At 46.5% G+C, this 70,864-nt stretch overlaps 1 protein-coding gene across 2 annotated transcripts; it reads left to right on the forward strand.

Annotated features, from left to right (window-relative positions):
• The first annotated feature begins 16,999 nt into the window (after nt 1-16,999).
• MRAS (muscle RAS oncogene homolog) lies at nt 17,000-58,515 on the forward strand. 2 transcript variants are annotated; one of them, XM_052792443.1, is made up of 7 exons: nt 17,000-17,116; nt 17,381-17,555; nt 39,808-40,021; nt 49,435-49,588; nt 52,905-53,004; nt 54,337-54,416; nt 57,566-58,515. In XM_052792443.1, exons 3-7 carry the CDS (start codon nt 39,829-39,831, stop codon nt 57,663-57,665), a joined length of 627 nt encoding a protein of 208 aa, XP_052648403.1. In that variant the 5' UTR covers nt 17,000-17,116; nt 17,381-17,555; nt 39,808-39,828; the 3' UTR covers nt 57,666-58,515. The 2 variants fall into 2 exon arrangements, with proteins under 2 accessions (XP_052648403.1, XP_052648402.1); XM_052792442.1 differs by having other exon boundaries at nt 17,001-17,116; nt 39,811-40,021.
• The last annotated feature ends 12,349 nt before the right edge of the window (nt 58,516-70,864 follow it).

Genomic DNA, 70,864 nt, shown 5'->3' on the forward strand with positions numbered 1-70,864 from the left:
TTACCGTGAGGAATTAATCTGCAAAATCAAGCCCTCTCTAGGCTCTGACCGAGCACCTTGGGGTTGGCAGCATCTCTCCTGATGCCTGTTGGGTTTGAACGGCTTCAGGATGGGACCCATGCTTTGTAGAAATTGTAATCCACATTTGGGGCCTTGGCTTAACTCCTCTGAAGCCTGTGGAGCACAGCAAACTCTTAACGTGTAGGCCTGATACAGAGCTGAAAATCCCTGGGAATCCCTCCTGATCCAAAGAGCATGGCTGTCCCATTGTGGATAAGCAAGTGCAAATGCTTTCACACTCTATGTGCTAATGAGTTACTGGACAGACTGTATTAGCATCATTTTGGGTCCCGATTCTGTAACACATCAATGTGTGCTTCAAGCTGAAGGCAATTTCTCCCTCGCATGTTTACTGAAAACCAAATGGTCGATTGGGAAGCCTCAGGTAGCTCTCTGTGCTTATTTCAGGCTAAAGGAGAGCTACCTGTCTGGTTTTTTTCAACTGTCCCTGTTAAGCTAGTAATAGTGTATCTACCTTTAAACTTCACCTAGCTCATTAATAAAATCTTACTCCCTAGATGTCTCAAGCTGGAAAGAATAAGGTCTGTGCCCACTAGCTCATGTATTATGATCACCTGCACATCATAAGCCATTTAATACCATGTGGAATTGCAGACAAATCTCTTCATACTTCCCCTTTGCCCAGTTCCTCAAATCTGAAAATGGGTCTCTTTGTAATGGAAATTATTTTAATAAATGTATTGAATTAATTTATTACTAATTTGATAACTTCAGTATAATAACTATTGCTCACCTTAAATGCTGTAAAGACATATCTTTATGTTATACAAACAAGGAGTGCACAGGGCAATGTACCTGCTCCAAAAGTTTTCACCAGCTTGGACAGAGAAGGGATTGAACCATGTTGCAGATCAGCCCCGGGCTTTGGCATACTAATTGTTTGGGGAATCTTTCTTTTCTGTCCTTGGGACTGTGGAGTCCTGAAAGCTTTACTTCTGTAGCTGGTAGAAGACAAAAACCTATTTCAAGACTGAAGTCTTTCATGAAGGAACAACATTGTATTTATTTGAGATGATCCTAATTTTACCAAGTTCCCCTATTTTAAGGTCAAAAACTGTGGGTTTTTTCAGATCGTATACAAAGGCATCTTGTCTCCACACAAAAGCACAAATGGGAGAAAATCCAGCCCTTCCACCAGGGATTCGTTCCAATGATAAACACTGACTTTGGTTTAGACTACTTTGCCTTATTTCTTTTGTGAAATTTCTCTAGCTTAAGTTTGCAGCAAGTCATTCAAGTACTACCATTCCCTGCTAGGGTAAACTCCAGAGGGATAAAATTTCCTGTTAATGGGGAATATTTGAACGTATCAATTCACGAGTCGGACTTTCACCCAGTAATTCCACCAACAATTTAGTAACATAATAAGAGGATTACCTCCTTCAGTTCCTATTCCTGTTCCCCAAACTCAATACTCATCAGTCCAATGTCTTCTAATTATTTTCTAGGGCTTCCAACCTCTGTCCAATTGAGCGTTAACTTGTGCAATAGTATCTGACAACATTTTAAGTCTGTTTAAATCCAGCTTAATTTGATCTTTCTCCTTTGCTATATAATTCTTGATTCCTTTTCTTTGTCCAGCCAAGCCTCAGGACATGGGCCTCTAACCTGATCCTTTTTCGTATGAATTGTTAGGATTCAGCTTGTGGCTATTGGCAGCCAGTTGGCAGAGCAGCTTTTGTGTGCAAGATCAGGACCAGAGCTGAAAAAAAAGAAGTATTTATTTCTCCAAGGTATAGTCTGAGAGCAGCTGGAAGGCTTGGGCTATCACTAGTGTATTAGGTGTGAAATACCCACTATCTTTAACTAGGTGAATCTCTGACAGCAGAGCCTGTTATTCGTGGTACCAGCAATAGCACTGCATCAATGGGCCAATTTTCTGTGTAGCCATAAATCACGCTGCATTTCTTCATAGAAGAGAAAACCCACTGAGAGAACTGATTCTATTTGGGTGAGTTGTAGTGAAGGAATATTGCTATTTTAGAAATAACCATTATTGGGTTTGATTTGATGTGGAATACAATAAAGCCTAAGCTGAATTATGCAGGGTTACTATAATTATTTTGAAAGCTCAGCATGGAAGAATTTGTAACAGTTCATGTGCTCACATCAGGGATCGCTTCAATTTTACCCTCATGAACAGTTGTTCATTCATTGCTGATTGCAACAATCTTTTAATCAAGAAAACAGCGTGGATATTTTATTCCAGCTGGTAACGGGTTGGGGGAAATGGTGAGATTAATTTTACAAGCTGAATTTGAGACCTGAATTTCTTCAAAGTAATGATACTTGCTAAATAGAAAGAAGTGGCTTTAAAGCTTCTTTAAAAGGAAAGACTGTGTCAAATTCAGCCTTTAAGCAGTGTGTTGCAAATGTGCAAATCCTAGAAGCAGCAATGGGAAGGTCTGTGTCACAGGCAGCCTACAGCGGCAGCTTTTCCCCATTGCTCTTCATGTGGCAGCAATGGGCAGGAGCTCTGGTTTGCTTCACCAGCAACAAATTATAAATCACTAAGTGAATGAGCCAGCACACAACAAAACAGCTGGAAGCAAGAATCTCCCCTTCCCTCCTCCTTGCTGCTCAAATTAGCTCATGCAGTGCTTGCTTACTCTTCGATGTCCAAACCCAGCGTCATACTGAGTACCTTAAAGGCTGGTGTTATTTGACAACAAAAAGGTGGACAGATGCTGCAGCTGGCTTCCCAGACAAGTAGATGTAGGGAGGGGATAAGTTAACAAGTCTTTCCTGCGTTCTCAAAGTCCCATATCCCTTGCAGGTTTACTCACCACCACAGCTGTCTGGAAAGCACCTTTCATCATTTTCCCACTCTTAATGTGAAAGAGCGGAGAAAGACAGCCGGGAGGATCTCTTTAGGTGTTGTCATTGACTTCTGGGTTTTTTTTCCCCGTGGAAAATGTTGGGGTTAAAAATGTCAGAGGTATCTAGTAAAAGCATGACAATTCTTGATGAAACTTGTTTTGAGGGCTCCTCCCCCAAAACACAGACACACACACTTTTTTAGCAGAAAATGGTACTTCTGGAGGACAGAAACCCAACTTTTCTGGCCACTGTTTGATCAGCTCCAGTACTATGACAAATTCTTCAGGTTCTGTTATAGTCTGATGGTGTCTCCTATCATCATTTTTAAGTAGGCTCCATCCAGATATGAATGGTACATTGCATTGCGGAGCTGCCTTGAAGAAGGACCCATTTGGGCATCACCAGTGCCAAGTGAGTGTTCAGCTTCAGGTTATTGCATGGCCCAGTTGCCTGCTCTTACTGTGCTGGCTTGCATCTGCTCTGGCTCTGCTGTCGAACAGTTTGGATCCATGCTCCCTGATGGGGACACTGCTCTGAGAGTAGGATGCTAGTTAGACCTCTCAGATGGCCCATCTGAGGAGACAAGAGCAGAGGAGAGTTTACCCCACAGACCTCACAACTGGTTTCAGTGATCAAGTTCTTAAACATGTGAAGGAGATGCCCAGGCTGCGAGAATCGAGTCTCAATTCAGACTTGTGCAAATAGGCAGGTATGGAGCAGGACCAAAGCACTGCCAAGCCATGCAAATATCTGTTTTGCCATCAGGAGATATGAATAAGTAGCCTATACTGAAACAGGACACACTGCTTTTATAAATGTTTTTGTAACCTAGTAAGCAGAGGAAAACTGCATTAAAGATGTATTTTTTAACAGTGTAGTGACACTACTAAGTCATGTACAATTTAGGAGCTTTTCTATCAGTATAAAAGGATATGGCCAAGATGCTTTAGCCTTTCCAGGCACAGGTGGAGTGACTCCAGATATCAAAGGTACAACTGAGAGGTTTCCCTCCTCTCTGCCCCAGTAAACTCTTGGTGGCTTCACTGGGAATCTTTAGGGGGTTGTTTTTTCTGTTGCCTCTTCTGGAATGCTAACAGGGACTGGGAGACCTGAACCTATTCAAATTGATCTCTTGATATTTCTCATTCATTTGTATATTGAGATTATTCCATAATAAGAAAATGTTTGGATTTGTCATACAGAATCAAGCAGCTTTGATATGCCATACTTCACCCTACCCAGTATCTTCTACATGGAGGGACCTCTGTCATGGTGATATTTTCCTTATCTTTTTAGTGGCATGAAAACTGGCAAGTAAATCTTCTAGAGAAAGTCCCAGCATGAAAATGAAACTCAAATATTTAATCCCCATGGAAACAGCTTATCATTGGCTGGAGGATTTCCCCCAAAATCGGATCATGAGCTTTCAAGAACACATCCTGGAAATGGGGATTTCACATCAAAGCTGAAAAAGGGAGTGGGAGGAGGAGAGAGAGGAGATTTTGGGGAGGAAGGGAACCTGACTGCTGGTGTTCACCCAGCCCATGCAGTCTCAGCCTCCAAGATCTAACTCCTGTGGATTTAGCGTACATGTGAGCACTTCCACAGATTTTAAGCACTCCAGGCAGAAGTGCCATTGTTAGATATTTAATCTGAAAGCGAAGAGGATCATCTTTCTTCCTTTCAAATCTAAATCCCTTGTTAGCTTAATTTCTTAAGAGAGGAACACAATCAGATGTTTTTTCCCCCAATACATTGGAGAGTCAGGCTTTTTTTTATTATTATTCACTCACAAAGGAAAGTACAAGTTACAAAGGAATGCTTACTTTTATTTGTAGCTTTCTTCTGATCACTGAAGTGCACGTGATGTGTCAGCTCCTTAAATCCCTTTATTCGTGCCTGAGTCTGTACTCTTCCAAGCATTCTATTTTCAGTCTGCTGTGTCACTTTCTGCTTTACTCAGAGACTTTTCTTGTAATTGCAACATTTTAAAACTCGACACCCGCATACCATCACACATCAAGACCATCTTCTCTTAAGTCTTAGATTTCCCACTCCTATTAGTGCCTCTCTACTTCTAGGCAACGATGCAATGCGCTCAATTGTTTATGCCATCCTCCAGTGGCAGAAGAAAGGAAAATCTCTCATGAATGGCCCAGACCACTTTCCACAACCCATGGGTGAACTAGGTCCCCCTGCCCCTGTGACCCAGAATTTATTTTCTTTCTGCAAGTGACCGAATTTTCCTCATACTCTGTTATTATATTTCCTCAAATATCTTGACTCATGACACTTGGACTTCTTTTTTCTGTGGCTTCTTTGCTTGAGAAATGCTGCACAGGCCCTCAAATCATGTAACTGCCCATAATCTTTGTACAGCTGAGGGGGAATGGATAGGTCCCAGCTAGTAGCCCACTTCAGAGCCTTTTATTTCTAGTCTTGCTGATTTGGATCTTGGCTGGGGTCTGAGTAAAAACTGATATTACTTGACAGCTGGTTTTTAAATGAGCTGGCAGCTTCTATTTTCTAAAGGGGCACGGCTGATATGGAATACTGGAAATTTTGGTAACACACTCTCAACAGAAAAGAGGCCAGGGACTGAATTAGCATGCAATCTGAATTACTGGAGCATGCTGAAGCATCTCTTTAGATCAAATTAACTTCTTGTCAGTGCAAACAACCCCCACGTGCTCACACCCTTTGGATTATTCCTTGGAACCCGGACTTCTATCAACCATGATGGCAATTTTAGTGACTTTCCATTTCAAGACAGTCCTTTTTTGAGTAAGGAGTATAAGTTTGTTTGTGACCTGATCTAATGCCTAGTAGATTCACTGAGCTGTGACTAGGTTGTCTGCTCCTAAAATTTGCTGTGCTTGAAGGTTTTCCATCAACTACATGTAAAACAGTGGGGCAAAGAGCCTTTGTTTTCCCATTTCCCAAATGTGAAATGAGATAACAGTTCCTCTGAGGCTTGATTTACTGACATTTGTAAAGCTCGTGGTAGTTTCTGCTTGGGGATTTCAAAGGGCTGCACTTCTGTCTAGTGTAAGTACCCTGACTTCAGCAAAGCTATGAGCTAGATGAATATCTCATCTCCATCTTGTGCTAGTAATTCCTAACTAATCTTATTAAATCCTTTCCAGACCCAGATCAATATCTGAAATGCACTCTGTCCTGTAATTAATCTGATGAGCCATGCTATCTATGTTTACAAGTCCCTTCAAATTTTTCTTTAGAGTTTTTTATTTTAAAATTGAACTGGTTTAGCAGAAGCAGGGTCATGATCTCTGTTTCTCGGTAGCTTTTTCATGCCCTTATTAAATATCCCGTACTGAGTGCATTCAGTAATTCAATGATCCTGCCCTGGTGAATAGAGCTGGATACCAGGGTCTTAAAGACCCTGCACAGGGGCAGGTCTGGCAGTTTGATGATAGCTCATGTGTGAAAGGCATCGGTCAGACCAGCCCGACAGATGCGTGGATTTGTCCCTCAGAGACACAACCACATGATGAAGTGCGTGGACCTACATGAGTTAGAGCAGCGTCATGTCAGGACTCCTGGCTCCTACCTCATGCAGTCATGTATCCTCACCAACGCTTGGTCTGCTTCAGCTCTTGAGGGTAGGGTCTACATCTTGGTGAGGACAACTTTCTGACACCTGGCTTTTGTGGAGCAAAGGGCTATTCAACAATCAGTGATGAACCATGGTACTACTAATACATGAGGGCATGAAAACACCAGCCTTTAGCTTTATATACCCTCCAGAAAAATGGGCATGTGATCTTAGTTCATTAACAGTATAGATGACTTAATAGTATAGATGAATTCATTAATAGTATAGATGACTTCATTAATAGTATAGATGACAGCAAGACTTAGAAGTAAGCTGTAGGAACAGAAGGAATAAATGGATAAGCGACCCAATCTTGTTGCCATTGACCAGCAGTCACATAGCTCATATATGTAAGAGTGCAGCAGGCAGTAATTAACGCACTACAGTTGTGTCTGGGCTCAATGCCACGGCTGGCTGGTCTAGTGTCGGCAATAACTTCCTGTTTGAGCAGGAGGTTGGACTACAGACCACCACAGGTCCCTTCCAACATACCTTTCCAGGAGTCTGTGACCCTGCCCAGGAGTCCTGTCATGTTGCGCAATGCACAAATGTTCACACCCTAGTGTCACAGAAAGGGGTCTAAGGATGGGGAGAAGATGTTGGATATATGCACAGGGAATCAGAGCTGGAAACAATATCACAGTGTTGCTTTCTTTTTCTTCATCAGTCTTTAGCATGCTTCTTTGGAAGGGACTCAGCTAATCGAAGGCATCAAGAAGGAGGCACTGGAGAGGTTTATGGCAACAGGGACAACAGGAAATGCAAGGCTGAGCCAAAACACTGAGATACTGGGTGGAGAGCAGAGCAGTCTAGTATCTAGCCTCTAGAGTTTTCCATGGAACTCTAAAGTTTTTCCCATTTAAAGAGTGGAAATCACAAACATTTTTGATCTTAGATTTAAGGTTTCTCCATGAGACACAAAGAATATTGCACAGCTGAAAATGCAGTACTTGAAATCAGTGAGAAAGTTTTGCTCACCTCTTAGCCGGTGCAGGAGCTGCTAAAGGTCCTCCAAAGGTCCTGTGAGGAGGTTCATCCCAACCCCTTGTATTGTTTGAAGCTTACATGGTCATAGAGAGGTGAGGAGAGAAATGGGCCCTTGTGTTCCCTTCTGTAGAGGCTGAAAATACTCATCAGCACTTCATCTATGATTCGGGTTTGGCACAGGCCTAGACTGCTCTTGTGCTCAGTTCAGTCTTGCAGCTGGTACATGTGCTAGTTTGGATGCAGGGACTGTTTAAGAACATCTTCCTTATTTCTGAGAGCATTTGCATGCCTCACTGTTCCCCTTGCATAAAGAGGAAGGCCTGACCATCCAGCCTGTGAAAATCACCCCACAGCTAGGGCACTTTTGTATTACAATTTTAGCCTGGGTCTGGTGACCCAGCCTTGACCTGGAGAGCTAACTTGACCAGCCAGAAGAGTGCCAGCCTGCCAGGAAAATGGCAAGCTCTGTCTGCTCTGCAAAGAGCTGCTCAGCTGGGCTGCTGCTGCATGGCATGTGAGGATGAGAAACCCTTCTCACTTGGGACCTGGGGCTCAGCTTGGCCACCACACGTGTAGGCTTCACTACCAGGGTCACACAAGCACCCCTGTTCCCGCAACTAAATTTTAGGAGAGTGCTCTGCATAGTTTGAATATCCCAGTCTGGGGTGGGGGAAAGGGAGCAGCTCCGGATCTCCTCTCGCCCTTCCTCCTCGGGGGAATTAAACATGAGAGCTAAGTGCTTGCTTTTCTGAAGCTATTATTGGCAGCCAATGCAAAATGTCCCTTTTCATGACAAGTAAATGACCTGCTAAGTACAAGCTATAAAAATTCAGGTCATGTTTTCTGTTTCATTAATATGCTGCCTGACAAAGCCTTTGCCTGCTGGGGCTCTCTGCTGGGGAATGGGAGAAAACCCTTAAGGATTTCTCACTGTCATTATTAGATAGAAAGGCAAACAGGCTTCTGAAGGAAAGAAGGCTCCCAAAAGACAGGCTGCCTTTGTGTCCTGATCTCATGAGCAACCACTGGAGGAGGGAAGTAATGCCACTTACACACACAGTCCCAGTAGTGTGGGGTTCGAATGCTTTTATGTTTCACTAATAGCTGGGCTTGACTGTCCCAGAAGTCAATAGAAAGGTTTTCCTTGATTGCAACAGGCAGTAGACCAAAAATGTTATTCAGCCACAGAAATGTTTGCAAAGTTGGTAAGGACGGGAGAAGAGCAGTATGAATCGGAAAGAGAATCCAAGGGAGAGTGTCTCTGAAATGCTTTTCTACAAAAATCATAGAATCATTTAGGTTGGAAAAGACCTTTAAGATCATCAAGTCCAGCCATTAACTTTACACTGCCAAGTCCACCACTAAACCAGGTCGCTAACTGCCACATCTACACATCTTTTAAATACCTCCAGGGATGGTGACTCAACCACTTCCCTGGGCAGCCTGTTCCAATGCTTGACAACCCTTTCGGTGAAGAAATTTTTCCTAATATCCGATCTAAACCTCCCCTGGCACAACTTGAGGCCATTTCCTCTTGTCCTATCACTTGTGACTTGGGAGAAGAGACTGGCACCCACCTCTCTACAACCTCCTTTCAGGTAGTTGTAGAGAGCGATAAGGTCTCCCCTCAGCCTCCTTTTCTCCAGGCTAAACAACCCCAGTTCCCTCAGCTGTTCCTCATAAGAGTTGTGCTCTAGACCCTTCACCAGCTTTGTTGGCTACCACAGTGATTGGGCCAGTAGTATCAAGAATTTACTGGAGATGGTTGTTCTTTCCACATAAAACTTTCTTTCAGAAATCAGAGAAATGTCTGCCTGCAGGGGACATCCATGACAGGTTCAGAGGGTGTATCACTTCTAGGTGTAATTACAGGGCTTTCGCATAAAGGATGTAGGGAGGATGGACCTTCGTTCACATGCTTGGCTAAGGTTGAATTAATCTAAAGCTGGATTCTGGATCCAAAGCCTTTTCGCTGTGTAGGGAATTTGGGCTTGAAGGAATTTGAAGAGCATTAGGTTTTGCTCTTGGCAATGTTGAGTAGGACGCATCCTGCCTTCTCGACTGCATTCTCTGGGCTTGCAGGGTGGTAACTGATGTGCTGGCAGTGAGGTCCCGCTGCCCTGCCTAGGGCTGAGGTTTGGCTTTCCAACTGCAGGTCAGCTCCCATTCCTCTCACCTGTCCTGCTTCCTCGGCTACAAGCTGATAAAGTGAGTTTCACATGGAGAGCATGGAGGCTGAGATGCAGCAGAGAGATCTGAAATGTAACCTGACAGGTCAGTGCCATTTACAGGGTTATAGGTATTTCCTCGAGCCAACAGGTATTTACAGGTTTGGCATTCAGGTGTCCTGCTGAATCACTTCTTGCCAGAGGTGGGTTTTAGGGACCAGGCTGCTTCATGCCCTCCTCTGTGTTGTTCACTAACACGTACCTTGCTCTCTACAGTGCTCTTGCCCAGAATGCCGATGTTTTGGAGCAGCACCATCAGCCTCATTGCGGGGATACTCAGCCTGCAATGAATGCATTGATTCATAGCTTATTTTTAAAGCCAGAAGGAATTGATATGCTGATCTGCTCTGACCTCGAGCATGCAGTGGGCACAGGAGTATTTATAGCTCTGTTTACAGCATTCTGCTCTGTATACAAGCCAATAAGGCCAAGTAAAGAGCAGGGTCCCTGCCCCAATATAGATTTGACAGCCACTGCAAGCTCAACTGCTTTCTTAAGGTATTGCCCTCAGTAAATGGCAGGGCAGACTGGCCCTGCTGATTCCAGAGCATGTGGGCAGAGTCGCCCGTGCACAGGACTTGCTGTGCATACATCTGTAGCTTATCTGCAGCAGAAGCAGAAATAAGGTCCAGGTGCAAGGACAGACATCTGGAAAATCCTGGGTCTGTGCTTTAGTGTTTCTTAGTCTCCATGCTGAGCCTGTCCTGCATCTTCTCTTGGGGGATCATCTCTCCTATGTTCTAACCATTTTGAAGCAGCCCAAAGATGCATAAGGTCGCTGGATTAGATGGTTGAAATGAGCGTAGGGAATAATAAATAACTTGTAGGGAGGTGCTGGAGAAGAGCAGGACAGAGTCACCACCAGCTGCAGCTGCTACAGCTCTCCCAGTGTAATATTTCTCAGCGTGTGTTCCCTACTTTGTATTTGGAGTTGCAGGCTAAGACATAGCGTGCTCCAGAGCGCCATGGTGCTGCATCTCAGATGTGGTGATGAACTGACCTCCCCAAAGCTCAAGCACTCCAAGAAGATAAGCTCTCTTTTATATGGGGAACTGAGGTCATTAAAATTGACACAATGCTAAAAGTTACCTTGCTTTCCACTTGCCATGTCCTGTCTTCATGTCTCACAGCACGTAGCCAGTGTCCAGGGCACTTGTCTTTCTCCTGTGCTTAATTCTGTTGCCTTAGCTCTTGATGTGTGGTGGATGTCCAACCAGAAACCTGAGCATTAACTAAATACATTAACTAGATAGATTAGCTAGTTTTTCTTCCTGTTCAATGTCACATTTCTGCAGGTTAGTGCCCCGCAACTGTTTTTGGACCGTCAGCAGGACGTAAGAAGCCCTTGTCATTCTCTTTCCACTAAAGTGGCAATTACAATATTTCTTAGAATAAGATTTTCATAGCTAAATTTTGTTAGTGTTCTGGTTGACATGTGTCCGGTCGGGTTCAAATTCCCCTGAGAGCCTGCCTTTTTCACCAGACTGTATTTGTGAGTGAACATGTAACTGACTGTAACATTGTACATCCCCCAGATGAAATCCCTGAGAGGGAAAGTAATTGCCTTTTTACATGCAGAAATGGTAAAATCAGCTGGAGCTAATGCTTTGATAGTTAAGAGAATCAGTTATTAATAGTTCTGCATGGAAGCAGCACAGCCACTGAAGCCCTTGCAACTGTGAATCTCAGAGTCTTGCTCTTGGGCAAAGTATATGCAGTCATCTCTAATCTGTTCCATCTCTCCACAAGCAGCTCACCGAGCAGTGCGAACAAATTGCCTGAAAATGTCGTCATCGAGCTTCATCTGGCACTATCTCCCCTTCCGTCTGGGCCATTGATTTCCTCATCTCCTCTGCGTTAAAACTCACATCATACATTAATTTGCAGCTCTCCAGTACTGAAGCAGCTGCACTGTGCCTTCCCCGCTCAACACCAACAGCTTTCAGCCTCTGAAGTGTCCTTTACTGCTTCTCATTCGAAGACCTCCTGAATGTGTCTCAAGTGGCCTCCCTGCCTGCTACATAACAGCATGTGCTCTGCCAGCTTTTGTTTCATCACAAGAGAGCTTAGAGCTGTTCTGCTTTCGGAAATTGGGTAAGATTCGGTCTCCTTCCTACAATGACTCAGTGTGCTGGAGAAATGACTCCTGCCTTGTACGAGCAGCTACCGCGGAGCTCTCAGAGCTGTGCCAGCCTCTGCTAGCCATCAGCTGCCCTCCAGAGAGCCCCTTCGCCAGCAAGGAGCTGGGGCTGCTCCACACTCTGGTCTTATGATTGCTAAATATAGAGTCCATTGATAAATAACATAAATGCATGAAGGGCGCAAGAACCAAGTTGTTGCAGAGTCGTCTTAGCTAATACAGCCTTTTCCTCTGTTCATTTGTCCATGTCCCTGTGGCCTTTCAACACCAGCTTTTGCATTTTGAGTAGATATCTCTGCGCACCAAATTCATACTCAGTTCTCTTTGCAAGAGTGTCCAGGATTGGGCCTTCAACGTGTAATTCAGCCCAGAGAAATGATTCTGTAAGAGATAAAGTCTCGGCTGCCTGCTCACTGATGCTGTGGTCGCTCTCTGCTTACACTGGCCGGTTTATTCCCAGTCCTGGTCTGCTGCTGTTGTATAATAGCCAGGTACCACTCAGATCCTGTATCAGACCTGTTTGCTGAGCTGAAGCCAGTTTGGGCAGCTAAGCCGCAAACTTTTGCCTACTGTAGGTTTGCACAGCTATTCCCAAGGATCTAATCTGGCCAGCAGAAACTTACTTTCCTAATGTTTTATTAGGAGTAATAAAGTCCCACCTTTCCTCAACACTTGTAAACTGAGTGCATCTGACATGGAAATAAGTGTGAGATGGCGAGGCCTCAGATGTGAAGCCCTTACTCCTAAATTAATGGTGATCTTAACAGGAATAATTCCATTCAAAGGAAGTATCAGAAAAAAATCAGCCTATTTCCTTAGGGAAGTGTGTTCTTTTACAAAGCTCTTCTGACCCTTTTCTTTCTAGAAACCAAATTGGCAGTCTCTTTGTTTTGCAGCCAAATTCCTCATCCTAGGCCTGGAATATGTCCGGAAAAATATTTCTAGAGAATCCCCTGTTATAAATAACCTGGAGGGGGGAAGTATTCTATGTATCCTTCCTAAAAAAAAGAGCGGCAGGCTGCAAAAGGGTAGGGAGAAAGGGCTGCTCTCTTGTACTAGGGGAGGAAAAAAAATCTTGATCTTGAGGCTGATGTTCGCAGTGTGTGCTCGGGGTGAGTCACATGAAAGGCAAATTGAGATAAGAGCAAAAATTCCTGAAAGAAAACTCTGTATCCCTGCTTACAGGGTCTTTGCTGTAGAAATAAAGGCACTGCGCTTCCCTGTAATGTCTCCTTATTAAAAGGTGCAGCACCACCAGCTCCCCTGAGCTTTCTGTCTATGCCCTCGCTGTGTATTTTCTATGTATAAAGCCTCTCAGGAGTTTTTTCTTTGTGACCTGTTTATAGAGGGTGCTGCGTGGTCAGCCTGTCCCAGCCCTCTTGCAGCTGTTACAGCCACACCATATTCCGTCTTTAGCCACGCTGGCTCTTAAGCAGTCACACGTGAACTGTTATCGGGTTTATGTAGTTGCATGTGAATATCACTAGATGTCCTCTACAGCTAAGTAGCTTTGTCATAGTCTGTGCCAAGCACCACACAGAAATTCAGTGAAATGAATCTCGTCTGTTTAAGCTGTCTTTTTTTATAGCTTCATTGTCCCTAGTCCATAGATGCACAGCAATATTCCTCATCCATAGCCTGAAGGAGTGATCTGCTACCTCTGACAGCCCGGACTTAGAGGGACAGCAAAGCTATTGTATTGGTTTCATGCAGATTTGGAGCCAGCTGGCCGTAGGAGCACCTCAACTTTTTCCTTTGCAGCTCATTCGAGACGGAGCCGTCAGGCAGGGCTCAGGCTTTGGTTTCCTTGTGCTTTTCTCCAAATTCAACACCAAAGGCCAAGCCTGTGGGGCTCCGCTCTAGTGAGATGTGATGCCGTGCAGGATGGTGCATGCATCTCCGTTGGGTGCAGTCAGGTCCAGCTCCCCGCTCCAGCACAACCCAGCTGCCCTCCAGTCAGTGATGCCAGCAGCGCCTTGGGTTAGCTCATGGGAGGGCCAGCGCTTGCCCTCAGACGCCAGCTCCACTCTCTGCCTTCTCTGCAGTGACCTCTTATCCCTGGCTACGTGGCACCGGCAGGAACTTCTACAGACAAAAATCTTACCCATTGCACTGTTCCTGCAGAGAAAACATTGCTTGGTTTGTGCAAACAGTCCCTGCCTTGCTGCCGTGCTGTGCAAGCCCCTGTGCTTGCAGCCGCCCACTGCAGACTTCAGCTAGTGTGCAGAGTGCCAGGGGCGGGCGAGGGAAGCATCCCCAGCCAGCCCGAAAGGCAGCTGCCAGCAAAACAAGCCAAGAGGCTCGTGCTGCGTTAACCCACTCAGCTTTAATATGGGATTATAAACAGCCACATTCATCTAGCCCTAATAGTGAAATATTATGCTATATAAATAATGCGTCCTCTTATTTAGAAACAGTTCGCCTGAAGTATAGTCTGACCTGAGCAGTTCAGGGACTGCACGGTCACTTTAATCTATTAAGTGAAGCTGAAACAGACTGGAAATGTCATGTGCTTAAAGCTGTATGGGGGGAAATGTTGGCTGAAATTTTAAGTCACTTTTTTCTTTTAGCTTTGTATTAAGTTCCACGGTTTGAAGCGTTGCTCATCCTGCACTCACATTCCCCTGGGGAGGGCTGGTAAAGGGGGGGGCTCTTCATGCCACCACCTCTGCTGTCAAATTGAACATGAAGTTTTGTTTGAGGGCTCCTTGGGGTGACTCAGCAGGATACAAAAATGCACTTAAATAGGAGTCGTATTGTGTAAGCGCTCAACCACAGCAGCAATTCCCCTTTAGCAATGTTGTTAACTAATACGCACTACAAGAAATTTAATGCTGCTCCAGATACTGGCTGGAATTGAAAGAGGAGGTTTTGGCTTTCCTCCTTACATAATTTTAGTATTTCTTATGGGCAGGAAGGCTACTGAGAACTGAGGAATACCCCGGAGACCCAACGTGCGGGAGCCAGGCCATGGGCTTTTCCTCTCAAATGTTACTGACTTTGTATGAAATGCATCAGAGATTTTCAGGTTTGGGTGTCTGAATATTGGGCTTGGTTTGGAAATACAGCTATCTCCACAGAAACAGAAATGTGCCTGCTCTGAAGGGTGATCTGTTTAAGATGCCCAAGTACAAAGCTGGATGCTTAGGTTTAAAGATCTAAACCTGAAACCTTTGGCCTACCGGTCCCAGGACTGCTGTGTCCCCAGCATTTTGTGACAACATTTCCACACCCCCTCGAGGGTGTATAAACAACCTGTTGTGTTTTGAGACTCACTAATGGGTACCGCTTACCGGCAGCTTTGCCAGTGCTGCCCTCGCTCGTCGCAAGATATGCTGATAGCAAAAAACCAGATTCCTCATAGCCAGCCACCTCCATCACTGCACTGCACAAAGCTGCTGACAAAGTCTGCCCTCAGGAAACTGAGGAGGCCGTTTTGTCCCAGAAGGAAAATTTGCAGCCAACAGAGGAGCCGAGTTTTGCACCAAATTCATGTGCATATCTGTGACTCCTGTTGACAAATGTGTCTTACAAACCCAGCTGTTGATTCACGTGAACAAAACACCTCCGTCCCGCGGTTCGGTCAGGAAAGCCTGTGGGAGTTCTCCTGGACATGTCTCCTGTGTCTTGAGACGGGGTGAGACTAGTGAAGAATTTGCAGGGTAAGCTGGCACGGGTGCCACAGCTGGGTGTGCTGTGGCCGCTTGCTGTGGGTTTGCTCCCTCTCACCTCCTCCATGCCACTGGACCAATGCAGATTTTGAGTCAGAGACTCGTGTCTTGTTTGTAAAATGTTGGTGTGCTCCTCTCTGCCTCTTACTTCTGTGGGAAAGACGGCATGGAGGCTCTCGGTTCATGCAGGCCACGGCGCGGTGCCAGACTGCCTTGGGTAGATGTTTTCAGGGAGTACTGGGGTGTATGTAATGCTAATTTGGCACAGGAGGGGAGCTGGGGCTGTTCACTTGTCTGTAAGAACCAATTCGAGTCATATACATCTGCTTTGCAAACCAGCATGGAGGTGGGCCCTGACCCAGCAAGGTAAATGAGCAGGTGCCTAAATGCAGACCCCTGAGATGCTCTGGGCGCTTGACACATGCCTGAGGACCCGGCAGGATTGTGCCCAAGATGCTCCCGCGGTAGGACACGGGGCACAGCCGGACCGACCCGTCCTTACTGACACGGATTATTCTCACGTAGCTATTGCCTGCATCCTCTGCGAGGGCAGCGCGTGTAAATAAACGAGTGCCCGTGCGGAAGCAGGACTCTTGCTCCTGTCAGCTGCAAGGGGAAGGTGCGAGGCGGCAGAGGAGTCTGCAGGTGAGACGTGGAGCGCTGCTTTGCTTCTGTCTCCCAGCGCCAAGGGCACAAAGGAGAAGTAGGAAAAGTAACCACTGCCGGTGTGTTCCCTCAAGTCCCGTCTGGGATGAGCCCTGGTGCGTTAAACACAAATTCTGTTATTGTGATAAAAGCCGATACGGCTTCCTCGCATTCAGTATGAATTTAAGTATGTGTGTGCGCGCATATAGTAGCCGGTTCTCCGTGGCATAGCGTGTGCCATGTGGCATGAACTGCGTTTGTATAATCCCGTGCCCTTCGCTTGCTGCCCCGACCATCAAGCAGCGCCCACAGAGAAGCGGTTCTTTACGTCCCCCCCCCCGCCCCCCCCCCCCCCCCCGTTTGCTGGTGGCTACACAGACCCCCGCGGCCCTGAGGGTCGCTCCGCTCCCTTTCAGCCACAACCCCCCCCCCCCGGGGCCCGGGGTGCCGGGCGGGGAGAGGCGAGGCACCGGCCGCCCGAGCGGCTAAGGTGCCGCCGCCCGCTCCCGCCGCCGCGGTCCACCTTAACGCGGCGGCGGCGGCTGCGGCGGCGGACGGGCCCATTGCCGCGCCGGGGGTCGGCCGGACCGGGCCCCCCGCCCCCCCACCACCGGGAGCCGCGCCGCCGCCCCGCGCCCGCCGGCGAGCGGCATAAAAATGAGTCAAAAGTGAGAAATACGCGGCCGTCACCGAGCCGCAGGTGATGGCGGGTCCCCGCCGCCGAGAAACCCCCGCCGGCGGCACCCGGCCCGGCCCCCGCCGGCGGGGCCGGGCTATTTATAGCAGCCGCCGCGGCGATATAAGGGATGGCCGGCTGCGGGCTCCCCGGCCCGGGCCGGCGGGGAGGGAGCGGGCGGGGGCCGGCGGGGCTGCCCGGCGGCGGGCGCCTCTCGGCGGGCATGGGCGGGCGCTGAGGGCGCGGCCCCGGGTGAGCGGGGCTGGGGGCTGGAGGGCTCGGGGCTGGGTGGTGCTTTTGAGGCGGGGGGGGGGGGGAACGGGGACCCAAAAGCAATAAATCGCAGTTCGGTTTGCTTCTCCACACCCCCACCCCCCGCCACGAAGCGAGGGGGTGCGGGGTAGCGCCGCGAGGAGTTGTGGCGCCCCACGCGTGAAAAGCCCGCGGGAGGGGTGGGATCACCGTGACACCCAGCGGTAACCGCGGCGGGGCTTTCCCCTTTCCTCTTTCCCCCAGTAATTCCCGCTGAAATGCGGTGCCGCGCTCTGGCATGAGCCCCGCCAGGAGGAGCGCTCCCCGGGGCACCGCCGCTTTCCCTGGGCCGGAGATCGGTGTCGGGAAGAAAGGGCTGTCGCCGACTGTCGCCGCGGAACCGCCGCTCTCAGCAACGCCAGACGCCGGGCTTGGGACGGTACGGTCGCTTTGGGGCGCGGGTCTCGCTGCGCGGCGGCGGTGGGCTTTCCGTGTCCGGGGGGGGTTTCTTTCCCTCCCTGCCGAACGCTGGAAAAAGGGCTTATATAAAGCAATGGTTTGCACCGCCGTGGGTTTCACGTCTTCTTCGGGGTGCGTGGTGGGGAGAGGGGGTCACTCTGAGTTACACTGTGTAATGAAAGATCTTAAGCTGAGGGTTTGTTGGATTTTTGGGGGGGGGGGGTCCTCCCCCCCCAGCAGAATCAGAGCCACGCTAAGCTTCTACTTTCCTACCCCTTGCGTGTTCTGATCTGTGTATTGCAAGATTTCTTACCTTATATTAAAACTGCTCTTGGACCACTAAATACTTTGTGAAAGCTTCCAGATTCATGTGTTTGAGTTACTTGCTAGACTTTTAGAAGAAAGAGACAGATGCTGTCTTTAATCACAAAGAAACAAGGAGAGGAGGAGGGTGTGGGGGTTTTGGGGGGTTTTACTTTTTCTCTGTTTTAAGAAAATGAACTGAACCACAGCTGAAGGACAAGGACTTTTCAGCTCTTGTGCTTGGGATTGCCGGGGTTTAGAAAGAAAACTTACAACTTTTTTTTTCTTTTATTTTTAAACGGCTCAAGAGCCCTAGAAGCAGTGTTTAGAAAAGCCTGCTTCCCAGACGAGAAACTAAGATAAAGCCACGCTGGCTGCAAGTTGAGGGGCAGGTTAAGAGTTAGACCTTGGGTGGACCACTCTCAGCATCCTGCGCTTGGCTGCTCTAGTAACCCTCCCTGTCGAGCTGGGAGGGTTTATGCAACAAACTGGGACTTTACACCGTGGCAGCTCAGAGTAGAGGCTGGGGTTTCGTTAGAGGAGCAAAGCGCACAGTGGAGTCCTGACCCGTGTGTGAGGCTCTCCCTCAGCACAGGTAGCTGCAGCCCTTCCGCACCCATCAGCTGGCACTTTTCCACATTAGTCGCCTAATATTATGGAAGTGTAAAAATCTAAGCCACCAACTCCTTAGGTATCTTAAGTCATCTAAGTTCAGATCTTGGTAGCAGGCTTAAAGGGATGCTATTGACTGGAAACGTTCTATTTATGTCTTACCTGGAAACTGTTGTTCATACAATAGTTGGTACTAAGAACAAGCACACCAACTCTGTAGTCATACCTGGATATAGATGTGCTTTCTGAATTTCCACTGTGAAATTATCCGGTTAGCTCAGGCCCTTTCTGCACAAGAGAGATGCATTTCAAAGGCCTAAAACTGCATGGGTCAGCTGTCATTATTTCTCTTTGTGAAAGGTGTTTGTTGCTCTGAATCTGTTAGGGGCATTGCAAAAATGGGGTCTATTAATTTAAGAAAAACTAGGAGAAGATAAGAGAGAGAGCAAGGGTGTGGCAAGGAAATTATGAAGTAATCGGTTCAAAAAAACCACCTCTCAGTAGCATAGCTTTGGACTGCCTAATAGAGACAGGATTTCTTTCTACGTACTGGAGTCTGAAAATACAAAGCTGACAGTATCTCTTTAAAAATAATAGTGCATGTAGAAAAATAAGTGTTCTTCATATTATAGTTCTGCATCAATTTGTTTGACTTCCTTTGATTTTGGTCCTCCATTCCAGGAGATATCCCATACAATTGAGCGTGTAGCCCAGATTGCAGAGGGCCAAACACCCCACCAGCATGACTCCCAAACCAGAGCAGCTGCACCAGGGTCAGAGCTGGCCCAGCATCTGTTTTCAGAAATTATGTGAAAGGCAGTTTCTATTTATTGAAGTTTTGGTGGTTTTTTTCACAAGCTCAAAATTTTTTGCAGAGGAACCAAGAATTACAGAAACAAAGCTTGCCTTATTTATGGGGGGAGTTTTTGGTATGTGTTGCGTTTGGTATTTTTTTTCTTAAACTAGGACTGAAGCTAACAAAAGGGAGGAATAAAACTGTATCATCTGGTGGTTAGAGAGGACTTCTTTCCTTTTCTCCGCACACTTTTTGGCACTGAGGGAGACACGGCATTTGGGCACTGGAAGGAGGAGGATGAGCCCTGTACATGAGCTGGTGTTGTCATTGGCAAAGTAGTACACGAGGGCAACATAAGGACAAGTGGATATAGGAAAAACGAATGTGATGAATCATTATTCTTGACATCATGCTGTGGTTCCTTAGAGCTGCTCTTTAAGTGCAGACAGGAGCAGTGTCCGGTACCAGAGACCTGCATGGCCCTTTAGCTTGCACCATGTGCTACCAGTGGTGTTTCACTGTTGATACCATCAGGGCAGAAACTGCTGCCTTCTGCTCTTAATTCTGGAGAGCTCCTTGAGGAAAGCTGTTTGGCTTCATTCATTTCTGCCCTTTCCTTTTTAACTTCCCTCTTTGGGTGTGACATATTTTTTGTGGCTGGGTTCAAGCCAAGAGCCTCCACCTACCTCCTGCAGTTACCAGGGTGGGCATCCCTGCTGACCTGTTGGGTACAGGTGAGTCAATTCATTAGGATGAATCTGTCTGTCTGAACTATGAAAGTTTTAGGCTCCAGACTTCGACTGGACCAGTCTTAATTTGGTTTTGCCTGTTTGCTTTGTTTGCTTTGCACTTCTCCAGCCATGCTGTCGCTCCTGGTGGCTCCTCGCTCCAGCCTCGCTCAGCCTTTGCAGCCTGCACGGGGCCTCTGGTGCGGTGTAGTGCCCCTACGCGCGGGAGCTGCCCTTGCCTCAGCGTTGTAACTTCTCCATGACTGCGCATCCCTTTATCTCTCTTACCTGCAGAGATGGAGGCAGGAGGGGTTGCACCTCAGCATGGGAACATGCAGCCCTTGACACAGAGGGTACTCCAGACTCTGGAGATGGAGAATATTAACATGAATCCCCAGGAATGAAGAGGGGAGTGGTTTTGCATGATGGCGGTGTTTGCATAAGCTTTTACTGTCATAAATAAGGAGATCAGGGTTGGGGGGACAGATTCAATATGGAAAATATGGAATTCATTTTCAGGCTTCCAAGACAGTACTATAGACAGGGCTGAGGAAGAGGAGTGGTGTTAAGATATGGAAATGTGCCTTGAAAGTGACCTTTCCAAGATCATTGATATTATTCTTGGTGTCTGAGGCGCCCAAGTTTAATGAAGTATAAAGCAGAAGGGCTTGGGAGGATTTGGTCCAAGTGAAAACAGAATGAGCGTGGGACTGGCAGATGGGAGGAATGTTAGCCCACTCCTTGGTGGAGTTATTGCTTCTTTCTCCTCTTGTTGCCTACAGAGGGACTTGACAGAAGATACTTAGTGGGGAGGCGAGTACAGCCTTCCTGTTCTACTTGAATGTCACTGGCTGTATTTTTCTCCATGGGGAAACGAAGGTCCAGTGCTCCAGTGGGTCACATCCTGAGTGTTTGTATCCAATGTAAATCCAGAGCAAGTCCATCAACTTCAATAACATCTGCAACAAGCCACGACTGGCTCTTTCTGAACAGAGAGGAGAAATGAACAGCTGTAACTTCAGATGCTGAATTTCTTGGCGTACTCATTTTTTTGAGATTTATGACTCTCTTATTCTCCATTTGAGAATGTAGTGGAGCAATTGCTGATCCATGCATGCATGTATATGTGAGAAAATGTCAGCGGAGGAGTAATACTTATGGAAGTCTTGCATAGAGATACGGCGAACTGGCCACCTGTTCTTAGATGATGAAATAATTATATAAAAATATGTCTCCTGAAATAATGATTGAGGGAAGAGGTGGGGGCAGGGTTGGGGGAGGTTAATGATATTTTTAAGTGGTTTGCTGTACTTACAGTACTTACAGTACTTATTACTGACTCTTCTGCTAGTTCTACTGCTTCAGACACTAATTCTTCAGTAAGTGGTGGTTAGTGCTTCACAGACATATAGGTTTCATCAGAGGGACCAGTCCAATGGCTGGAGCTAGCAGAAGAGATGAGAATCCTGCTCCCAGGTACCTTCTCTGTCACAGGCTGCCCAAACGCAGGTTGGCTAAGGTCGGCAACTCTTATAGATACCCATAACTGTGAATCTGCCTCTCACTGAGCCCACTTTTCTTCTTTCTAAAATGGCGTGGTAGAAGTTTCTTCATTGTTGGGAGCATGAATATAGTAAATGCTGAGATACTTAGATGCCTTCTGAAGTATCTGAGATACCCTGGGATTGCATTCCCCTTCTTGCTGCTTCGCTTCTGGCCAGAACTGACCTGCAGAATTGCTCAGTGCTTCTACAACTGAGGTTTCTTATTAATTTTTGGCTAAATCTTTTTTGCCTCAGAATTTGTTTACCATTGATGGGCTTGAGATTAAAATCTTGAACTACTTTCTTGTACTTTCTTTTACCACTACTACAGAGCAGCTTAAAAAGTGTGCTGATACCCCTTCGCCTTCTCCCAGATAACATAATACCTGCCTTGCCTTCTTTTTCAGGTCTGCTTCTGGTAAGAATGTTGTAACAAGTATATAACTTTGTGCAGTGTGATAAAAATGGTTTATTCTTTCTTCATCCCTCTCAGCTCTCCACTATCTAAGCCTTCTTTGTTGCTGCAAATTCCACATAGTTTCATACAAAGCCTCTCTTTCGAATGTACAACAGTTCTCATTCCCATATTAACTTGCTAAACCTACCTGAAGTGGGCGCTTCATGTCATGGAGGGGAAAATCTATGTATTTTTGCAAAGGTGGGGGAAATGCCCCCACATGGTTTGCTGATCTCTGCTCTCTCTGTTTGGTTATTGCCAACTCTTGACTGCCTCTGCCTAGTTCTTGGTCTAGAGATGAGTGTCACTGAGGACTTCCTGGGCACTATTTTGCATCTGAATGGTGACTTGTCTGGCCCACCATGTTTGATCATTACCACCGGTTTATGTAGTGACTGTTGTTAGTCCACTGAAGACCAACCAGCTGCTCCAAGTCTCCATCATCTCCAGTGAAAACAAGTACAACTGCATCAGCTTGCAGCCAGATTACAATAAACCTGCTCCCTGGGCTGTGGGTTAACCCCGCTAAGTATCTCCTGGGGTCAGGTCCGTTACTCTTGTATGTGAAAATAAGTCTTGGTGTGCTTTCTGATTTACTGGAGTGTAAATAAAGCAAGAAGGTCTTTCACTTACAGGCTCACTCATCGGCATATATTAGTAACACTCATCAGCTTTTGACTGGAACTTTGATGGCATAATTACTCTAAAAGGGTAACATATTCAAAACTACCTGTGTGACTTTGGGAGTTAGATTCCTAAGAGTCTTAGTCATTATTTTAAACAAAAATCAGCTTTTTAAGCCACACATGCTCCTGGAAGTTTTAAGAAAAGGCTTCTGTTATCATGTCTTTAAAATGATAGTTTCTAGGATGAGTGTGGCAGCTCTGCCACTCCACTCATTTCAGATATTAAATAAAGAGGTTGAAGAAACAATTAGAAAAATACTGTGGAAAATAGATTCTCATGGGTAGTCTTGCTAGAGAGGTCCAAGATGTAAAAATGTATACTCTTCAGTCACCTGACAGCAGGATGGATGTGAGCATGTATTTTCAGCTATGTCTTTAGGACGGCTGCGAGGAAGACTGATGTCTCGGCCGTCGCTGTAGACAGAGTAAAACATACATTTCTCCAGACATGATTTGGTGCACTGCATTCAAACAACTTGTGACTGGAACCATTTGAGTCACCAGGGCAAACATGGTTATCAGAAGAAATAAATAAACGAAGAAAACAGTCTTGCATACTCTACTATTTATGTTTGTGTAGGTAAGACTTAAATTTGCTATCAGTCTTGGGTTTCTTTTTGAGCATGATGGATTAGTCTTGGTACTTGTGCAATTTTTAAAGCATTCCTGTAACACTTGTAATGCAAAATCCATTTCTTTTGCAACATACCTGTGAGACAGGGACCTACTATTTATCTCACTTGTACAGCTGGGGAACTGGAGCATTCAGTAAAGCTAAACACAGCACACAGGATCACAGAGGAAAGTCTGTGGCAGGACAGGCAGGAGGGTGCTCAAACTGGGTCTCAGTTCCCATAAAAACCACTGAGCTCTAGTCCATGCTATTCCCATCAGGTTCCTCCTCTATGCTTCTGAGGCAGCTTGGGGCATTTCTGTGGCTGGGCAAGGTGGGGTTGGGCTTTTCTAAGGAGGAAAGCTCAAGCTTGGTGATGGTGGGACGAAGATGACGTATGTCTGGGGTTAAGATGGGGAATGGGGAGCATCTCCCAGCTAGAGATGCCACCACCACTTCTTCAGCGAGCCCAGCTTCCCTGATGCTGGTACAGGCTGCTTCACGGCAATTGAAACTCCATTCCTCTGGGCAAATCTCTGCTCCTCCTGTGCCCAGAGCCAGCTCTGCTCTTTTTAATAAAGTTGACATGAGTGGCTGGGTTGATGATGAAGCCTGCCCCGCCGCTGGCTCCACATCTGCTGCCACCGTGCCATGTCCCTGTGCTGCCTGGGCTCCCTGATGGAGGAGAGCTGCCTTCGCTCCGTCCTGGCCTTGTGAGGGCCACCAGTGTTTCGGTTTTGGGGGAGGAAGCTATCACAAAGCTGGCAGGAGGAGTTTTTTGGGAGGAATTTTTTGTTTTGGTTGCATGGTGAACAGTAACAATATGAGTTTTATTGCTCAGAATATATCCACATTTATGGGAAGCTATATTTAAAAAGGAGAAAAAATGAGTCATGGGGAGCTATGCTAATGCTAAGTATTTATGTCTACCTCTTGTGAGGCTGAAGGCAGCGGGAGTTGAGCAATACTTTTGTGAAGTGTCTAGAGGATTTACGGATCAAACTAAAGCCCGCTGAAGTCAGCTGTAAGTCACGCTGTGCCTCTCTCGGGGCCCGTATCGTTTACCTTGTGCTGGTTACAGTGAAATACTCTTCTTGAAAAACCTGGGAGCGCTCAGTGCTGTCGACTTCCCTGGGCTCGGGCAGCAGCTCGCTGAGCCGCAGGTTGCAACAGAGGTCTTACCCTGCCAGCGGTTACTGCTCCTCTGCTGGAAAGTCACCCCTCGGCCACAGCCAGGGGATGGATGTCCCTGTGCCTCCCAGGGCATGCCTACAGCACCACGTGAGCAGGTACCTGCACCCTGAGCGGGAGCAGGCAGAGCCTGGGCACGTCTCGGCTTCTGCCCTCTCCTCTACAAGAGCTGTAGTCCCAAAGAGAAGTGAGGTCAGGGGTCTGTGGCGGTACACGCTGCCGGAGCTCTCCTTTCAGGGCCTGCTAGGGACACAGGGTTGCCAGGGCTTGGATACTTTCGCTTATGGCATGTCTTGACACTAATTCAGTTGGCTTGCACTTAATTATGAAGTGCAAGTGTTGGGTTTTGTTTGTTTGTTTTATTTAAAAGTTCCTTAATGAAATAGTGTTCTGCTTGAGAGTGCCAGTGAATTCAGCTTTCCAAGTGCCTGCTTGCCAGCGTGGCTCAGCTCCGGTCACAGGTAGAGGAAGGTCTGGGACTGGGATTTCACTGCTGGGTGGGCCAAGAACAGAGGATGGAGATGGACTCGCTGTGAACAAACCCAGACAGCGCAATGTGCCCGGAAAATGCAGATTTGGTAACAGCAAGGTGTTCTGCAGCTCCTCTGTTTTGCCCACTTATTTGAGAAGAGGAGTTTTCAAAGCGAGCAGAAAATAATTATTAAACTGAAATCTTCAGGTGTATTGGGCGTTTTGTTTTGTTGCTAGGGGTTTTTTTAAAGAATTGGTCATATCAGGATGAAAATGTGCATGTTTAAGCTTCCTTCAATATATTTTTGAGGGGTACACTGGCAAAGAGAAAAGGCTGTAATAGTGTAAGGCTGGTTCTGGTTTGTGGAAACAAATACTTGTTTGTCTTGCAAATGTAAGAGGCGTTGAAAAACTTTTGAATAGGGATCTGTTATTTGCATTGCTGAAAGCACAAAGCTTAATGGTGAGTCCGATATACAATAGCTGGAACAAAACCCCACCCAACCCAAGTTAAAAGGATGTTAATGGACATTAGTGTAGTGGGAATCCCATCCATTTTTTTCTTGAACTGGCCTTCCCACTGTAGCATGTCTCCAGGCACCCGGTCACTCCAAAAAAGCATTTAGAGGATTTTCTTCCATAAGTTTGTGAGCTTGAGATATAAGCTCTTTACCAGTTGGTTGTTGTGACACAGAAAGACTCTAAAAAGGTATGAAATGACAAAAAGTAACAGGATGCAGATGGAATTTAATCTTTCAGGCACATCCAGACACTGTTATCAGGTCTGTCATCTGTACTTAACATACCCAGATGGCTCTTGAGTGGTCTGCATAGACAGCTGGCAATTTAGCAGAGATCGTGATCTTCAGAAAATATGTAGCTAATGTCTTGTGTAAAACATGGTATGGAAGTATTAGTGCCACCAGTCTAAGTACAAGACTTGCTGGGTGGGGAACATCTATCTATAAAGTAGGACTCTTTGGGAAGAAGTTATTCGGTACCCAGCACTCAATCCCAGAGAGTCATGAAGGGCATTCACACAGCTTGTGCTGTGGGGTGATGAACTGGGAAGGGGGAGATCACTGAAGGAATCCCTTTGGCTCAGTAGTGCTAGCAGCTGAGCTGCAGTTGCAGACTGGAGGTTGGTTTGATGGCTGCTGGCGTTTGGTGGGGACAAGAGTCCCCAGCTAACCTCAGAGGAGGAGGAGACATGCCCCAGTGCTCTGGGAAAACCCTGAGCTGTTGCAGATTGTTTTTGTGAAACAACAGTGTAACGTCAAGTAATGCCATCCTAGCTCTCAGAGTAGCGTGTGATCTTGCTGTTAAGGTACCCGCCTAGCCACAAGTCTACGTCTAACATAACCGTCCTTGGAGAACAAGGCGAGTATCGCCTGAGCCCATCCTGTGCATGCCCTGCTTCACTTCCACCTGAAGAGACCTTGGTGGTAGCTGGTGAAGGATCATAACTCTGAATTAAAAGTCCGAAGGTTATGATGAACCGTAGCAATGAGGTGGACTTGAAAGAGTACTTGCAGCTCTTCCCTCAGAAAATATTTTGTAGCTCAAGGGCAGACCGCTTGGAGAGAGCCTTCTCTGTTTCCTCCACATCCTGTGGATGCTTTCAAATTTGATCTGCAAACAGGCAAAATAGCAGGCATGAGGAGCTGAGCGGACCATTTGCTTTTCTTGAGGTTTGGTCTGGTCTGAAGAGATACCGAATGCTCTGTTAAAATGCTCTGCTGAGCATCGTTTCCTCTGTGCATTCTGCAAAATGGCTCCGTGCAGCACAGAGATACTGATAAGATGCTGCATCACCCCTGTCCTGTGAGCAGCAAGTGGTTTGTTACATGAGATTTACCTATGGAGTATTAAGCCCATCTTCAAAAGTTTGACTTGGACTGAATGGCTGTGGAGCATGAAAAGTCTTTCATGTTCATCAGCAAAGTTAGCTAAGGGGATATATAATTTCTTATTCTTTTTGCAATGCAGCAAGACTGTTTAATTAAGCATCTGGGATTTGAATTATTAAATAACAGAACAATTTCAATCTACTTTTCTGTTGGTAAAGATCTCCAGCAACCCATTTTTACTCCTTGGATTTTTAAATTATGAGCTTCAGAAACTCTTTGAACCTCGGGAGGACGACTTTCTGCATCAGGGAGGGCAGAGAAATACAACTCTTATTCTAAGGTCTCCTGAGCACAGCAAGTTACTCCCTGTTGTTTACATACCAGCCTCACAAGAATATGTGAATAAATGTTAGGTTGTCGAAGCAAAGCAGCAAAATTGTGTTTTCAGGCATATCCTGCGTTGAAGCATCTGTTTGGTTTTGTGCAGTGTAAGAATAAATCCTTTTGCTGCACAAAACACTGGGAGCAATTCTCTGATTTGGAGGTCAGATTGTCTCATCTGTTTGGGGGTAAAAAAAATAGAGAAAAATAAGAGTAGTTGCAGTTTGCATGGGCTCGGGATGGCTCGCAGAGGTGGATGGGTCTAGCCGAGATGTGGGAAGGTACAAAGAGCAGTTGTCTGAGTCGAAGCGGTGAAGGGCTGCTGAACTTGGGCGGTGGGTGGAGGTCTGCCACCCTCAAGGCAGGGAATGAGGAGCTGGGGAAGGAGGTGAGGAAGTGCCTGCTAGAGTCCATGGTGGGGGCAGAGGGGCAGGCAGCCCTGGGCAGGGTGTCCTCGCGGGCAGCAGGAGGTGAGGGACTCGCTGACAAAGCCGCTTGGCCCCAGCAAGCTCCCGAAATGTCTCCCAAGCTCAGGAGCGCTCCGGCTCCCCAAGCCCTCCTGACCCCAGGCTAACGTGCTCTCGCTCCTGATTGAGACCGGTGCACTTCAAAAGCCTTGTTGAGTGGAGGGGTGGGTGGACACGGTGGGTGGAGCCGATGACCAAAAATACCATTTCCCCTTCCTAAGGCTGGGCGTACACCAAACTTGTGTCTCTGTGTGGTAAAAGAATATGAACCAAAAGTGCTGAGAGATGCAGTGGTTAAATTGAAACATGCTGTGGCAGGATGAAAGTAATCTTGTCCCTTACCAGCCCTTAATGCTTTGGGGCTTTTTTTTTTTTTTCAAGTGGCTTCAATCCATGCCATCTCTATCTGTGCTTTTAATAGAGAGATTTTTTTTATGCAGAAACATGTCAAGACACCATCAGGGTATACCATCCCCTGTTGTGTTATACCTCACAAGGTCAAGATAAAACATAAGGATATCTACAGTTGTCTTTCTGTTCAAATTTTATTTTTGCAGTGTCCTTGAATGTACTGAAGCATGTGAAAAAGACCTCTATGTGGAGCAAATGTCCATTAGGGAGAGCCCAGCAGTTCAAAGAAGGGCTAAATCCAAATTTCTTGCTCTTTCTGTGAGTCTGGTATGTAAATATGACGCAAATGAGAGATTCACCTGAGTTGCCAAGACTAAGGCTAGCATCTCTTTGCTTGGCGTTTAAAAGTAATGGCACTACACAGGCATAGGAATGGCATATGAGATCTACCATAACGCTCCGTCCCACTATTTTTGAGAAAAGACCTTGATGTCTTGACTCCATTGTGACTTTGCAGCAGCATAGCTGTACTTCACAGCTGTGTGGTGGATGGAAGTTAAAAACAGCTCTTCCCGGGCTCTGATGGCAGAGCCTAAACATTTCTATGAAACTTCTCCACCAACATCTGTAGGGGGTTGAAACTCAGGAGAATATGAGCAAGGAAACCTGTTCAAACAGGAGAGCAGAGTAATTGAACCAAAACGATGCTCTGGAAGAGCTAATCAAGGACCGGGAATTCTTCTTTGAAAGTAGTTCTTCATTTGACCTCAATAATTTAGACTCGGAAACTTTGTCCAGTTACTTTGCTTTGTTCAGTTCATGCGTGGTCTTACCTGTGAAACGACCCTTCCCATTGCCAAGGTAAAGCAGAAGTCCTGTACACTTTTGGGAGCCAGTGCTCTGTACCACTGCAGGTACAACTGCACATAGTACCACTCGCATTTAAGGAAAAGTGAGTGTGTCCAGCCCCAGTAAATGATAAGCAATGTGGTGATACCAGTGTTTAAACAACCTTTTTTATCCTCTTGTCCCATCAAAGGTCCTAATCCGCCCCTTTGCCAATACCAAGTGGTGTGTTTGCTGTCCGCAATGCTGCGGGGAAGGAGGTCCTCGGTGGGTTGGCTGTAGCCCAGCACATCTCCTCATCCCTCTGGGACAGCATCTCTTTGGGGAATCCAACGTCACAGTTTCTGGAAATCTGTTAATGCCAGCCCGATCATTAGGTGGAAAGCATCACCTTTGGCATGGGGCACTGGGAGGCTGAGTACCTTGAAGGCTGACTTCTGAAATCAGCGTAACCTTGTGTGGTGTGTTTCTTCCATGAATGGTAGAACCAGTTTATAGGGCAAAAGCAGAAGATGTTATTGTTTGGTGAAAGATGCTCTGTGGCAATGGCAGCGGAGGGTGTGCCTCTCCTTTTTCCTTTAACTGGGAAGAGACTCTGCTGTTGCTTTTTCTTTTCTTTTTTTTCCTAAATGGCAATTGCTTTTTGAGGGGGGGTTATCTTTTCCTGAAGTTGTGAGTGAATTTCTGATGTGATTGCACAGAGGTAGTGGCAGTTGGAGCCCTGCTGTTGCCTTGTTCATCGGAGGTGCTTCACGAGAGTGCAAAACACTTTTGAGGTATGATTTCCCATAGCATGCTAATCCAGTGAAGTGCTGTAGACTTGCTTGCTGGCACTGTTTAAATCCATAATGCGGCACCACCTGCCAAACCACGGGGCATAATGGAAGTGTTAATGAATGTACATATATACCCTCCCACGCAGCTGCAAGTTGAGTGACTTAAAAGTTGAGGCAGAGGGTTTACACTGAGCATAGAAGGAACCAGGCTTAGGGTATCCTGATGCAGGTCTGTGCTGAAACTGGAGGGTGAGGGGTGGCCACAGGGGTCTAAAGTTGGGTCTACTGACCCATAGGGTGCTTTCAAAGATGTGTTGATTTTCAGCTGCTGCTTTCTGATATATGGAATCATCCACTCGTGACACGTGAGAAGAAACTTGAGCATTCAACAGCAAAGTGCAGGTACTGAGCAGCACCGGCTGGGAGCCCGGTACGTCTTTTCTGAAGGGGTGTCCTCGTGGGATGCTTCTCTCCAGTGCTGGCAGGGTGAATGCACTCAATAGGAGGGAGGACTTGAGTCATGCGTGGGTAAACTCTGTTCCTCAAGCGTGGTTTTGCCAATTGCCCACGGGTCTGAGTGTCAAGGTGTGCGTTTGCCACCGGGAGGGCTTGCCCGGGCTGGCAGGGAGCAGGAGGAGGAGGACAGCAGGGAGGGAGCTGACAGTCGAGAAGGTTGCCAAAGATGAGGGCTGAGAAGAGGCGCCGGGGCTGGCCTGGCACGTGGCTGGGTTGCTGGCGGAGTACGGGCACCTTGTCCTCAGGCAGATTTGTGGGGACGCTGTGGCTTCGCGGAGCTGCGCGTCACCACATGTAGGGCAGAGGAGGGGGCAGCGCAGCCCCCCCCACCCCCCGCTCCTTACCCTGGTACACGGCCCCCAGCTCTGCCAACACTCCTCTTTCAGACAAACCCATTGGATTTGCCAAGTACAGAGTCGCCTCCCCAGCACGTTGTATGTAAATAAGAGGCTCATGCTCTTGGCAGACACTGTAACGAGCCTGGAAAAAATGACTGTTATGGGTCCTGGGCCAGTGATGAGATCTTGGAGTCTTCCAAGTGACAGAGTAATGACACGGACCCGGGAAATGCCTGGAAAATAGCCTTCCACATGGTTCTGGGATTTAGAGTCGTGAAATTCTACCTAAAATCTGCCAAGTGTCTATTTGGGTAAACCTGGGAGATGGTGTTTATGTGAACCTGGGAGGTGGCTGTTCCTTCATCTTCTGAAGTCCATACTGGTGAAGCTCTACTAAAGCTCCAGCGTCGCAGACCAGCATGCTCTGTGCTCTTCTGTACCTGTAAATGAGTATTAAATGGATTGCAGGGAACCAGAAGGACTGTCCTTGACCCAGGAGCCTGGGAAAATTGACAGAGCACCCTACAAGCCTGCCCTGTGCCCTGGGGTGTAGAAGTGTTGCAGAAACACCTGTGCTGCCCCACAGCTCACAGGTAGTTCCAGGGAACACTGGGATGCAGAGAGGGAATGGGTGATCTGTCTTTTTCCATAGGACATGGACAACAATAGTCTTTTTGCCTAGAAAGGACAGTCATGAGTCGAGTATTGGAGAAGATTTCCAGTAGAGCACAGGTTTTTGGAAATAGCCTGGAGATCCCTCCTCTTCTCACCTTCCTCCATCTGCCCCAAGAGAAGGAGCATCAGCCTGGGACTTAATAGGATTCACCCATCCCCTCGTGGAAATGCTATTACCAGGGACCTTCACAGCCTTCAGCTCTTTACAGCTGTCTGAAGAGATGCAAAGTGTGTTTGCCAGCAGGGAAGGGAGTCTTTAAAAAGCCATTTACATCTCGAAAGACATCCGGTAGCAACACTGGAGATGTAAAAAGCATTAAATACTGAATTGAGCTTGACTGGAAGACAAACTTGGAGCCAAATGCATTGATTGATTTGCAGGAGGGTGACTGGAATGAGATGGCCCGGTACCCTTTCTATCCATAAACCATCTCCAAAGTATCCGTGGGTGCCATGGAGTCTGTGCATTGGCTCAGCCATGCCTGCCCTGTGCCTGGCATGATGTCCATAAGACCGCGGTGCAGTGAGCCATCAAGGAGCTGGGTGGAGGGGTGGGTGCACAGTGCGGTCAGTATACTATAAAGCACCCCTTGTTTTGGCAGGGGGATGCAGGGCCATGGTGGAGAAGGCAGGGCAGAGCCGTGAGGATAGTCCATGCTGGGCAGTTCTTGGCGCTGCTCAGGATCGCCCCCCAGCTCTGTGCTGCAGTGCACATATTTGTCCCGTGGACTGCTTCTGCCTGTCCAAGGCAATGCTTGCTGAGGCCAGGAGGGCTGTGCCGTCCACATCTGGCTGTGCCATGCACATCTGGCCACGTCGCCAGCAGCAGGGCCACGTGCAGGCAGCAGAACATCTGGCTGCAAACCGAGCACTGCCGCAGCACTGGGCTATTGCTTCGGAAACCTAGCTGAGCAGTATAAGAGCAGCAAAATCACCCAGGGCAGTGGATTTGGGGTCTTTTTATTGGTGTGTCAGCAGGCTGGGATATGTAGGAGGGAAGCTGCCCATTTCCAGGGATTGTGCGAGCAGGAAGGGCAGCTATTGGAATTTGAAGCCGCTTCCTCCACTGTAAATTTGTTCTTGTTGTGTTATCTCTGGCTGGGCAGGGCAGGGGAACATCTTGGCGCTCTGATTTTTTTGCTACAGTATGTTTAGGTCAGCTTCATTGGTTCCATGATAACATAGGAGAGGCATTCCTGGCCTCACTAGCGAAGAATTTTCAAGAGTAATACAGGAATCTGTCATCCCCTGATGTCTCCCGAGAGCTTTGGAAATAAATGAGTAAGGAAAAGGATGGTGGATTTAAACACACAAGAGGTGATGGAAGTAAAAGTAGCTGAGCCATCCACTTCCTCAGGCCCCAGTTACTGTGCAGGGATGCTCTCATTTCATGCCTTGGCAAAAGGCTTGGATCAGCCTCCACTGGACACCCCTAAACTGGAAGCCATACAGTTTTGATTGAGCTCTGAGAGATACAAGAATGGATCTCACGTAGCTGCTTTCTGGTTGCATATCTGGATTCTCCTACAAAACCAGTAGCAGCAGTGCTGTAACTCTACAGATGACCCAAATCTGACTTAAGTGTTGTTTTTAATTAAAAAAATAATAGTCTGGTTTCTGCATCTGTCTGTTGGCTTGTCAGAGGGACAGGAATCTTCTTACGTATTTTGAAAAGGGCACTACATCACCGAGAGAAACAGGCTGAAGATTAATGGAGTTGTTGTGGGAGGTGGAGGAGGAATTGGGGGAGGGAAGCGGAGTTTGTTTTGGATGACATTTGTCAATATGATTGATGCATGCTGTGCCGCATTTACATACAGATCAGGACACCGACAAGCATGTGCTTCCAAGTAAATGTGAGTGAGCCCCAGAGCCCAGCCTGGCCATGGGAAAGCTGCTGCTCAGTGCTACAGCAAGGGCTCCTTATCGCTTAAAGATTCGCAGCGGGGGGAGACGGGGGACCGCCTACCACCTAAGCAATTTCCAGTGACGTGGCTTTTTATTATTATTATTTGTTCAGACTATAATTCCATGTTTCCTGAAATAACTACCAAGTATTCATCAGGCAGCTACTGCCTTTAGCTGCCTTTTGTGCAAATCTGAAGTGCTTCATTACTCCCCCGGTGCGTTTTCTTTCTCTTACAGTAAATCTGAGCAGCATCTGTGTGGTGGGGGAGGCAATGCGATCTTGTTGAAAAGGAGAAAAGGTCTGGCAGGCACAGGAAGCCAGTGAGGAGTTCAGGGAGCACAGCCCTCGGGGTACAGCATCTTTTTGCGCTGGAGGAGAATTTACGAGGCCACTTCCAAGGCACACAGCTACATCCCTCAAATTCTAAACCCAACCGGTTGCAGCTCTTTATTGCTGGGCTGAGGATTTTATTTTTAAACAACAGTTGGTTTATGACTTTTTTTCCCCCCTCTTTAGTAGCAATCTGATAGTGCTTTGATCGCTGCTCCAAAAGGAAATGCCTGTAATTTCCTGTGCGGGTCTTGCCAGGTGCTGGGCTCCATCAGATCTCCTGGAAGCTGATGGGAGTTGAGAGCGCTCTCACCTAGCAGAATCCTCCGTACTAGAAAACCTCAGAGAGTTGAAATTTCACTTGGGTTTTGAACAACTTAAGGCCAGAACTACAAAGGGCATCAGGCTCTGGCTTCCTACGTGACAGATCTCTTCCATGCTGCCTTCCCACTGAAGACTTGCACTCGGTCCAGCTTTTGCTTGGTGTGTCCTTTTTGAGGCATTGACCGGGCAGGAAATCTGTCAGACTGGAGGAAACCTGGCTAAGAGTTAATCATCTTTATTTAATAATAATTGGCGGTGGTTGTTCATACACCTACGGGTCCTTTAGGTCTCGAAGGTTTGGGACACGGTCATGCCTTCTTGAGGGAGAAATTCCTGAAGTTCATTTGGTCCTGATCAGCATGACTCAAGGGAGGCAGCTGCCTCCTAAAAGGGCATGTCCCGTGTTCCAAGGGTTCTCAGTAGCTCCCAGTCCAAGGGATTGCCTGCAACACATAAAGCTGAACTATTTTGGTACCTGGCGAGCATCTCTGGGTGTGTCATGGTGGTTGTGTGGCTGCAGCCAGCAGTCTGCAAGAGGAACAGAGAGGGAAGTGTTCAGATCTTGCAGAGTTTCAGCCCTGGAGGCATTGCATGGAGCTGCTAATGCTTGCAAAGGGGCCAAATAAAAGGGTGTAATCAAGTGAGCTGTGGCCAGAGGAAGAGTTATTAATTGCAACTGTAGGAGTAGTTGGCAGCCTCGGTGGCTGATGGTCTTCCTCGGCCTCAGGTGAGGTTGGTGTCTTCAGGTACGCAGAGCTCTGGCAGGGCGTATGTGAAGAGCTATCCATGGACCAAAGCAAGCCGATGATAGGAAAATTCCCTCGGCAATGGGCTGATAGAATTGGTCAGCATACATCCATATACCTAAGTGTATGCTAAATCTCAGCCTATTGCTATAGTGGCCACAAGCTCCCTAAAGTTGTCAGTTTTGGAGAGCTGCGGCAGAGGAGGGAGCTGGTGGTTCCCACGCATACCCTGCTGCAGCTTTTTCTTGAGGTTTCATAACAGAATTAAGCAATTTGTGTTGCGTGTTGCCATGGAGACCGTAAATCACTGTCATGCTGGGCTTCTCTGTCAGGGAACCAGTGTCTTTAATTGCACTAACCTCCCCTGCAAATCCAGGGCTTGGTTCTGAAGCTCATTTACCTGCTGTAATGGCTTTGCCCTGGGAGCTCTGCCTCCAGAAGAGCAGAGCTGGGACCGGAGATAGAGGTGCTAGCGCATCAAATATCAAATATCTGGGGTTGATTTTATTATGGTCGTATGTGGCCACACCTTTGCTCAGATGAACAGAAATTACGATTTACACAAGCTGAGATCTGTCCCACTTGCATTCAGGGCAAGTTTTGCAATGAGGATGGGGATTAGATATACTACCTTCATGTTGCGGTGACCTGTTCGGGCTTGGTGGTCCGGTTGCACAAACTAAACTGAATTTCTCTGTCTTTGGTGTTTTTCTATTACTTGGCTGCTCTGAGGGGATAGCTCAGCCCTTCCACTCCATCCCCATGTCCAGACAAGTAAATGGGGTTGTATGCAGTTTATTCTGCCTCGATAAAAAATCCTTTTTGCGGAGGAGGTTCAGCCTCAGTGACACTCTTGGGTCAGCGCTTCTCTTTTTTCCTTGCCATCTACCCTACAAGTAGCCACATTTCTGACTGTCTCAGCATTACTGGCTTGTGCTGTCAGGACACAGATCTTGCCAGTGCGTATGAAGATGATGGTAATAATCACCCTCCTTCCAGTGACTTAACCAGAGCCCTGACGGCATTCGTCAGCGTAGGTTATGGATCCTTCTCTTGGCTCCTTCAAAATAAACAACTATATAAATTGTAAGATGATTATCATCAGAGCTTATTAGCATATTACCACATGCTGCTTTGTATTCAGACAATAGATAAAAACGTCTGTGCTTCGTTTTTCTCAGTCAGATCTACAGCAAACACGCTTATTCTTGCTCCCATCTGAGCAGGACTGTGTCAGTACTCTTGCCAAAAACACATGAAAATCAGCCCAAGTCTTGCGCACTTGCCCATAGCAACGTAACCAGCTGGTGTGGAGCTCTGCACACCTTTGGGAGTGTTTAATGTTTTCCAGGAGGTGACATATGTTTCTTTTAAGGTTTGATTTATTGGCTGGTTTAGATGATAATCTTGTCAAGGCATGAGCTGTCTTCTTGCTTTGGTTATCAGGGCAGGTGGAGGTGTAGAGGGACTGAAGTATTTGGCTTTTGGAGGGTTTGCATTGCATACCTGCGTGTTGGGAGCACGGGACCTGCCATCTCAGTAGAAGGAGGAGTGTTTCCATGAGCAGTAGAAAGAGCCCTGCAGAAACATCTAAACTTGCTGCCTTTTGACACTCAATAGAAGTATTCATCTGTGTATGCTAGCATCACCTAAAATGTGGGGGGGTTGTGCTTAACAAACCAGCCTACAGTTCTTGACCTTTCTTTTTTTTTTTTTTTAATTTTTTTTTTGTTCAGTTCAGTTCTTGCTGTTCTCCCCAGACTACACGATACTCAGTCTGGTAGCTTAGAAGTACAGTATGACAAAACTTCTGGAATCGGTGGGAAGCAAATGCCCTGATTCAACCCATAAGCATGTTGGTCAGAGTCACAGTTTGTACAATGGGCTAAATATTATCCTAGTACTTTGGTGAGCGTTCCATGCAAGATAAGCTGGAGGCTTCTTAGGAGCAAGTTAAAGGGGCTGGTACAAAATGTCAATGAAGATGTAATGCTTGTCTGCTGAGCAGTAGCTTGTGGTTTTGTGATGAGGTCAAAAATCGTGCACAAACGGAGTATGGTTTTCACATCCATGGCCTGTTCCCCACCCTGTCAGTAACAATTGGTCTTTCATACTGCCTGGCCGGAGCCACTTCACTGTGTAAAGAAGGATGGAGTGAAATCTTGGCCACGGGCAAAGCAAAAAATTGTCATCAAATGTGTTGGGAGGGACAGGGTTTTAGCCAGGGTCTCTGTCCTAAAGAGCCTGTGAGGATTGTCTGACCCGAGCAGGATTACTCAGAAAGAAAACTTGGTCTTCCAAGCAAAAATGAGAGATTTAGTTGAAATTTTAGGTTTCTATGCAGCCAAGCATGCTGCTTGTTGATGGTGTGATCTTGTAAATAGGAGAAAGTTGCTTACGCTCCCGAAAATGGGAGTAAGAAACTTTTCCTTGGGATTATGGTGAGGAACTGCAGTAAGAATGGTTGAGAGCTAAGCTGGTGCTTGGTCTCCTTCTCCCTGTCCACCAGCTGTTGCTTGCAGTGGAAATTCTTGCTGTTCTCAAGAATTTCTCCAAAGATAGTTTAGAAACAAGCAGACTTGATCATGTTTCTTCTTGCTCTGAAAATTTTGTCTTGTGTCAACTTGGACAAGAGGCCTTTGCAGTTCTTAGAAACCGCAGCGATCTCACCTCTGTGATCACCTTCTCTCTCCCTCTTAAGGAGTTTTATTTTTAGAGGAGGAGCTAAGACATTTCCTATACATTTGGTTCAAGGAGAAACATCCAGTACATGACCTTAATTAGAGTCAAGGCATTTAAGCTGTACACCGTGTAGATTATGCATATGGCAAGTTATTCCTGTATTTGCAGAAGTTTCTCAAACGCAAGCTGTACCTTATCATACCTAACGTGGTGCTGGAGAGGATGGAGGAGAGGACATTCCCTCATTTTAAAAATTGAGGAGTTTTCTCTTTTCACACTGAGCTGTGACTGTAGGTGGGAATGTAACTCCCAGAGTTGCATCCTGCTGGCACTAGTTGGATTACGGTATGGTGATCAGAGGCAAGAAGTAGCAAGGAAGCCTTGTCCTCATGCCTACCTTGCGGACAGAAAAGGCATACAGTGAATCACTCAAGTTTCATCGTCTTGATATTGTCTTTGGGCATGCCGTGGTTTGAATGGTGCTCTCACAGCATGCCTCGGGTCACCTGCTAACACTGAATGGTTTGGAGGGTTATATTTTAGATTATGGCTCAAATTCCACAGGCTGCTTTGGCCTGAGGATCTTTTTTCCATAAGTAAAACTTAAACTCAGATGTGAATGTTCACAACTCATTTTATTTTGTCTCCTTTCATGCACTTACCTGCATGCGTGGGAAGGTGGGTGTGTAGTGGGGGGAAAAGTTGCTTAGTAGAGCTGTGAAATGACTGTGAAAAGCCCTTTCTCAGGGGCTGAGGTCTCCAGTATACAGTAAGGAACGTGGGACACCCAAGCAAGTGCCTTTATGGTTCAATAATTTGGATTAAACTGAAACAGTGATTTAGGAGAAGGGAACTAGAGAAACTAGCAAATGAACTTGGAAGTCTGATATCTTCTTCAATATGAAATCAAACCATTAGGGGGTTATGCTCTTGTCTGTTTGAAAAATGGTCCAAGTTGGCTTTTGGGCCTCTTTGGAAATGAAGCGTGTTCTGTTTGGAAAATATCAAAATGAAAGAATTTATGGGGAAAAAAAATATTCTATCCTATAGGCTGAAATAAAATTATATTAGTTGGTGGCTCAACTTGCACTGTGCACGCAGCAGGCCTGCAGTCTCAGCTCCTAAGCACCACCTGGGCCAGCTGCAGCACTGAGCGCATTGGCCTTGCTCGGTGGTTTCTCAGAACAAAAAAGTTAAAATTCTCTTCTTAATGAAGAAAAATCCCTACGGTTATTGGGGAAGCCTCCAAAAGCTTGTATGGGATAGTGGGGTTACAGAGCGGGATGCCAGCAGTTTACGGAGGCTTCCCCAGAGCAGGTAGTGCAGAGCAGTCCTCGTCCCCGCTCAGCTCTGACCCCAGCCAGCGCCTGCAGCCCGAAGGGCGCGAGCAAAACCAAAATGGATGGGAGCAGGTGCCTGCAGAAAGTGTCACCACAGTTGCTCCCGTGCTGTACGGCTTGTGTCAAGAAGACCGATACCAAGGAAATCAACTGCCCTCTCTTGAGCCTTATCATTAATTAGGATGCGTTTTTTTATTTTATTTTATTTTTTGCTCTCTGAAAAACCTCCCCGAAAATGCAATGGTCATTCGGATTTGGGAGGTGGCCACCCATTGCCTATGTGATTTGAGTGAGCATCGCTGTTGCCCATGTGCGGCAGGCGGGGGTGGGGAGGCACTGCCTTCTGCAGCATACGTATAAAACCTCTCGCCTGGCTGCTTCTTAAATAAGCAGTCGCTGCTGGTGAGTGTTGAAATGGGCCGTTCAGCAATGGCTGCCTCTTGTCCTTTCCGTTGCCCAGCTGCACCTGGTGAATTTTTTTTCTTCTTTCTTGAAAGAGTGAGTTCCTCTGCAGCTCACCCGAGATGAGGGGAGCGGTGTGACCGTGCTGCAGGGGAAGCTGCTCTCCTGGCTCTCCGGGCTGTGTCATAACCACAAAAACCAGTCTTCCTGCCATGGCAGGGTTGGGGTTTTTTGTTGTTTTTTTTTTAAAAAGCAAAACAAAAACACCTGTCATTCCTGGCCTGCTGCCTTCTTGTTTTTATTTCTCAAACTTGAAAATGAGGGAGAAGAAAGCAGCTAAGTGCATTTTTGTCTGCCATTGGAGCCAGGATTGGACCTTTAACTTCGTTTTCATCCATCACCACTGGTTCTACCTGCAGATCTGCCCCGAGGACATAACATGCCGTTTAATGTTTGCTGTACCCTGGGTTAAGCAGTGAAGGGTGGCAAGGCTCTGACCTCTCAATGGAGTTTGGTCACTGGCAACTGGAAATTATCTGGAACTTGACAGCTGCGCTGACCTGGGGTGATTTTTGGCATGGTCACCTGGGCCCAGCCCCTGTAGGAAAGGTATTCAGATGATAAGTTTTGCACACGTGTTTGGTGTCAATTAGTGATGCTTGTAGATGAGGCAGGAGTAACCAAGCCAGAGCGGTGGGGTTGTCTGCACTTCTAAGTGATGGGTCTGAGTTGCGGTAGAGCTGTTGGGGGTAGTAGGTGCTGCCGGTCCTGTCCAAATGGACTGTGGTTGTCAGTACTGCCTTCATCCTCACTTCTTAGGCAGCAGGTAGAAGCTGCCTTGTGCATTTTGCCCTCTTTTTGTTGCTAACGAGTGATCGGAGATGATCTCTTTCTCCAGCAGGTTTAGCATACTGGAAGCATGGCTACAAGTGCCGTTCCCAGTGAAAACCTCCCCACGTACAAGCTGGTGGTGGTTGGAGACGGTGGCGTAGGGAAGAGCGCGCTCACCATTCAGTTTTTCCAGAAGATTTTTGTGCCGGACTATGACCCAACTATTGAAGACTCTTACCTGAAGCATACGGAAATAGATGGGCAATGGGCAATTCTTGATGGTAAGCAAGTGACTCTTGTCATCCCCCCTCCCTTCTAGTTCAGCATAAGTGCAAATAGACCTCAATGCCTCCCACACACAGCATGTTGTGCCCTTGCGTCCCTCCTACTCTGCTGTGGGCTGCCAGGAATTTGAGTGTAAACTGGCCTGTGAGTGGCAGCACGTGGTCTGCAGCTGATCTCCAGCAAAGCTTCTGCTTCCAGTTGCGTTGGTTCCAGTTCTGCACAGAAATGTTTCTTGCGGGAGTGTAAAAGCCTATAGATCATCACAGATATTTGGGATTCTATGAAGGGTGAATTATAGCACTGTGAGGTGGCTATTGCTAATGATACTTGATTGTGGTTAGGCTCATCCCCTGGGAAATAACAGTGAGTGGGTAACTGAATGAGGGTTATAACCAGAAAGAACATTTAATTAAAACTGTCATCCACTGACAGTGAAGAATTGTGACACCTCTTAACTCCCATCATTCAGGCGTGATGTTTTCATATCTAGTTACCCGTTTCATTTAAATATGGGTAGGGTACCAGCCTAGAGAGCTGCTGTAATCAAGATCTTCAAGTTCTTTGAAGAAAAACCGCTTTAAACAAACAAACAAAAAGAAACCAAACCAGCCAACCCCCCAAAAAACCAAAACCAAAAAATCTTGATTCTGCAGTTGAGGAAAAAGCCCTGTATTACTTAAAGCTGCAACTTACTAGTTTGTGCTGCAAGAGACAGACTGACCACAGCCTTAAGGGGAACCTTGCTGTTAAATGTTGTAAGTTTTGTTTGACTTGATACAATAATTAGGTAGTACATAAAAGCAAGCAAATATTTTGTGCCTTAATGACCCAAGTGCATGTATGTGGCCCCTAGCACAACTGAACTAAATTTAACCTCACTTGCATCGAGTTCCTACCTCCACCCTCTTGTCATGAAGATGTTCAAGATCTTTGGTGTCTCTGAGTATGTATCATTGGTGTGTGGGGACAGAAAACTGGGGGATTGGCATAAGTGGTGGAATGTGGAGGCTGGTGGGGTTTGCTGTGAAGACCATAAGCTTGGTCTAGAAACTTGAGGTCTTAGTTGCACCCTTAAGGATTTATCGGATACAATTTAGTGAGTACAAATGGCCCCAAGGTCTTTAAAGAACAGCCTATACTCAGTGTTAAAAAAAAAAAATGAAACAACTTAATCTTGCCAACATTTGTTCATTTAAATATGTTAGTAATTGAGAGCTGATATGAGGGAACATTTATGAAATTGGTGCCCAAATGTGTCTCTTGCTGTCATCTGCATCAGAGATATGTGCTCTCAATTAACCATCATGTAATGTACCTGTGCACCTTTATTTTTAAAATGCCAGTGTTGTATAAAAGAAAAATCCAATCCTGCTGTAAAGGAAATCCATTCTTTCTTTTTAGTCCAGAATCTAGCCCTCTAAAACAAGCAACCTTTATCTTTGCTGGTATGCCCCGTGTTCTGATACAACAGTACCAGCTGCTGTACACATTGGTGTTGGCTGAAACAGCCTGGGTTTGTAAATTATTTGGAAGTAGAAAAGGCATCTTTCACTGAATATTTGGAATTTTTGTTTAGTCAAAAAAAACAACCTTGACCTGGGTGGGAGTGGGGAAAAAGGTTGTTTTCCAACAAGCAGAAACTTAACCCTGTGTTTTAATGAAAAAGCCTTTCTTTTGCTCAGATGGAGTTTAGTGGCTGTACTCGGGCTGAACTGAATTCAGCTGTGGCCTTGAATGGCATGTTGGGAATCCCTGACTTTCAGAGTTCATGTGCCCACAGATGCCTTGCGGCCACAGAAGTGAAACTGCAGCTTCTCTTTCTCTTTCCTACCGCTTGAGATTTTGAACAATCAGAATTTTGGAAGAAAGGCAATATTCTTGCTTGGAAAAGCATGTGAGCCTTTACCATCTGCCCAGCAGAAACAGGGCATAAAGACTGGCTATCACATGTGTCTTCTGCCACATCTTTCTGTCAAAGGCTTTGGATCTAGGCCATACACGGAGGTCACCACATACTTGGACAGCTGCTCTTGTTGTGGTTACACGTGGTTGCATGAATCACTTACGGTATAAAATTAGGGGCAAACATGATAGGAAGGGTAAAGATGCATCATGATAAATTCTAGACTTTCCAGTTGTCCTTTATGACCAAATCCTTTACAAGCTGATGTTTCGTGCAGTGCTTTGTGGGAAGAAGCTGCCCACCCCCAAAATAGGAACTAGTTTTAGAAGATGAGACTACCAACTGAGGATATAGCGTGAGGGGCTCCATAAGTTTCTAAGTTTGCAGAAATAGTTATTTTAAAAAAAAAAAGCCAAATACATTGGCATCCAACAACTTAAAAAAAAAAAAAAGAAAACACAGCCCACCCTCTTCCAGGCTGTTGTCTGAGTAGTTCTGTGCAAAGCATCTCTAGCATTTGGTGTCTGCACCAGAATTATGTTGTAAAAAAAGCCTTGTGCTAGCCAGCTTGCATAAAGCATTTGGCTTCCCTCCATGAAGACCTCCACCCACATTTATTCAATAGCACTAACTGGCAGCACGATGAAATGTTTGACTTGCATTTTTTTCCTTTGCTGAAATCTCTCACTGAAAGTAGACTTAAATGGAATAGGCTTTTATTTCAGATTTTAGACCTTGGAGCCAAACCTGTGTTCAAACTCTTCTTTTACATATTTGCTCTCTGGCTTGGGCATGTCTCTGTGTCTATTTTCTCTCCAAAGAAGAGTCTATGATAGTTCCCTGCCTCCCAGAAGCCTGTGGGACCTGTGCTTGGTGTGTTCAAGTCCAACACTACACAAAATACTTCACTGTTGGCCTTACGCCAACTTTACAAGACCATCGATGCAATGTTTGGAGGACAAGTGTTGTAGAGTGGAACGGGACACTTAACCTGAATAAGAGATGCACAGCATTTTTTCAGTTGCTGCCACCCCAACGAGGCTTTAAGATCAACCTCCAATTTTCTTTGCATCTTATCTTCAATTATTCCCTTCTGTTCATGCTGAGATCAGCACAGTGATGTGCTTGGTTAAATGCATTCACACGCAGGTGCCGTATAGACACATCAGGTCAGAATTAAGTGGGGACCAGAGTTAATCTGCTTTGATTAGCTGTTGCTCCAATTGAGTTGCTATCATTAATTTTGTACGCTCCTTTCTGCGTGCAGGCTAATTTAGAAATTAGCAGAGGACTTTTTTTGGTGTGGCTGCAAAATGCCGGTCTGGAATTATTAATCTGGGCATGAAGCCAAAAGTGGAATACCTTAATATGGCAAAAAATTCCCAATGGTTCAAAATTCCTTATAACCACACAGAGATAAAAAGGTGGCGAGGAAGAGGAGAGGAAGAGATGGCCGCAAGCACATAGCTTGGGCATGTTGATGAATTGGGCTAAACTCTTAGCTGTCAGTAGGGCTGTGCCAATTGGTACCAGCAAAGCAAGGAATTGTGCCTGTGTGTTGGGTGAAAGGAGACTATGGTCTCCCTCCTCTTCTCTTTCCTTCCCTTGGTATGATTTAGATTAAACTCTCACTGCCTAGAAGTTGTCTTCCTACTCCTGAGCTTCAGTTTTCCATTTTATTTCTCATCTTCCCAAGTCCCCCTCTCAATCCCTGGGTCCCCTTGCCTTGGGCTAGACCTGCACAGCCCTGGTGTGCACCCCTGTGGAGTAACACCAAGCACCATTCCTTCCCCCAGGCTCCCTCTCTGCCTTTTTCACCCGTGTCTCCCATGCTTCCCTTTTTGCCGAGGGTTTTTGCTCCTCGTCATCCCAGGACAGGCTGTCTGCTTTTCTGCTTTTCTCCTCAGGAAGCTTGGGAACAATTCAGCCAGGAGGCCAGGGAGAGATCGAAGGTCGCTTCAGACTTGCAGGCAGAAGGGTTGGTTTGTGGCTCGCTTTCTTTTTTTTATTTAAACTTTGGGTAGCATCACTGAAAGAATTAAAATTCAAATTAAGTTTGTACTTTCATTCTCTTATTTGTGTGTACAGTATTTTCCCTCACTTAATTGCTGGGATTTTGCAACCTTGAAAGAGGGTTTTTTGTCTTGGGTTGTGGGGATTTTTTTCCTGCCAGGAAAATTTTGATGTTGCAACATGGAAAACACAAGGCTTTGAATACTTGCCCTTTGTTAGAGAAAGAGCTCCTTTAAGGGCTCGCATCTTTATTCTGTTTATTGATGTGGAAGCCTTTCTTCTGAAGGCTTCTCTTTTCTTTTTCCTTAAAGAAAGGGCAAGAATTCAAGTACTCGAGTTTTCCATGTTATAACATCTGTGTATTTAGTTAGGGCACAGAAGAAGAGCTCATAAAAGCCCCAGTGTTTCCCCGTCGTGTGTTTTTCCCCGAGGAAAGCTCTCATGCCGGCGGCAGTGTGGCTGTATCTGAGAAGGAGCAGAACCATCAGAGTGACCAAGCAAAGCTTCTACCTCGCCTTGCGCACCTCATACCTCTTTGGGGTGACTTGGGGTGGGGGAATACAGAATATAAGCTGTGGCCCCTGCACTCCCATCTGCTCAGCGCCCAGAATACTCATTCCTCAGCTGAAGCCAACAGCTGATGGGGGGTGCCCTCTCCCACCACACTGCTGATGGAAGGAAGACAAAGACTGTGGAGATGGCTTTCCTCAGCCTGGGACTCTTTAGTTTGACTTGTCAATTCAAGTTAAGTTTTCCCTTGAGTTTAGCTTCCAAGCTGCAGGGCGGCTGGGGATGGAGTTTCTCTCTGGCCCCACCTTTTGAAGCAGAGCTGCCGTGCTGAGAGGAAAGCAAGATTTGGAGAGAGGAAAGCAAGACTTGGAGAAAGAAGCGCCATGAGGAATCTGGCTCTGTATCCTCTGGTCCCCTGACAGTGCCACATTGCCAGTTCTGCTCTTTGTTCCAGGGACTTTTCCTGTATTTCATATTAAGAAGTCAAAGAAGCAGAAAATGCCTGGAGTCAGACTCTTTTGCGCTGCTCCTCTCCCTGGCGCTAGGAACCCAGGTTCCTGTCTGCCTCCTGACCCATCCAGCCCCTTAAAGGCTTGCACATGTGCTGGACTTAAGTAGCCAAAGGGATTTCACTGGAGACTGCTTGCAAAAATCAAGTTGTACGCATTGTGCTTGCCTTTCTGTGTGTGAGATCGAGGTAGGCACAACCAACTGTGTCCTGCTCCTGAGCTTTGTGGTGTGCAGTCACTCTTCTGCATGCTGGAAGGAAAGGTGCTCCGAGAGCCACACTGAGCTGCTTTCAGGACTGGCTGCAGCAATGTGCCATTGCTGCTTGGAATGGGCTGCTGGTGTCTAATTCAGGCAGTGAAACCCAAGGGCTGAAGGATGGAAAATGGGTTTGACCTGCCTGTCTGGTCACCTTTGGACCCTTAGATGCCATGGACAGTGGAGAAACTCCCTGGGGTTGATCTATACACCTAGCTGCCCAGCAATGTAAAGATAAAGACGTAGGAGGGAATTTTGCCTAGGTATGAAAAGAGAAGAGGAACTCACCTGCACAACCAGATCTGAGCTCCCCGAAGGCTGGGAAGGCTGTGTTTGAATCTGAACTGAATCCAGCCTAGGCTCTAGAAAAAGCAATGCCATGACTTAGATGTCATAGTATGTCTCTACTCTTGGTATAGATCTACATGCCTGTGTCTCTGGATGGGCACTCAGAGCACTGTCAGTTGCAGAGACATTGCCACATAAAATACCTGGAAGCACCAAGTGCTTCTATTTTGGGCCACAAATTCCTGTGTATCCCTGGGCTCCTGTGTCTGCTCGGAAGTGCTCTCTAAGCAGCCGCACCGTCCTATGAGGATTCAGAGGAAAATGGTGTAGAGAGCTCTAAGGGGGCAGGATTCAATTAGCAAGGAGTTCATCACAACACTTGGGGTCACATCCACTGGAAAGTGGAAAAGGCCATCTCTTCGCTCAGCAGCCTCTTACCTGCAAAGCCCTCCCTGCTGGGCTCTCACAGCCTAATTGCTCTTAGTTTAGTCTCTAGCTGGTTGCGCGATAGCTCTGTAAAATGGCTTTTCCCTCTTTGGATGTCTGTTCCTACATCAGACATAGTCCTTAGCTTCTCTCTCCTCAATCTTTACCCAAACGCTTTCGTTAATGCTCCTCCTTGCTTCTTCTTCGGTCAAGTTTGTGGGAACTTCGCCAAGTTGGCTGCTGGAAGTCCCTGACCATGCGCTGTGCAGCCTATGAATCTGATTTCAGTTTTTGGAAGAATGAGGTAGGGGAAACCCGCTGTGCTTCAGTTCAGCCTTGTTTCCACATTGACTTTTATGCGCTGCCAGTGGGGCGACTGCCAGTAAGAGGCAACTGCTGTTTTAAAGTGTACCAGGGGAAGAGAGAGCTCACAGTTCTTCTCTGCTTATGATTATTTCTTTGTCTTCTGGCATCCTGTCTGCAGAAATGGGAATTTTAAAAGAAGGTGAATGCTGGCCAACATCCCAAATCTCCTCACACCTTTGGGAAGCCAGTCAAATCACCTTCCCAATTTCATCTTTGTAAGGTTTCTCCTTGCCGCTTTCCCATTTCTGTAGGTAAGAGTCTCCTTGAAGTTTTTATGCCACAAGATTACACCAGAAGCAAAGCCACTTGCATCTGGCCCTTTTTCGGCGCTGATGCTTTCCAGGATGTGGTCCCATCCTCCCTACAAAGGATCCAGATCACACTCTCCTCTCTGATTGTTTACAATTCATGTAGCAGAGAAGTGTTAGGATGGGGGGGGTGTCTTTATGAAGAGCACATTTAAAGTTAAAACAAGGACTTTCTCTGGCCATCCACATGGTGCTTAACTTTGCATGAGCAACCTATCTGAGATTAACCTTAGCCTTTACTACAGCATGTCTTTTACTTACATTTTCAAAGTGCCATTTTAAATGCTGCCTGGACTTGCTCGCCTTTCAACAAATGCTGCAAGTGAATTCCCTTAAATAGCAGCTGCTGACAGAGCAGCTCTGCCTGTGTTTAGTGTGAAGCCATGGCCAAGATCCAGGCGAGGTAGGAGTGGCAGGAGCACAGCCCCGTGCTGTCCCTTGGGTATCCCCACAGCCCTCTCACCCCAGGGCTCATTCCCTGCCTTCTCGCAAGGGATGCAAAGGTTTGGAGGGGCAGCAGCTGGGGATGGGTTGATGGGTGCAAGAGCAGAGCTGGATGCTCCTCCTGTGTTTCATGGGAGGTTTGCAAATGTGCCAGAGCAAGGGGAAGTCCCTAAGCAAATTACCATGCAGGATACGGCACATCCATCTCCACCTTCCTGCCCACGGCTTGTGCTCGGGCACCTGCCCTGTCTCGGGGGGAGGGAGGGTGGGAGAGCCTGGCCCCCTGCGAGAAGCTGTCCCGCTCCACCACAAGCTGGGTATGTGTGTTGGAGAGGGGAAGGGAGTGTGTGTTTGTGTGTGTGTTGGTTGTCAGCTCTCAGCCCTGCCCTGACATCGCGTCCAGCTGGTGCAGGAGTCAGATGAGGGCAGCCCAGCCTCTCCTTACAGGTTGGGCAGGTAGGAAGGATTAATTTCCTCTTCCATCCTAGCCACGCAGTCCTGGCTTTATTCCATGGTAGCAGTTCTGCCCAGGGCATAGAAATTCACCAGCACATGCAGTGTCTTTGGGTTGTTTTTCTATTTTCTTTTTTTTTTTTGTACAGTCCCTAAGAATAGCCTGGATACCTTTGAGCTGAGACCCTTTTTTCCTAGATTTAGAGGGGTGAAGCAGGATAAAAGGCTATGAAGAGACAGCGGTGACTTTCCAGCAAGCCCCAGCTACTTGGCAAACAAGCCTAAATCTCAAGGTCTCTGCAAGAGCCTAGAAGCTCTTTTCACCTTAACGGCTCATGGAAACAGAAATTCAAGACCAGCTAAGGCAGGTGAACAAATGAGGCTGAAGGCTTTAAAGGGCCTGCCATCACCAAGTGAGGTCTCCAGGTCCTCCAGCATAGATGCCTTTCCTTCAGACATATAGTGAAGGTGTGCGGGCTGGCTCATGGGGTGCGCTGTGACGTGCAGCATGTCCGCCTGTGGCCATCAGTCCTGATTCAGCAAGTAACATCAGCAGCAAAGTGGGCTTTATCCTGGCCCCACCTGGAAATCAGGGCAGCCTGAGTACTTACAGGGAACATCTTGCTAGGACTGTGGGCCTGCTCAGACTAGAAAAACCCGTATCAAGCCCTGCTGCTCTGTCAGCAGTACGCTCTTGCCACAGTCTCCATCCACCAGTGCCCTGGGCTTTCCCCATCACTTGTGGGCAGCAGATGCTTACGCTGTGGCTGTACAGCGGAGGCGGAAACAGTTTTCCCACCCAGCCCAGTTGACTGGGATGTGAAAACATTCCCAGTCATCATGAAGGTCCCGCGTTTGCCTCTAGGATACAACGATGCATTAGGACTATTACTTCTGAGGAGCCAATGCACTTGGAGCTCACACCGCATTTGTACTGGCATAGCCTAAACTGATGAACTCCTCTTGTACCCTCCTCCTGCCAGTTAAAATCCTGGCAGTGTACAAAGCTGGGGCCCAAGAATTGGCATGGATGTGTGCATCAGTATGTGGTGTTTACCCAGAAGGCTGGTGTAGCTTGCTCCACGTGTGGTCCATGATGTAGGTGATGGGACCCCCTGCAAGGCAGAGTGATGGAGAAACAGTGAGTTATGGTCACATTAGAGAGGAGTTTAATCTAATGGGGAACAGCATCTGGGTTGCTGCCATAACTGGGGTGTTTTAGGGGATTTGAGCATAGATTTAGGCATTGTCAATGCACAGAAACACGATCGCTATATAGGATATGCAAGTCAGTTAAAGCTTTTCCACCTGTTTTAATTAGCTTCTCAATGTCAGCACACCACTTGGGACTAAATGTTTAAGGGGAGTTCCTCAAGGCTGTACTATCTTGCTCTGAAAGCACATGATAGTGTAGAAATAATATCCAGGTATTGAGAAAAGGAAAATGCTTGTAGCTATTACTCTGGTTTGTCTCCCAGCTCTGCTTCATCATGCAGTTTGTAGATTGTCCCTGATGTTTAAACTGGCATTTACTTACTCTTCCAGTCTTGGGTTTTTCCATGCAGGGAACAGAGAGAGCTGGGAGAGGGAAAGATGGAGGGCTGCGAAATGCTTTGAGCTGTATCGTGGCAGAGGAGCAACTCCCCAAGTTCAGTGGTCAGTATTTGGTACCGGAAAAGGAAAATAAAATCAACATAGTCTTCTTCCCCTCCATCTGCTCCCAGTGTAGTTACACAGTGATGAGTGGGGTCTGGGAGTGGTTTTTGTTTTATAACAAGAAACCACCTTGTCCATCCAACTTGCTTTCATCGAATTGTGCAGCCTTTGAGAGGACCAAGCCCACCGGAGGCAGAAAGGCCATGTAGGACACATAGCAGTGACAGCAGCCGCAGGTCCTCACAGTAACTAAAAGCCTTCATCTCTTCTGTCCTAGTTCTGGATACTGCGGGCCAGGAGGAGTTCAGCGCAATGCGGGAGCAGTACATGAGGACCGGAGACGGTTTTCTTATAGTCTACTCGGTGACGGACAAGGCTAGCTTCGAGCACGTGGACCGGTTCCACCAGCTGATCCTCAGAGTCAAGGACAGGTGGGTGCCATGGAGCCAGGCGCTGCCTGACCCTGCTCCTGCCACTCTGGAGACCGTGCCGTGGGGCCGGTTGCACATCTCGCCCTGCCTTTCGCCTCCTGGGTGTCTCGGGGCACGTCCTTGTGTGTGGGTTCGTGGACCTACATATGAGGAATAAGAAGTGTTTTATCACTTCTGAGAAGCATGTAGTGCTTTCAGTGTGGAAAAGTTCAGTAGTGTTATGATGGAGTGAAAATGGGTCTGGAAGGGAGAAGCTCCTGCCAGAACGGTCTGGCAGAGCAGTGTGAGAAAGGCAGATCGGACACCTTTGAAGGTAACCAGTTTGGCTCTGAAGAGGGAGGAAGGATGCGCTGTGCACAGTGCAGGCACTTTGGGAGCACCAGCAGGGAGACAGCAACCATTTGGCCCTAATCATTTTGTGTGTCCTGGCAGCATCCTTCTTTCCCTGCCTTCAGTTTGTGCCAAACAAACCTTAGAAGGTCCTGCATGATTTGGGCCTGTGAACAAGAGTCTTGAAGGGGAAGATGGCTCACGTTGGAAGGAACTGTATTTCTTACAAGGGTTGTAATGCAGTTAATGCATTGTGCTCTGTAGCGACCATTTTCAATGAATAAAACATTCTCTGCGTGACTGGGGAGAAAGCAAGAGAGGTCGCCTTGCACACGCATGGGAGAAGGTAGCGCTGAGAGTTGAATCGTGGTAAGCAAATGCGTCCTGACAGAGCGAGGGGAAGCTGCCAGCTTATCTCCGAGATAACTCCCTCTTCCCATCCCAGTTCAGGAGGCGATGAATCCATCCTCACTGGGTGGGGTGTGAATTAGGCCCTTATATGTCTGCAGCTTTGAAACACTTAGTTTTTCCATTCATAATGGCTTTCAATTATGGAAGTCATCAAGAAAAGCCACCAGAGGTTTCAGGCCTCGTTGCTGGCTTCCTTTCACAGCTCTGAATAACTTCCCCACAGGAAGGGTGGACTCGTATCATGTGAGGTTCAGCTGTGAGAAAGCTGACAGCTCTTCCAGTAAAGCATCCAAAGTGGAGCCCACAAGAGTGAAAAGTAAAGGAAAAACCACCCTTTGATTTCATCTAAATGAAGAAAAATGTCAGTCACTCAGTCTGCCTCCCAGATCACGACAGTCTTTTCTTCACTGCCAGCTCAGCTTGGGGCAAATTAAATCTGTTTCTGAAAGCTGAAGAAGACAGGACAGCGTTTCCAGCAACCTGCCCCAAACCGATGTCGGTTTTATCTAATTGAACTTTGTGAAAATAAGATGCAGTATTCATTGTTTTGCTCTAGAGTGAAACTTTTACCCCTCCGTACGCGGTGCAAACTCCGCAGCCGGCGTGTGAGAAGCAGGAAGTGAAACAGACTGGTGAGGTTGTTTTTGTTTCCCCGCTCAACGCCACCGAAGCGCAGTGCGCGAGGAGCTTAACACTTCATCCAAAACCAGAAAATCGCAGCAGTAGGAGCAGCATGAGTAAAGAAACCGTCCTGCCAGACCCGCAGGTAGCTGGGAGCAGAGCATCGCCCTGGCTTTCAAGCTAGCAGTCAGTTTTGGCAACTTAAAACCCAAAGAAATAGCAGGCTGCCGCGTTAGCAGAGCCGTTCAAAGCCTTTCTCCTGTTTCTTTCCATAACCTTCATTACAGTAAAACTTCCAACTATAGTAGCTTTGTCCAACTAACAATCGTACGGCTTACAACAGGGAACAAAGTCCCCATAGAGTTTTATGCCTGATGTAAACAAGGCAAATGAGATACCGTCCAAATGTAATCCCTTTCTTATCAATGTGCTGCAAGCTAAAAAGGAATCAAATAATCCAGACAAGCAAGTGTTTTGATCCAGAATGATCAGAGTCAAGATATATCAATGCTCAGGTATTAAAATTAAATCAAAGCCACATTATCAGAATGAATAACTGTAAGACTGATTTAAAATGCAGAGTGCAGCATGGTATTTTTCCAGCCAGAGCAATGGGGCAGCATGCCAGAGAGAAGATGGAGCCCTTATCGTCTCGATGAAAAATTACACGGAACCGCTATTTGAAAATCCAGAGTTACTCAGGGAAGTGTTTTATGCAAAAATGAGTATGGCCAGCTGCTCCTTTCCCCAGTAAAATCTGCTCTGTTACAGCAGAGAACACTGGAATCATTTTAGGAGGGTTTAAAGTTAAATATAAGAAAATAATACTGCAATAACTGTCAATTATCAGAAGGGACCTCCTCCCTCCTAGCAGTGGGTAAAGCCCTGCAGCACGACTTTGCTCTCTATGTCATGCAGCCGGAGGAGAGGCTCCGTATGGGAAGTGGGGTGAGGTGGGCAGCAGCTGTGCTGCCAGGACCTTCTGTGGCACGAGCTGCCTTGGTTCTGTTTAATCACTGGACTTCTGCTGGGGGAGAACCTGCCCCACACACCTCATCAGGAGAGCCTTGCACTGGACATGCCGTGGAGAGATGGGTCTCTTCTCAGGTGGTGGCTGAAGACACTCACTTACATGCCTGGTAAAGTTAGAGAAATACTGGGTATTATTACAGAGGTAGATGGGTTTGGTACAAAGGGATGGTTGTTCATCAGGTTTTTGCTCTGGGATTAGAAGCAGGAGATGGTAGGAAATGGCATCTGGAAGCTTAGCAAGACTTTTTGGTTCCCTCCAGCCTCATTCCAGCTACCACTGCCAGTCTTTCAATTTGTCTTGGGGTAGGTAACAGCTGATGGGGATCTTTGCTCCCTGTCATTTTCTCCCCCATTTGATGCCCCTCTAAGCACCAGCTCCCAGATCCATCTTTTCTTCCCCCACGGTTGCTCTCAGTGAATGACCAGGACATAAACTGACACCAGTTCCTCCACCATACCTCGTTACCTTGCAATGATGAGCAGCTGCCAAGATACGCAGTTACTGAGAAGCCTTAACTGTTACAAAAGAGTCCCAGTCTCCTGTTCAAGATCTGTCTTTATGTCTCAGTTAATTTCCTGACTAATTCTGCAGTTCTTTCTTCACCTAGTTGTGTCTTCAGGCTTAGCTATTACCAGGCATTGCAAAAACGATGACACTAAGTCCCTGAAGTGCCTGCAAATAAGAATGAATGTGTGCATGCATGCAACTTGTCAAGTAAATTTTCACAATATGAACATATGGGTAGCACAGTCTGGGGGCTCATGTGTGTTCATTTGGTCTTTCTTTATATTTCTTTACACGAATGTGGTGTGTCTGTAGCTGAAGATGTTAGATGATGGCAGCATCAGAAAGTGAAACTTATGCTCAGCATTTTTTATTGTAGTCTGCTAATAATTGGGTGGTGGTTTTGATTTTTTCCAGAGAGTCCTTTCCAATGATTTTGGTGGCAAACAAAGTTGATCTAATGCATTTACGGAAAATTACAAGAGAACAGGGAAGAGAAATGGCAACAAAACATAATGTAAGTTTGTGGTATTGTTTAATTGGTTGTTGTACGTCCCATTACAGGCATTCAGAATTGAATTCTCTGCTCATTTGGAGCTGAATTAAAGCATTTCTCTTACAATCGAACATTTGCAATTACATTTTCGACTACTACTAAGTAGTGGCTATGCAGTTTCCTTTCAGTAGGTCCAGTTCTTCATTGAAACTAGAACCTCTGCTGTGCACCAGGCTGTAGCAAAGCTGTGGCCATCACGAAGCCATGTGTACAAGGTGTCTGCAAGTGGTGAGAAATGTGAAATGTTCAAAATGAGGGAAGAAAGTGCACTCTCCTGGAGTGAAAAGGCGGAGTCGGGCATTAGGAAGTAAACCCAGGTGTCCGCAGGAAGGGAGGTTGTTAAAGATAATGAAGTTACAGGGTTGTTAAGCCTGTAAAATCTGGTCCACCATCTTAGCTCTGCGTTACTCATGCCGTAGTTTAGCCTGAGAAATTGGTCTTGGATGGGTGCAAATCCTGTGCTACTCCACTAATCACCTCTAAATGCCAGCAGTCCCGAATACCCAGAGGGAGACAACTCCCGTAAGAGGAACTGAATGGAAAGATAAAGGCAAACAAGCCTGAGACCTCTTGGCAGTTTGCTGTGCCTAAACATCAGGCTGTGTGGTGTTTCTAAAGAAGCCACGATGGGAGTTTGGCAGAACTGGTTCACTCCCTCCCCTCCCCAAGGAAGCTCGTTTCTGTAGGAGCCAGGACACCTAAACTGCAACACAACATGTTGCACCCATCTGTACGTGCACGCTTTGGAAAAGGCCATGTACGAAAATACCTTTTGAGAAGCAGTTTTATAAATCTGCCAGTGTGCTGGACGAGCGCACTAGGAGGCCCCATCTGGCTGTCAGACTTTGAAGGAGAAGATCATTTTACACTGAAGGGGAATTGTAGTCATGAAATATTCATGCAGTAGTCCTAATAAAATGTGGCAAGCAAGAATTTTTGGCAAGTGCTCGTCTTTCAACAACCTTCGGCTATTTTCATGTCTGCAAGCACAGCTTAGGGGGAGAGAACATCTGACGACATGAAGTCTATGATTATTCTTCCCCAAACCCGGAGCTCTGATAGCGGCTGGTTTGCCTGGTGCTTATTCCAGACCTTTTGTAAGCGTTCGCTGACCTTGCTGTGAGCGTGAATGTGTTGATAGCAGTGCCATGACAACGCTTTGTTTACCTCTATTTCCCTGGTCTCTTAGGCACCCAATTTCTCTAGCCGTTAGGGTTTTTCATTTTGAAACTGGTTTGCTACCAACATGTAGGCTGTTATTAATCTCTTTCGTGATATGCTTCTCTCCTCCAGATTCCCTACATAGAAACTAGTGCCAAGGACCCACCTCTAAATGTTGACAAGGCCTTCCATGATCTCGTGAGGGTAATAAGGTAAGCTGCAAACTCTTCACTTGCTCACTGCCCGTGGACGGGACGTGCAGGAGTCCTGGCCCGGAGAGCCAGGAGCCAACTTTTGGGGAGCAGGGGCCAGGTGGTTTGGTTGGGGGTGGGAGATTTCTGGAGTTTATTAAACTTTCTTGTCCTGTGTCTGTATAGGGATGTTACTAGTACTTAGTTACCCTTGCAGGACATGAGTGCTAGGCAGCATGAGAACTAGCTGTGGCCATGATGAGAATATATTATTCAATGAACAGTGCAAAGCCTATGATAACGATCAGCTTTGAAAGGCCTGTATTAAAAGCTCTGGACCAGTAACTTGGGTTTTCATAGCTTTGTTCTCTCAGGGTCTCGTCTTGCCAGAGGTTAAAAAGGACTGGCAAAAAATTCCACAAAATTCTAATTTTGTAGGTGACTGCTAACATTTTTTGCTCACTAAATGGAAAAAATTAAGCCGCTTTATATGAGAAGCAGCATGACCTAATGGCTAAGCCACAGGTTTCCTCCTCAGACTGCAGAGGTTTGTTCCTAGTTTTGGCATGAGCTGCCTTTGCTCGCCTTGGCAAATGCCTGCTCCCCGGGCGAACCCCTGCTCCAGCTGCCGGCAGGGAGGGACTGCCTTCCAAAGATCCCGGCTGCCCTGCAGGAAAAGAGCTGCATGCACATCTCAGCATCTCGGCTGATAACCTCAAATCTCTCTCAGAAGATTTGTTTTTCTGGCACTAGTTGTTTGCCAGATTTTTCTAGGCCCTCATTTTTCATGTTTTGGGAGGGTGCTGAGCTGAAATCATGCTCCTCCCCGCCGTGCAGTCAAAGTGCCTCACTCGGCAATTAAACCATGAGGCATTTATTCACAGCATATCTGTACTTGTGAATATCTTAGCGCAGCCTCGAGTCAGCCTCTATCAAAAGCAGATGGTACTGCCCACTCTTCCCACATGTCTTAAAAGCAGGGGGCAGAAAGTCTTTGGAGAACTACAGAGCTGAGTTGGAAATGTCCCAAGCTATTTCCCAACTGTTCTGTAACTCAGCATTAGCTGGCTAGATATTACTTTCGTGTTACAGTGAGCACTTACCACCATCTATTCTACTCTGAGGGAAAAAAAAACATAGCCAAAATAAGATGGTGAGGCTCTGTTTACTTTCTCTATATAACACGACTCCAGACAGGCTGGAAGGAGTGTTGTAATGAGACATCACTAAATTCAAGCCCTTAAAATGCTCCCTATAACCTCAAAAATAGGTGATGCACGTCAGTTCCCCGAGTAGTCACCATGAAAGTCATTGCCAGCCAGGTGAAACCCTCCATGGCATCAAGGGCACCAGAGATGTTCACAAGAGCTGGAACTCAGGTTAATTCAGAGAGCAGAGAGGTGCTGTGTGATCTAGCTGGTCATTTGCCACAAAGCAGCTTTGCATGGTCTTTGGATGTTGCAAACTGTCCGCAGCCATAGGATGGCATCACCCACCAAGTATTGCTTTTCTTTTTTTAAGTGAGCTTTTCCAAATAAAACATAATTTTACAGCTCCCTACTAACTGTGTCATTCCTGGAGAGCTTTACAAATGTAGAGGCTCCTCAGAGCCACTGTGAGTTTGTAGGGTGAGGACGCTCCTTCAGGGTTGGCACTGTTTGTACTCCTTGCACTGGGCTGATTCCTAGTTTATTTAGCTTCATCCAAGAAACTGTTGTCTGGAAGTAATCCAGAAAGGAGTGGGGTGATTGAGTCTGCCTGATAGATCTCTTAAATTTGCTGATAACCCTTTTCTGCCACAGCAGGGCATACACAAGGACTGTCACAGCAGAAATCTTGAGTGGGCGTGGGACATGGTTTTCTGGATCTCTAAAACAGTTCCAGAACACTGTGAACAGCTTGCAGCCGCTTAGTGTGTATCCAAATTAACTTTAAAGTATTTTTTTTTATTTCAGCTTTCTAGTTTTGAGCTTTAAAGTTTTATGTTTTTCATGCATCCAGCCTTCATCCTCACTGAAAAAGATTCTTATTAGCCAAAGCTGAGTTTTTCAGGTGGTTGCAAGCATTTGGGAGCTGAGGCTGTAAGAAAAACATCAACTAAAGCCATAATGATTTGTCCCCCACCTATGTGTCATCCTGGTCTGGATAACTTGGTCTAAACACTCAGTTTTGTGCCTGGCATATTACATAGCGAAGAGGCTGGTTTTGAACTATTCAAACTCTCAGGTTGGTTATTTAGACACTGTTTGCATCTGCGGAAGCTGCCAGTGTTTGTATGGTTTATCTTGCAATAAAATCTAAGTCTACAGGCTGCCTATCAGGTGTTTGAACTATAAAGCCGCCTTCTGTTGAATTTGCACCGCTGGGGTAGCTGAGTGGCTGCTGCAAGCAGGCACAGTTGCAAACAGGCATTTGGGCAATGCCTCATCTTAATGAAAAGAGAGAAGACCTCAAGGTCACATTTTAGAGGGTGCTCACAACCCACCTGACTGATGGGGGCTGCTGCGGCGTGCAGGAGTGCTCTCAGCTGCGTGTTCCTGGTGGCTGTGCCTTCCGACAGCCAGGGACATCTTTCTGCGGTCAGCTTGCTCTCCGTGCTCTGGTGCTCTCCACAACTTCCAGGGGAGGCCAGGGCCCCATCGGCAGCAGACTCTGTTTTTTCATTATTATTTTTTAGGCCCCCTCCATAACCAAGTCCACAGCAGTGCAGCTGGCTAAGGGCAATGCCAGCTGAAAGCAAATCTTTCCAGGAGGGTTTATTTCTCTGCACTCTGTATCTCTTTCATCCTCTTCCCTAATGAGCCTTAGCAGCAGTGTGATGGATGACGTTGCATTGCTTAGAGCATCCGTGCTTCCCAGAGCAGCCCCTGGCAGGGGAAGAGGCAGCAGTTCACCCAGGGCAACCGGAGGCATAGTGCCCTGGCAGGACATACGTCCCTGCTGTTCGCTTACGGCTTCTTTCCTCCTTCCTTAAAAATGCAGGCAGTTGTCTGGTTAGCTGTGTGGCATGAAAAGCCACGTGGTGCTGGCAGGGTATGTGGAGAGGTATATGCAAATATACATATGCATGCCAAGATGCCATTCTGCTGGCTGCCCGGAGCTCTGGATGCCGATGTCCGACCCAGCCTCGTGTCTCACCTGCATATTTCCCTCTCTGTCTCCCAAAACAGGCAACAGATCCCAGAGAAAAGCCAGAAGAAGAAGAAAAAGACCAAATGGCGAGGGGACAGAGCCACGGGGTCCCACAAACTCCAGTGCGTGATTTTGTGACGGGACCGCCTGGGAGTGCCTTGGATGCCTCCCTCCTCCCCCCTTGACCCACCGCCGACCCAGGCGAGGAGCAGCAGCAGCCCGCCGCCCGCACGGCCCCGCCGCCCCCTCGGGCTCCCCACAGCGGCTCGGGCTCGGAGGAGGGGGCTCGACGGGGTCCGGACCCCCCCGGAGGGGGGCTGCGCGTCGGGGCCGGCGTGGGAGCTGCGCGAATGGGAGGCGGAAGGGATCAGCAGGACCTCGGCTCTTGAACATCCCCAGCGCCTTCCAGGGGCCTCCATGATGTTTATTTAAAAAAAAAAAAGGGGGGGAGAAAAAGAAAAAAAAAAGTGTTGGTTTTATCTGCAAACATTTCTCCTTGTGACCCATTTCTGAGCAGCCATGAATAGCCCCCCTGTTTGGTACAGTCATCTGTGTATGTGTGGGGGAAGGGAGAGGGCTTTTCTTTTCTTTCTCTAATTTTTTTTTTGTCCTCTTCTCCTTTTTCGTTGTTTGCTCAGCGAGTGTTGGGTTGCAAAGAAACACGGCCGGGGTTAGATTTCTTGCACTGAACTCTCTCGTAGGCGGCAGTGCCAAAACACGACTTCATATGAAAGTGCATAGATTTGGAGGAAGAAAATGAATTCCAGCTGCTCTGGGTGCTCCAGACATTGTGTCAGACTCTGGAGGGCAGCCAGCTCACAGACCATAAACTCCAGCTTAGGAAAGGAGGTTTGGGCTTGGATTATATTTTTTTTTTTCTTACCCTTTGTCAAGAGGTTTTGTTTCTGTTTTGTGATTTGGGGCATGTCAAAGTTAAGATGTTTTGTTAACCTGGAAGTATTTAAATTAAAGTAATTTACAAATGGAAGGGTATGTCATCTTTAAGGGGGGGGAAAGGGAGAGAGGAAGTAAAACCTGAACTGAATTTGTTATCTGGGTGTTGAATTTCTCCCTCATAAATGTGTGTAAAGCGGTGTGATCTAAATCCCTCTTTATTATTGCTTAACCTTTCCCTGCAAAGCCATTCTTGGGTAGATGAATTGTTTTGCTTTTCCCAGGCTCATCTCGTACACAGAGAAAAAAATCTGTTTATGGGCTTTGGCTCAATGTTTCTTCATTTCTTCTTCTTCCTCCTTCACTGAGAGTTGGTGACTTGAAAGGAAGAGGTGTTTTGAAAATGATTCAAGTGGGATGTGTCTCTTCATAAGCTTACTATATCTAAAATGTCTCCCTGAAAACAGCAAAGGCTAAATATCTTTATGCCTTATGAAAAGGCAAGGCAAAAAACCTGCAGCCATTCAAGCCACCATCTGTAGCACCAGAAATACGGTTGTGCCCATCCTGGAGGGGCCACACGTTCTTTCACACCTTTCCTGGCACTAAGAATTGCAGTGGCAAATTTTTCTTTAATTTAATGGATTGTCATCTGCTGGACTGAAGCCATCGGCTCCATTCACAGGGTCACCAAACCCCTTTAAAAGTAACAACTTGCTTTTCATCAGCTTGAATCCTATTCAAATATGCTTTATAGGCATGACTTAAAATATTGGCAGAGTATGAATGCTTGAGATTTGTGTGTCTGAGCGCAGAAAATCCTAGTACTGGATATTGAAGATCCATTCAAGATGGTGGATCATCACAGACTTAGTTGTTTATGTTTGTCTTTGCAACCTGTTTGCCACTGGATTTCGTTTCTTGACTCTTTGCCAGGCCACCTTTTAAAACGGGAGTTGGCTGCTGATTATTTTTCAGGTGAGTGAGGCTAATGAAAACATTTTCCTAATTTGTCCAGTCTTCATCACAGCCAGAAGATGGCAAATGTCTGCGGCTGGCTCAGCGAGCTGTGATGCTGGCTCCATTGCCTCCATCCCCTTTTGTGTGATGACAGATGCTGGGGATGGATTAAGGAGGGGGATATTGGAAAGAAATATCTTTCGTGGACTCTTAACGTTGGATGTGGACCATACGCTTCAGTAAAGTTGCAACACCCTGTGTCAACCGAGATCTGGCTCCAGACCATCACAGCATTTCTCCCACTTTATTGTTTTCTTGTTGGCTGAACTGTGGTGACTGAACCCATCTGGGTCAAATCCTGGCTCTTGAGACTTGCCACTATCTTCTGGAGGTGAAGAGCTCCCTGTAGGCATCTCATTTGTTCTGCCTTGGAAACCTCTAGTAAATCAGAAGATGTCTGATATTTGCAACCAAACCAATTTGCTGTAACCCCCGTTGCCACTTTCCTGCCAGAATCCTTGTCTAGCCTGACTACTGGCTTATTTTTTTTAATTAACACAACTAATGCTATGGAATCCCCCACACAAGAAGATGATGGCATTTTCAGGGAGCCCTGTTAATACCCCCTAGAGCCCTTCCACTTAAAAATAACCTGATTTCTGCTGAAACCCCTCATCATTACTTTTATCTAAACCATTGGGAATACTTGCCTGAAAACAGCATGTGTGTATCTTGAGTCACATCTGCTGGGTACTCAGCACTGCGTGTGAGAAATTACCTGCTTTTTCTGAAGCATCTTAATTGTTTCTTCAGCTTCTTTAGCAATTAACAGCTATTGCAAAATGATGGGGAGGAGGGGAAAGGAGCAGATTAACAACTGAATATGGATAGTGGCAAATGGGGACAGCATGCCCGTTTCCTTCCATGTGCATCAACTTGTTTATAGCAAGGAGTGTTTTCCAAGAGGGATCGCATCTCTAGCAAGTCTAGGGTGCTCAAAATAGCGAGGTATACAAAGTCTACTGCCATCTAATTCACCCTTTCATATTCAGGGCCATTGGGAACCCAAGAGCACCTTCCCTGCTATACGCAGCACCTAGGGACCTGGGTTGTGAGACACCAGTTGGTGGTACTTACGCTACAAAAAGCACCAGCTGTGCTGGTGGGTAGCTTATTTTTTTCTGTGGAGCATCCAGTGGATAGGCACTTTTTTGCTGTGGTCAGAGACAGTCTGGAGAAGGCTCCTGTAAGGGTGTGCTTGGGGCTTATTTAACAAAGAGCTGATGGTCCAAGTGACCTAACATCTTCAGCCCCTGTGTTAATCTGCATTCGCTTGTCTCAGAGCAATCTGGTTCTTCTTCTACTAAACAGGAATTTAGAAGGTAGAGCTGGCCATAGCCTTACCTTGCTTTCAATATACACTTTCAAATAAAATGAAAAGAGAAGAGGGATAAAACCTTTCAGATTTACTTGTATTTGATAATGAAATGGCCTACTTTTTTCATTTTAGACACTGAACAATATTTGTAAAACAACAAAAAAACCTTAAGCTATATAAGTTTTGGTTTTGTAAAGGCGTAATCACCTCCCCAACTGGGGATCTCATCCCAGCTGTACCACTGCCTTCAGGTGAATCATGTTGCTGTTTCCTCCCTCAGGTCCTTCTGCCTATAAAGCAGACACTGGCTTGTTTTCTTACTGGCTTTTGAGATGTATGGCATTTATTGTACAGGCAAAGTCATCTGTCTGTCTACCTTTGTCTCTCGCTTAAGGGAAAGGGGAGGTGGGAAGGAAGAGAAGGAAAAGTACCTGGCTGAAATAAATACATTTTCCTCTGGTGTAAGCAGAGGCTTTAATTGTCCCTCTCTGCCTACCAAATCTAAATGGAACAAAAGCCTGGTAACAACAAAAACAAACAAAAAAACCCCCACCTGAGCAGGCCTGCAGGTGGTGGGCTACCTACAAACCTGCTTTCTTGGCTGTCTCAGCCAAGGCCAGTGCTATTGCTGGCAAAGCTGCTAAATGACAGTCTGGGTACATCTGAGTAAGCCATTTTCAGATGATGGTGCTCAGCAGAAAAACACTAGAGATGGTGAACAAGACAAGGAAGAGCTTAATGAGGGGCTGAAATTGCTTGGTTTGGATCAGATGTTTCAGTTTAACAAGAGGCCATTGCAGTATGTTGCTCTGTTCCTTAATCTGTCATAATTAATTTTGGCTGGCTCTTTAAACATACAGCTGTACTAGAATTTGTAAATTGGGATAGGCTGAGGGTTTTAGACATACATGATGTGTCTTGTCTCGAGAGGAAATGAGTATTATTAGGCACGGAGAGGACAGCATTGTGATACTGGCTCAGGCCTTTCCTTTTTGTTTTTTTGGTTTTTTTTTTTTGCTTTTTACTATCCTAAGGCCAAAACAGACTGCTCAGAGCCTTGTTCAGCTCCAGTGATTTCAAGGGATGGTTGTGAAAAGCTGAAGTGCTTGGGAAGGAGGCGATCCGCCCAAAGGTCTGCTAAGAGTAGAATATAATGAAGAATATAGAATATAATGAAGAATACAGAATATAAGAGTGTTTTAAGAGACAACAACTTGTGGACTACTCCAAATGTCAGGGTTCAGATAATGTATTTCCTAATGAGAGAGAGAGAGAGGGCTTGAGAGAAGTTGAGCATTAAAGAAATAGCGAAGCCCCTGTGACAACTGCCACATCGAGCTCTGTACCTAGGACTGGACGGAAAAGCGCTGTGTCTGGAAATCCAAGTTCTGTGAGCTGGGGTTCAGTGGCCAATCTATCTGCTGTAGGTTGGGCAGAAAGGAGGACCTTTAGTGCACTTATGAAGTACTGCATTCAGCTACACAGCAAACATGACAGTAAAAAGGAGACAAAGGATGCTGCGGCACAGGGAGCATTGCAGTTCTTGGTGACTGCTCCCTGTGCTGGGAGGTCTGCTGGGGCCAGCGGTCACATAGGCTCAATTCTGTGTCTTGTATATATGTACTTAATGCTGTCTGAGATGCCTCGGGATATCCAGGGTGTTTGCCTGGGAGTTTCAGATGTAACGCAAGACCTATGGGAGATCCAGGTAAGATTCACCTGAGCATCTGAAATGGCTCCAGATGTGTGTCTTCAGGCAGCTAGCTGAGCAGCTAGTTGGCTGTTTGAGAGCTCTTTCCTATTTCACAGCAGCACTCTGAGAAAAGTCTGTGGATATTTCAAGTGTCTGGATATTCTAGCTCTTCTCCTGCAAAGTGATCTCACCTGCTTTTTAGGGACTCACCGATGCCTCAAAACAAAGTCTGAAGTAGAAGTCACCAATTTTGCAAAATGTATTAATTGCATCATGCAGCCTAAGCAATCTCATGTGTATCACTTGCACAATTAGGCTGTAAATAATTCAATATTTGGCTATCAGGGATTCCATCGATATTATGCAGGCTTTTTGCTTCTTTTTCTCTTGCATGCAAGGGAAATAAATATTTCATAGATGATCTCACAGACACAGTTTCTGGGATGACATGGGACTTGCTTGCAACAGAACAGAGCAGGGAGACGACTCTGCGTGTGCTGGATCCCACAACGGGGAGGGATGAGGAGGAGCAGCAGCACGGAGGTATGCTCTGGTTTGGGGGCTTTTACCCACCACTGTGGCAAATCCCTCCAGCTTGAAGAAGTCACACGTAAGTGGCCAGCAGGTCAGGCACACCAAGGCTTCCCGAGGCAGGAGAAACGTGTGGGTGCTGCATCGCTGCTGTGTGCGGTGCCAAAGGGAGGGGGCCAGGAGAGGAAAGCTCACGCTCAGCATGTGAGACCTGCCAGGTCGGTGAGAACAAGGGTTAGTGTTCCCGACAGTGATGGGGATGTCCAGCAGTGCTGAGTGCGGAGTAGAGACAGGCAAAATCACCTAATCCTTCTGGCAGTTTTGGGACAGCTTTTTTATTTCTTTTGAATTGAGGGCTCCCTTTGCCAAATCCTGGGGGACCAGCAACATCATGCTAAGCCCAGCTCAGCAGCCTGACTTGCCACAAGCGTTACTACTTCTCTTGTTTCCATCCCTCCTCCCAGGTCTCTTCTGCAGACCAGGGCATGTACAACATAGTCTGAGAGCTCAGACTGGGCATGTGGTCGGGTCCAGGAGCCAAAGAGGAGGGACTCGGACAAAATCCTGGATTTGCTCAAAAAGAGAGCAGGAGCAAGAGAAGGAGGAAGGACCTTTGTGAATTGGGAGCCTGTTCTATAAAGCCAAATCCTCTGCAAATCTGGGTAAGAGACATTGTACAGTCTGTGATTAAGACAATCTCTGCTGAGAAGTCAGCCCAGCTGAACAAGTCACGAGCTGGTCCTTGGATGGCTGCACGCAGGGCTGGTTGTCGTGTGGCTTCTGTGACAGCGGCTCCTCTCGACTACCGTAATCAAGCCTAACCAGCCTGAGACCCAGTCAGGTACTTGGCATGTCTCTTTGCATCTCAATAGCCCACGTCCCCTCAAAGCAGGAGCCCTGGCGCTGGGAACCCACTGAAACGCCTGGGCACATGCTTATGGGGCAGGGGTTTCTTTTCTGCTAGCTCCGTAATAAGAGCCGTGTTTCAGACAACAGTCCCCGGGATGTGAGCCGACAAAAAGCAGGAAATTCGAAGCGAAGGCTGATGCACCGGGCTCTGCTCACACAATTGTGGGGGTCGAACAAAGCACAATGGCCTGAGCTGGGGACAGGGTGCTGCTCACCCTCCCCCCGGGAGCTTCCTGCCTTGCCTTGCCTTCATCCCCATCTCAAAACCTTCACAGGAGCTTAAGCCGGTTTCTGGCGTTGAGTTTCCCACAGAGCTGGTCACAGAGTTTCATTCCCACGTTTTTTTTTTTCTTGGCTTGGTGAAGTCTCTTTGTCTCCTCCAGCACCCTTTGGCCAGAAGGGCTAGCTTGCTGATGGGGAGTGTTTGGGCAGCCTTTGGCAGGAGGTGCTTCGTGGGGAAGAGGAGGTGCAGCAGGAGATGGGGAAAGCAAAGCAGTCACACCACCAGCATAAAATAAAGTCAGAGGTGGCATTCTGCTAGGTTTTTGGTGGTTTTACTCTAGCATGTAACAATTATTCTGGGAAAACTCACGTGATACCTGCTGCCATAAGAATAGAGAAGTAGCACTAAGGATTTTTCATTCCAGGATCTTAAAGCATTCATGAATCAATCCAACCACTTTGCAGTGAGGACACTCAGTGGTGGCAGATCTTGTTCTGTAGGCCGCAGAAACGAGAGCGCAGCGATCTGAAGTGTGGAGAAAGAATGAGCTGAAGTTGGTGAGGTGCCCGAACACCTAGCACTGCTGGGACTTGGGCTCAATTTGCTTCAAGCTGTGAAACTACAATTAGCATAGACTTAACTGAAGATAAATATTACATGCTGAAAGAAGAGGTCTAAGGCCAGCCATCTTGAGAGGTTCAGTCCCTGATAAAAACTGTAAATACCTACTAGATACAGACTGCTTCCAAAAGTGGTGTATTTCTTAGTATTTCCAACTGATTTTTTTTCCTAAACAATCCATCTCCTTCCTAATTTGGGATTCAGCTTATCACATCCTAGAGATAAAATAAAAATGGAAAAGATCACAAGTTCACTTCATTTAGGAAAAAAAAAAGCATATTCTTTGTAAAATGCCTTTGGACTTACGTGGCTGCTTTTGTTTTTCTTACAGAACAAAAGCTTGAATCCTGTTTGTCCCATGGACACCCCAATACCGGTAACTGTATCAGCGATGGGCTGCCCTAGGAGAACAAACCTTGGTGCTCCCTTGTGAGCACCACGCATAAGCCATGTGAGCCCACAGCTAGGCTGCTGTTTCAAGTTTCCAAGGGGCAGAGGCTAATGCTTGTTTTTAAAATAACAGGACCTTTGGCAATGTTGTCCTAAGGCAACAGCAAAGAAATGATGGTATCTAATCTCAGTGTGGCTGTTCCTCTCAGCATCCAGAGGACCTTCAGAACTGGCCATATAAATAATGTTACCAATGCCTGTGCTGGGTAAATTACTTCTGCTTCTTGTTGGGCCAGAGTTAGCATCAGCCTGACCAATGCTACAGGGAGGAAGGCTGCCTCTATGTTTCTTACGTTTTATTGCCAACTAATGCCAAACTGCAGGCTTATTCAGCCCTAGCAATGGTCTCAGTTTGGTTTCCTCTTACTGTGACCAGTATGGCACTTGTAGCACTGAAAAATCACCGGAGAGCCAGTTTGGCTACAGCACAGTATCTTTTACTGCCCAGCTGCCTCTTCTCTGCAACAGTCTTTTACCACAGGCTCTGTAATGGTGGGACAGAGCTGGTGCTCCTCCCTAGAGAGAAGCTGGTACCTTGAATTTGCTGGTGTGGGCTTGGGTTTGTGTCTACTGCACAGAGCAGCTTCAAGGACAGGGTCAAATTTGTTGCCAACCTGCTGGTCTTACTATCTCTTTGGAGCAATTTGGCTGTTTCCAAGTGAATCCCCTGCATCAACCAGCTGAGGACAGGAACGATTTGTCTGTGTTTTCATGTGATATCAGGATTAGCTGTTTTATGGAGAGATTAGACCCCAGGAGAGCATCTGTGATGAGAGATGGCCTTACCTGCCGTGTGGACTGGTCTTGTCCCAGCGGTCTCCATCAGTGCCACCTGCCCCTTCCAACAATGTCCAGCAGCAAACACAGACAGGGTGGGTGGCACAGGGTCTTTCAGAAATGGCCAGCCGTATGGTGTCTGGTGCAACCAGGGAGGTCAATTTGCCCTCAGGACCACTTCATGTGTGTGCAGGGCAGGTACTGCCAGCAGGACTGCCGGGTGCTGGGCACCACTAGGGTTTTTGGTGAGGGCACGCTACACTTTTCCAGATCCCTCCTGTCCCCTTCTCTTGCCTACGGCTGCAGAAAATAGCCCAAAGAACAACTAAAGAGCAGAAACTCTAACACCTTAGTCCTTCGTGTCCCTTCTAAGTGAAGGTTGGGAGTAAAACTGCCCCAAAAACAGTGGTGAAAAAATTGCTAAGGGAGGGAATTTAAAAGGGAAACTAAGCAATCTGCACTTGTGTTAGTGGTGGATGTTTTTATTATTACTGTTATTGTCTATTCAAACACTTACCCAAAAAAAGAAAAGGAGAAGTAGAGGCAGCAGCCTCAAATCAAACAGAAGATTTCAAACAGTTCACAAACTTTTTCTAAATACAGTAATCTTCCAAAGACTCTTTAGTTTGTTACTTAGACTTAAATAATCATGACCTAGTACTTACTGAGTAACTAAAATCTTTTGAGAGTTCACATTTATTCTCCAGGAGATCATTGTTAAAAAAAAAGGGCTGAAAAAATCCCATTTGGATGTGAATATTTAATACGGCTGTTTGGAAAGCTGCTGCGCTGACATTAATTTGGGCAGATAATCAAATAAGTATTAAAATGCACAATTATGCAGAGATAAAATTAGAACAGTAAAAAGCCCTAAGTTAAGCCAAAAGAAAATGGTTTATAAAGACCATTTGACTATGGCCTTTCAAGCATAACTGGAACAAAACACCAGAGTTGTTACTTTATATTCAGGATTACAGATCAGCAGTAGTACCAGTAGTACCTGGTATGTAAATACAGGATGGATGTTGGGTTTGTTCCTCAGAGACCCACTTCAGAGCCTGTGAATGTTAGCCAGAGCCTTTCTGTTAAGTTGAACAGGCTTTGGATCAGGCTCCATCACCTTCTGATGAGGGAGTCCCACAATTCCTTTAATTGGCAGCTTGCAGGAGAAGCAGAAGTGAAACATATTGCAAAAGCCAAGGTCCAACAAGAGTTCTGTTCAATTATGTCTTAACATTAAACTGTAGCTAATGTGCTTTTACCAGATGTCCTGATGAAATACTATTAAGAGCTGGTGCATTGCATTAATTAAACTGAAATTTCATAATGAATTCTTTTTGCAAGGCAGCAGAGATGAATCGGTGACCTACATAACCTCCCTTCCCTCTGAAATAGCTTTCTGAACTAATGAAATGAATCCCCCTGGTTGTGGCAGGAGAGTGGAGGGAGCCGTGCTTTGCATCCCAGCTACACGCTGCGACACGAAAAAATCCGGGCACTCTCCGTGGAGATTATGGCTTGCCTTTCATTGTCTCTAGCAAAAAGAGGGAACTTTCAGAGGCAGAAGGACTCTCCATTATGGGCACCTTGCGTAACGAGAGGCTTTTGAAAGGTCCATTAAAATTCTTGGACAGTGCCCTCGCAGAGAAGCCGGGGGATAAGCTGGCTGACCCTCTACCTTATAAACCGGCACGAACGCACAGACAGTTAAATGCACATTTGTTTGAGCGTAAGAGGCTTAGGGTATGTCATTAAAATATAATCCACAACACACAACAAACATACACGCAGCTGGCAGGCTCAAAGCCGGCTTTGCAAGTGTGTTAGGAGGGAAGCGGGAGAATAAGTGTTACATAGCTCGTGTATGTGGGGAGAGGATGGGAGGAGGGGAGACCTCTGTTCCCCAGCATATGTTTTTAAAAGAGAAAATATGCCTGTGAATTCTGATTATGCCTGTGTTAGTACATTTTTATCCATGGTGGTTTGAGATTAAAAGTGATTTATGGTGTTCCTAAGTCTCAGCAGTCTACGTTTCACTAAGCCATTGCAGTGCAATCAAAAGAGTGCCTGTACCAATTGTGCCAGTGAGTCCTAATTGCCTGAAAGATAATGGTGTCATTAAAGTCTCTTGCCCCTGTGAGCCTTGTGCTCCTCGACAGAAAAGATGCTTTTATTGTTGGTTTCAAAGGAGCCTTCAGTCACTGCTAAAGCACATTGTCCTTTCAGAGGTACTGGGAAGCTGTACTCTGTAGCTGCTTTATTTCTCTGCTCTTCTATTCTTAAGCAGTGGACAGGGGAGGGCAACGGAGAGAAATGCAGAAAAAAATGTTGACTTTTCATCAAGCAAGCCAAAATATAAATCAGATATTATTCAGTTAGACACAGTGAGGGGAGGAAGTGGCTGAGACCTTGCGCTGGTTAGGCTTCTAGCAACAGAAGTGAAGAGTGATTCTGTGAAAGGAGATGTGCTCCACAAAAAATGCCAGCTTCACCAATAATTTTCAATTCAGTAATCATTTTGACAGAAAAGCTGTGACCAGCTTCTTTATTCATACAAAAGGCATATGCCTCTGCAATTACGCCTTAATTCATAGCCATCCTTCTTACTGGACAATTTCAATTAAGAAATGACCTCTCCCTAAAACATTCAATTCTGCCACATAATTTATTCCTGTCTTCATCTGGTAACATCCCTCTAAAAGGCAGAAAGACGCTTATACAGGTAAATCAATCCCTTGCCAGTTTATGGGTATGAGTTTTTTTAAACAGAAGTTTATTTTTATTTACCTGCACTCTGAACCTTGCTAGTTCTTGTGCTTTGAGAATCACCTTTCTGTTTGCTTTGCACAGTGCCCTGCTCAGTCAAGGAGCCTGTCTTCACTGGGTTTAGCAATACAAGACTACATAAAAATGACAGCGACATGCAGACGTAGCCTATTAACAAGTATTTTCTGCATTTTTGCCATACAAAACTGAACAGATATGTATTTAAGACCTAGGACAAGTACTATCTGCTGAGTACAGTAAGAGGCTTGGTTTGCAGAGGGGCTGTAGTCCATCTGACCTGCTACCCTCATAAAACCATTGCAGTTAAATGTACACTCAGTTATGCTTAAGAGACTTATGGCAGGCCATTACAACGTAATCCAGAGTGCTTACTAAATGCATGCATTACAGAGAAAATGCTTTGTGTTGCTGGTGCAGGGTACTTTCAAGCAGAGCATTTGTACTTTGCAGCTTACAAGAGTAAACCAGCTCTCCACAAATCAGCACTCAGATCATTTTTCCTTTCATATTTTCCTTCTTATCTGCCTTTCATTCTCTTAGTTGTTGCCTTTACTCCTCCATCACTACCTTTCCATCTTCTCTCCATGTTATCTATCCACCATAGCTGGTATAAGAGCCTTTCTTCATTGCTTCATCCTTCTGGAGCATTCTCTGTTGTTAGTTTTTGCCACTGATTCTCCATCTGTTTAAGGCTTACTGGCATTTAATGTTTTTTCTTTGCTGAAGCCCTTTTGAATGTAGGATCTAAAATGTAGTCCCGCTGCTCAGGGCTGTGCCTGTAAGGTGGCACCGGAGCAGGGGCTTCATTTGAACCAAGAGAAGTCTCGGTCAGGTGGATGAGTAGAGGGACCTTATAGGTGGAGGGAAGGCAGTGATTAGACAAAGAAGAGCTTAACGCTGCTTGCCTGAAATGTGAGTCAGGGAGAGAGATTGTTTAAAGCCTGAAAACAAATTTGGAGACCTCCCCATGCATATCATGCAGCAGCCTGCAAGGCGGGGGGTCCCAGCAAGCCAAAGGGGCTCATTCACGACCACGCTGGAAAGCCCAGGGCAGCGGCGTGGGCAGCTCTCCCCAGCCTCCCTCGTGCACACCGGGCCCTGCCAGGGACTCGCTCTGATGCTCAAACCTTGCAAAATGTGAGGTCAGATCTTAATCCAGTGTATTCAAAATAGACACCGGTTTAGTTGTTTTTGTAAAGAAGCAGAGCACAAATGGCAGTAAATCCATAAGCCTTTTGGCTTAATCCCATTTCAGACACAAAAAAGAAAACCCTGCCTGGCAGCCACAAGCTCTCTGGGAAGAGTCGGCTCTTCCTATGCTTCCCTAACTATAATTTAACTCAGTCATGTGCTGTCATCCTCCAATCCTCCTCGAGTGTCACTTGAAAAAAAAAATCTGTTGTCAATTATAATGACAATACACTGAAGATGGCTTACAGCAGAGAATGGCGCTTTATAGCAGCCGGCTGTGACAAATCTGGGTTGGGAGAGAACATTGTGTGTGTCCTAGAGATTATAGCTTTTAAAATAAAAACCTCATTCTCATTCCCTGGGGCTTTTTAATGAATTGCCACATGCAATAATGCCTTAAACGAAGCATCAGTGATTACCCATCTGACTGCAGCGCTCTTAGTATTTACAAAATAAAAGAACAGCCAGCACCCTGAAAACCCTAAACCTGCTTGAAGAGCTCTACTGATGCTAAGGATAGCCCCCACTTAAAGGGCAATCAAGTAATAGTCACCAAAGCAGCAAAAACTTTCAGAGAGGTGGGACATCTTACCATGGTTGACGTTACTTAGAGGGATGATGCACCCACCTCTGAGCCATGTACCAGTTCCGCCACACACAGATGGATGGCAGTAGGTGCCAGTCAGATCCCAGTATGATTCAGAAACCTGGATAAAGGGAAATCTTGTTTTTCACTGGTGGCAAGAGCTAGAACAAGACCAGGAGCAGCAGTCCTGCTGGTATGAGCCAGAGGCAAGTGGTTCTTGTGGGACCATGAAGATAGGGTCCAGTGAGCATTACGGGTCTTGTGCCTAGAGCCAGGGATGTCCTGTACCATCCAGACATCTGCTTAGACACATAAGCACTATGGCTTTTTCCTCTTG

Source organism: Harpia harpyja, chromosome 7 (genome assembly GCF_026419915.1).
Source record: "Harpia harpyja isolate bHarHar1 chromosome 7, bHarHar1 primary haplotype, whole genome shotgun sequence".
NCBI classification, from domain to species: Eukaryota; Metazoa; Chordata; class Aves; order Accipitriformes; family Accipitridae; genus Harpia; species Harpia harpyja.

Bases quoted from the DNA above. Each gene is read 5' to 3' on its own strand.
- MRAS (XM_052792443.1), top strand. From the start codon at position 39,829: ATGGCTACAAGTGCCGTTCCCAGTGAAAACCTCCCCACGTACAAGCTG. The intron at 53,005-54,336 runs GTAAGTTTGTGG...TCTCTCCTCCAG, and splicing joins AAATGGCAACAAAACATAAT to ATTCCCTACATAGAAACTAG. The intron at 54,417-57,565 runs GTAAGCTGCAAA...CTCCCAAAACAG, and splicing joins GATCTCGTGAGGGTAATAAG to GCAACAGATCCCAGAGAAAA.